The sequence below is a fragment of the Parus major genome, chromosome 2 (genome assembly GCF_001522545.3).
Source record: "Parus major isolate Abel chromosome 2, Parus_major1.1, whole genome shotgun sequence".
Classification (NCBI taxonomy): domain Eukaryota; kingdom Metazoa; phylum Chordata; class Aves; order Passeriformes; family Paridae; genus Parus; species Parus major.
Window position 1 is genome coordinate 60260763 of NC_031769.1, and position 72089 is coordinate 60332851.

At 41.0% G+C, this 72089-nt stretch overlaps 1 long non-coding RNA gene across 5 annotated transcripts; it reads left to right on the forward strand.

Annotated features, from left to right (window-relative positions):
- The first annotated feature begins 21967 nt into the window (after positions 1-21967).
- Positions 21968-52390, forward strand: LOC107200962. 5 transcript variants are annotated; one of them, XR_004495916.1, is made up of 6 exons: positions 21968-22294; positions 31870-32048; positions 45359-45412; positions 45753-48049; positions 48569-48628; positions 52361-52390. It is a non-coding gene; the product is annotated as an uncharacterized LOC107200962 (long non-coding RNA). The 5 variants fall into 5 exon arrangements; XR_004495914.1 differs by having other exon boundaries at positions 45753-47726; positions 47836-48628; XR_004495912.1 differs by having other exon boundaries at positions 45753-48628.
- Positions 52391-72089: the final 19699 nt, after the last annotated feature.

The window sequence follows — 72089 nt, forward strand, 5'->3', positions numbered from 1 at the left end:
AATAATGCAACTCAGTGAATAATATCAGAGCTAACTTGTTTAATGACCTAGTTCTGAATTAGTTCACCATTTGACCAGATCTACTTACTTTATCCAACTAGTATGGAATGCAGATTGTTACTCTTTTCTCCCTCACTGACTCTGCTGATGCTGACAGAAGTCTAATTCCCTGATCAGAGATGTAAATGATGAGAAGCATGTTCTCTGCATGCAACTGACAAACAAGTGTGACCACACTCCATACTGGATATTGTGTTTATTCTCCTCCAGTGCAGTAATGACAGGTAAGACTGGCTCAAACCTTTCCCTAATATCACAGTGTTTTGCCAGAGCTCAGTTATGTAGACTAGTTTATATGCAATGTTAATTTAAAAGAACGTGAACAAATATCCCGAAGGGTTTTGGTCTGTTAGGTATTATTTCTTATTGACTAAAGTGCTGACACGGCACATGGGCGACCCACCAGATTCTATTTGACCCACCAGTTAACGCTTGAGAGTTGAAAAATTTGAAGTTGTCTACTTTCTTGGCAGTTACCCCACAAGACTGAGATTTTAGAAAGCTTCTTGGTAAAAAAAACGTAAGCAATGGTTATATGAGAAGTGCCTGTCATGAAAAGTCTTCAAGATTTTGGCTCGGTGGTCAGAAAACAAACCCGTTTCCTGTGAGTTTAGCAACTCTGTCATGAATTATCTCAGTTTGTTTAACACAGTTTTCAAAGGTGTGTTTTTTGTTAATACTGTGTATGATAAGTGCTACAATGTTCCTGACAGCTTGGATAAGAAGTGATGAACACAGTGAATAAGCTCCATCAAGTAAGGCCAGGAATTATATCTGTTCTAGTAATGTCAGCTTGTCTTAATGCTGCATTACTTGGCACTGTACCTATATCACATTTCATAGCTTTCTTTGCCTCTCCAATCCCTGCCCCCAGTTAGATTGTCTTCTGACACCTACATTTCTATCACATTTCTGTATTCCTCCTGGTAGAATCCAAGGGAATAGCAGAGCTGTTGAGGTATGAGATAGATTATCAAGTTACAGCATTTCTCAAGTTTTTTTTCCTTGTCAATGCTTCATCTTTTGGAGATTTGCAATGGATCTGCTCCTCTTTATTCTTTCTTTCCTTTTTTTTTTTTTTTTTAATTCATCATTTCTTGGCAAGCCACTTGTTTTCCAGTGAAAGCTGTTGCCTTTACTGTAAATGACCATTCAGAACTTTGAGCACCACAAGAATAATGTGTCTGTTTGGCTAGAAGACACGAGCTTGGGGATAATCTTCTACCTCTTCTCGTACAAAGAGATCTGTTAATGAGCCAGCACATTACTCAAGTGCTGGCAGCAGGCAGCCTGCATTTTAGAATGAGATCTAACTTTAAAAATATCCATCAACTCGACAATGTGTCAGGTAACTGTACCTCACGGCAAATGAAAGTCAAATTTGCTAGATTATGAAGAAATAATTCTTTTAATACAGATTGTTCTATAATTTCTGAAGAGTATTTTTAAACACAAAATAAAATCTCTTGCAGCTTTCCTGCATTACTCTTCAAAATACTATTGGTAGAAAGAAAAATTCAGTTTTGTTCTATCTTTTGTGAACTATAATAGAATTTTTTTATCTCCCAAATGGACTAGGTTTGAATATTAGCAGAATCAAATATGGTCTGAGCCTGGGCTCGCTGCTTATTTTTTCATGTATATATGGCAGGAGTACAGGCTGTGATATAAAACTGAAGAAACTTTCCATGATTTATATGATCCCCTGGCTATGAGCTAATTTCACTTTCTAGGTCCTGTCTGCTGATACTGAGCTGTTTTAAGGCCCTTGTCAGTGCAGGGAGATATTTAAATAAATGCATCTCTTCGTTTAGGCAAATCATAGGACAGAAGTAGCTTGTAGACTTTGGTATATACAACAGAAGTAGAATCTTCATTTGATTCATATCCACAGTTGCACAAAAACACTTCCACATGACTGTCCCTGCTGACTGGGACAGTAGAGAATCTGCAGGAACTGCCTGTCTTTTGAAATTTGGGGAATTTTTTTAATAATTTAAGTAAACTGTCTTGATTGTTGCTATTTTTAATAATGGGTATTATATTTCAGATAAATTGCCTAGCTCAGCCGCATGTGCATTCTGCATCAAGAAGGCAAGGAGCATTTTCCTTTAGTCAAGGGCCACATGAGGGGCAGAAGGGTCATGGAGGGATCCTCATAGAATTACTCTAAATTTCTAAATTGCTCTAAGTTTTCATTTTCAGATAAAGCTGTGAATGAGACAGTGCTCTCATTCAGGTACCAAATGAGATGGCGATCCAGGCAAGGCCGAGAGATGTAGTCCCTCCAGAAATCAGGAGGACACTTTATTGTTAACAGCATGTTATACAGCTTCTCCTTTGAAATTTATCCCATCTCCTTCTGTTGTAAAGGTAAAACCAGAAGTGCTTCTGTAACTGAATTGGAGTTCCTCTCCCCCTACACTGAGCTGTGTCATTCAGATACAGACATGTAGCACAGGTTCCCCACCCCAGAAAGAGATTCAACACTTGTGTTAGCAGCCAAAAAGAGTCCAGGTTTCCACTGACAATTCAAATGGATCTTCTGGTTGGAGAACTTCCCAACATAGCTGAAAGAGTCATCTTTTATCTGAGCTGAAATCCTGTTCTCTTTGAATACGACTGTTCTCTGACTGTTGCAAAGTCCTTGCTGTTTTGGCATTTTTCCTGATGTTTTTATGATACTTTTTTTTTTTTTTTTTTTCATTCTGGGACAGTGCTCAAAAATTTGCCCATAAATGCCACTTTAACTGAGTGAATGCTGCTTTTTATCACTGAATTGCTAAAGGCATTCCTGGTGTTTTTCCAGACCACTGCTTTAGTTTGTTGATGTTGAAACCAGTTTGAGCACAGGCACAATGGGTTAACATTTTCCTGCTTGTTTGTGTAGTGACTGATTGTTTGTCCAGGTTGTGAGACCAACCTTAGCAGGCAACAGAATACAGACATTTTATAAGAGAGACACTTAAAGACCTGGACATATTTATGAGAGGAGCATTCTAGGGGACAGAGAGAAGAAAGAGAGAGAAAACCAGAAAAACTATGGATGTTGTCTGATGAAATACAGTGAAACAGGATTAACATTCATTTTCCTATTTCATACCCTCCACAATTTTAGACTGTGCAGCTTCTTGTTATATGGGAAAGACCCCTTGTTTCAAGGTGCCCTGATAAGGGGTGCACAACTTTCAGTGCACCCAGCTGGGATACAGAGTCCAGGAGCCTTGAGGAGAGGGTGGTGGGAAAGGAGGCAGTGCGTACCCATGTTGCACTATGAACATAGCAGCACTGAACCATTGCATGACTCACTGCTATTTTCTGCTTTTACAAATGAGAACTAAATGGCAACAGTCTTCTCTTTGGTCCCTTTAATTTCATCTCCTTTCCAGATTAGCTGCACCAAACAGTTATGGAGTCACAGAATGTCTTGGGTTGGAAGAAATCTTACCCAGGTCCAACTCCCCTGCCATGGGCAGTGACACCTTCTGTCACACCAGGTAGAGGAAAGGATGTGACATTATCTCCTCTGACCCTCTATTAGAGGGATCTGGGTAGCTCAGGAGAATCAATCCTCTTGCTTCACAGTGGGAGCCTGTCAGTGAGACTAGTCCAGTGAGATTAGAGATAGCCAGACTGGTCCCTGACAGCTGTAGTTCATGCCAGGATTGTCTTCAACCCCAGGGGCTGCTGAGATTTTCTTTACAATCTACTCTATGGAAAGCCTCATCACAAAAATCCCTCTTTGTTTTCCAACCAGATCAAGCAGATATTTTAATTAAAAACTACCAGTGGCAGTACTGGGTATAGTAGAGCACTAGAAACCCTTTCTCTGTGGCAGTTTCTCAGTACAAATGATTCTGTGTGGTTGTGGTCACATATTTGATTGACTTGGTTCCCAAGCTGATGCTCACAGTGCTGTATTCATCTTGTTCAGATGGCTGTGACATGCTGCCTGAATGCACTGATGCTGACAGTGAATGTGAGGAGAACCAGACAGTTGACAGCATCTCCATTTTTCAGAGCTGATGTAGGATGATCTATCACATGATGCTAGGCCACAGCCTGTCATTTATACAGCTACAGCTGTAATGTGGGTAAAATGAGCAGAAATGAGAGAGAAGTGACAAGAGGGGAGGAAAAAAAAAAAGGAGGGAAGGTGTTGACACCATTTTGCATGAACATATTTTATTTAAATGAAGACTATATTCATCCTACATCTCAGGTCTACCTGCTGTTTCTGTGGAATGGAACAGCATTGACAGACCATCCTTGCCTGCTGCTTGGGAAAATGTGTCTGCCCAGTGGCAGGGATTGGAGGTCTTTTGGGCTGGTCCTGTGCCCCATCCATCATGGCCCTTAGGGAGGCCTTTCTCAGTGTTGCTTGGAATGCAGAAGCATCAGCCAGAAATGCAGGGGATTAAAAAAATATTCTCTTGAGCTAAATAATTGTATGCTCAAGCTGGGACTTGTAACAACCTTGTATATAAGAGGTATAGATGAGGGACAACCCTAAGGATGCATTCAATGCTGCTATTGAGCACCTAAGATGGATATGGGGACCTCTTCTGGAAGGATATTAATAGGTGATTCAAGCCTCCCTTCGAGGTCAAGCATATCATCTCTGTGCAGTTACTGGGGAGATGAGCGTAACTGTGTTTACAGTTCTTTAGCTGGATTTTCTCTTGTGAATCAATTAATGCTGTTCCTTGTGTTGCTGGCCTTCCATGTGATTTGGGAAGAATAGTTCTTGTAGCTCTGGACTCTCTGCAGATGTCTAAGGGAAATGGTGCATTGTAAGAGCAGTATTCAGAAACATCTTCCACATGGTGACTGCCTGTTGGCCCAACTGTTCCCATGTCATCCCTGAAACAGGAGACTGAACCTGGTTGTCGAGTGGTGTGGCATGAGCCGAACTGTCCCAGGCTTTGTGCTAAGAGCTGTGAGGCTGAATGGTACCTAGTGAGCCCCAGGTGACCCCCTACTTCACATTTTCTCTAGCACATGTTATAAATTGCTGGTGGCCTAAACATGCAGGTAATGTGATGTGCACTGGCTGCCATCCTGGGGCCTCAGGAGAGAAACAGAACAAAGCTGCTGTCTGTTCCTCTCATTCTCTGATCATCTTCTCACAAGTGAATGGCAAGTGGGTGGCACTTATTTTACTTGTCCCTGGTTATGGAGGTCACACAGTTTGCACACAGGGCCTGTCTGTGTGTAAGATCCTCTGCATCTTTAAAGTCTTGCTTGGCTCCGTCAATCATATTCTTGTGCCTAACTTGGGTTAAAAAGAAAGCCCCATGATGTCTGTTCTACTTCTGTGACAAATGTTGCATTTTTCGTAGTATCACATACTTCTGTTGAGATGACTGGAGCACCACACTTGACAATGATGAATTATTTACAGCAGACCGACAGCCATTTATCCTGTGGTACCATCTGCCATAAAGATCACATTTTTGTCTTAGCGGTTTTCTCCCTTTGTTATTCTTTGAAAGAATATTTGAAGATGTGGAAGCAGTGAGGAATGGATAACCACCTCTGGGCCATGTTTTCAGTGGTGTGTTCAGATGCTTCTGGACAACAGTGTTAAAGGTTAAATGCTCTTGGCATTTGATTGGGAAAACTCTAGTGAAGGTGAAGTGAATGATGCAAGCCTAGCATGAGCTTTAACTGTTTAGGATGTTTCCCATGTGCATCCTTTGCTGGTCTCCTTGGTATAAGGGTCATGTTGTGGGCAAGGAGGAGGTGTGACTGGAGCAGAACTGGCAGATGGTCCCTTGAAGGTCGTTTCTTGTTGCTATCTCCTGTAGTGCTGCCATATGCTGTGCAGGGGGATGTTTCCTTCCTCTTCATGGAGTGTAAACTCATCAAAACAGCAAGTGCAGCATGCCATCAATGCTCAGCTCTTGAAGTTTCTGAATAGGTCTGTGGCTTTAAGACATTTTTAGTATGTTGCCAAAGAGTATATAGAACAAGAATTTTTGAGAAGAAATTTTTAAAAATCTGTCCATTGTGAAGGTGGAAGTTTTCTTTTAATGATTTAACATTTTTCTCCTGAAAATGCCTTTCTGTTAAAGAAAAAAGTTATTTTTATTTGTTTTCCCCTAAGACCTTTCTTGTAAACTGTGAACATCCAGAGCATGGACAGTACTATATAAGAATTTTGGGTGGATTGAATGCTACTGCTGCGTCTGGAATCATAGCTGCTCCTCTCAGCTGCTGGTAACAGCACAAATTCCCAACAGAAAATACCTGAAGTAAACAGCCACAGCAACTGGGAGGGTAAAAAGTGCATCAAACTGTAGTTGTTGGTTATGTCTTAAGTTAGTATTTCTAAGTTGCTTGTGCAAATTTAAATCCATTTCATAGTGGAGTCTTTCTAAAACTGGGAGTGAAAGCACATGCAAAGCATTGTTGCTCAATACAGTACATGATCTTTAGATAATCTGTCCTCCCTCCCCACTTCCTTTTCTTTTGTTAGTTGTGATTAATAACACCAAGACAACCTGTTTATCCTGAAAGAATAGACAAAGGTATACATGAATTCATAGAGGTACAAATCCTGGTATAATCTTTCAACAAAATTTGTTACCTAAACAAAAGGCAACAAGTCTGAGTAAAGCAGAAGAATCAGGATGTCTTTGCCCATTCAAATTACTTGAAACCTTTAAGAAAGGGCTTGACTCTCTTAGTGTTAGGCCAACTTATTCCACTGGAATTAGTGTTTAATATTACTCATTTATCAGTGCTGGCTATGATTTTGTTAGCCCAGACAATAACTTTAATCCTGAACTTTACAGCTCTTAAGAAGGAGGAAAAGTTTTGGTCAAGTGACTCAGTCAACTGACCTAGAACTAAGGTAAAGACCCAAGAGTTCCTTTTAGCCAGGCCACCAAGGCTCTGAGTGATATAACTTTGCTTTACTTTCCTCTTCTCTTTAGGTCCTCAGGCTTCATTGACATATGTGTGTCAGTCTGTTTACAGATTGTTGTTAAAGCTATTTTTGAACACAGTATTTAGTGAGGTGAATAGCAATAGGTGGGCTTAGGATTGCAAGAACGACACATGAAATTAAAAAATCAGTTAGAAAACAGTGATATTTGATACTACTATTTAAAGCTGTAATATTTACCTGTGGGTTGTAATTAAATACCACAGAATTACAGAATCAGCTAGGTTGGAAAAGACCTCTGATGTAGAGTCCAACCTATGAACGAACACCACCATGTTTACTAGGCACTGAGTACCATCTCCAGTCTTTCCTTAAACCCCTCAAGGGATGGGGACTCTACCACCTCCACGGGAAACCCATTCCAAAGTCTAATCACCTTTCACTAATGTCCAACCTAAACCTCCCCTGGCACACCTTAAGACTATATCCTCTTGTTCTGTCACTGGCCTGGTAGAGACGACCAACCTCCACCTGGCTACACCCTCCTTTCAGGCAGTTGTGGAGAGGGATAAGGTCCCCCCTGATCCTCCTTTTCTCCAGGCTAAACACCCCCAGCTCCCTCAGCTGCTCCTCACAGGACTTGTGCCCCAGACCCTTCCCCAGCTCCACTACCCTGCTCTGGACACGCTCCAGCCCCTCAAAGTCTTCCTTGTGGTGAGGGGCCCAGAACTGAACACAGCACTCGAGGTGTGGCCTCACCAGTGCTGAGTACAGGGGGACAATCACTGCCCTGCTCCTGCTGGCCACACTGCTCCTGATAAAGGCCAGGATGCCATTGGCCTTCTTGGCCACCTGAGCACAGCTGGATCATGTTCAGCTGCCTTCAACCAGCACCCCCAGATCCTTTCCTGCTGGGAAGCTTTCCAGCTACTTTGTCTCCTATAGTGCTGCTGAGGCTATTGTGGCCAAAGTGTACAACCAGCTACTTGGTCTTGTTGAACCTCATTGTTTTGGTCCCAGCCTATTGATGCAGCCTGTCCAGACCACCCTGCAGAGCCTCCCTACCTTACACAGATCAACACTCACACCTACCTTGGTGATACCTGCAAATTTGGTACAATCAATCCCCTCATCCAGATTATCGATAAAGATTTTAAGCAGGATGTATATAAACAGGAATCCTGACATTGTATGCACCTATACAATTTCTTTTAGCATTGGATGCTTAGAATTAATTTACTGTAAATGTAAATGTTGATCCAGTGATGGATATCATCCCATTGTACCAAATTACTAACCTTGTTCAATACCTGCATTTTCTGGGTGCATAGTGGGGGTGGTGTATTTAACAAGCTACATAATTTATGTGGCTGAACTGACCCTTTATCTATGAGCCTTTTTCTCTTTGTATTCCAAAAAGCATATCTAACATTCACGTAGCTTCCTTGATCACTTCTGCCTCTGTAGCAAGGCAACACTTTTGTACCCTGCTAAGTTCAGACATGTGGAAACTGCAAAGCTTAAAGGAAAATAATGATAATATGAAATTTTGTTTTCTTTATCGTTTGACATTGAAAGATGATTATCACACTGATTAGAAGGTATGGAAATTTAAAAATCATGGTCTGACTTATGTTTATTTCATTCTCTACTCTAGAATGGAAATTTGAAACAGCAGTGTGTTTTCATTCCTGACCACTGAAAGTACTACTTTAGCTACTACTACTGACATGGCTTATTGTAGTGTTTTTGTTGAGGGGGAAAGTGATCTCCTTATGAAGAAAACATTATATGGCCTGGCCTTCCTCTCTTTAGGGATGAGAATTGTAGCCAACAGTTTTAGATGTCTTGCTGGGTTTTCCTTAGGTCTCAGAAATTTATTGTTTGGTGGAAGCAACTCCTGCATGTAATTGTGCTGGGATTGTTGTAGTAGCATAATTGGCATGGTGCTGCAGAAGGATGTTAGAAATATTCAGAACACCCAGGTACAAAGTGCTGTGCAGGAAGCTGGGGAGATGCAATTCATCTTCAGAAGAAACACAGCTTCTCTGGTTGAGTGTATTGATGGAGCATCTCCATGTGAAAAGGCCACCCGTAGCACCTGCTCCCTGTGCCCATCTTCCACAGCAGCCAATTTCTTCACAAAATGAAAGTCTTTGTGTTAATGGGAGCCTATGACAATGTAATGTGACTTCTGGAAAAGTTACAACAACTTCTGAATGATAGATGAAATGAAAAATCCCTGTCTGGTGAAGAGAAAGCATGTACTGCTTTGAACGATACACTGCCAACAGTTCTAACAAGAGGCTCTGTCACAGATTTTCCACCTCAATCAGCAATGCAGTTGCTGTCCCCTGAGAAAAACTTCTCCTCTACTCTTTTTTTTCCCCTTGTAGAAGCAAAGAAATATTCTTCAGCTATATAGCTTACCCACTGCCTAAAATATTCAATAATCTTTCTCTGCTTCTAGTTGTCTCTATACGAAGCATCCTCTCCTCCAAATTTATTCAGCTTGTTCAAGTACTTTTACAGTATTTTTACTTATACACTGAGAGAGTGGGCCAGGTGAACCTTAATCACCTTAATATGGTCAGTAATGTGTAGCATCCGCTGATGTGCAACACCAAGTTTGAGGAAAAGGTTAGCAAGAAAGTAAACAATAAAGCCAAGTGAAAACTAATCACCTAGTTCAAGTTTTCTGTTGTGACAAAAGAGTGCTTTTTAATACAGTCTAGCCCGTGCTGGTATATGTTGGCATAGAGAATAGAGTAAATCGTGTTTTGGAAAACAGTGGTTTATGGATAGACTTAGATGGCATAATGGATGAGCTCTTTAATTTTAATTTTTCCCTGCTCTGTTGTGGCAAAAAAAGGATGATGTGATCCATGAAAAAGAGAAACATTTAGTACTGTTTGTAGGCTTCTTCATCAGGTGATATGTCTTATACTTTCTAACCTGGGCTATGATGTGAGCTAAGGCCTGGAAGACAAGCATCAGGATGAGGGCTGTCAAGAATTCAGAGTATTCAGGTAATCTGAGAGCAGGGTGAGAGGTCAGTCTGAAGAAAACACCTGACAGCAGAGGCTTTTCCACCTGGCTGACAGAAGCTGAAGTTCAGCTAACTCAGTCTTGAAATAAGAAGCTGCTTTCTGGCTGTGAGGTCTGTTGATGGTGAGAGCTCAAGCCTGGCCTGGACAGCTTGCCATCTTCATCCCTTTCCTTAATGGGAAAGCATTCAACTTAAAAGCTTATAGACAGCAACTCCACATTAAGACAATTAACAGACCCAAATTTCTCTGAAGATGATCAGGGCAGATTTCTTTTCATCTCCTCCCTTGCGCAAGGAACGAAGGTTTTTGTAGGCGGCTTCTTTTCATTGTTATTAACTGCTTTCCCCTGCAGCACAAGAGATTGGCCAGAGCAGCAGATCTCTTTGTAGGTGGCAGGGTGATTACGAATTGCCTTAGTTGGTTTGGGAGGGAATTTTCCCTGGGTCAGGTTGGCAGGCTCTGTGGATCTTTCACCTCATATAGCATGAGGTGTGGTTCATCTGCTAGGGTCATTTGTGTACATCTCAGATGATTCATTCCTTGCCATCGCATGTCTTCCTCAGGTCTTGCCAACCTGGGCCTGTGGCAGATCCTTTTCTAAGCAGAGAAATGTTTTTCCCTCACTAAAGTCTTTGAGCTTCAACTAGATGTTTTGGTTAAAATTAGTGGTCTGTGAATATACAGTAGGTGGGTCTGGTAGCCTTTTTTGCCTTAACTTTTAGGAAACAATACCTATATATGCTGTCTGATTGGTTAAGGCTGGGAGTGTTAATTAGGAAACCACTCTTTTCTCTTCTGACTCCCTTTGAGGACTTGTTCTGACAGCCTGAGAAAATCTTATTCTCTATGGAGCAGAAGTCCATCTTGCTTTAGTTTAATTTCAAACAACAGTCAACATAGTGTTCAAAAGGCGCATTCCCATGTGTAAAAACTATGTAATTCTATAGACTGGTCTCAACTGAATGTCTGTACTGCCTGAAGGAATATCCTCTTCAATGAGCTTTCTGAATCTGTGTGGAAACCACTAATACAAAAGTAAAGGTAATTCACATTAAGTGGTGTTCTGGCAGTTAAAGCAGCTCAGCAGCCAGTGGATTCCTGTCTTGCTGTGTGCTGGTGCCAGAGGAACATCCTTTCAGCCGGGACTATTTCCATGTCAGCAAAGTCAAACTCAGGTATTCCTGAGTTTTTGAATTTGTTTTTCAGAAAGCATACAATTTAGCCCCCAAGTCTGTCTACTTCAGCAAAATAACATATCCTACCTTCAAAAATATTCCACATTTCAAAAAAGACTTTGCAGCCTCAGGGGCTCTGTGATATATGTGACACAGAACCTGACCTTCTCTATATGCAAGCAAGTATTTGTAAATGTTTATGTACATAGGATTATAGTATAATATGTATTTTAAGAAAACTTTTGCTTCACTGGAGCTAGAACTTCATCATACAGGTATATACAGGTGTGCAAAACCAATGCATGCGTGAAATGTTAAGTCGAAATTCTGCGACTTGTGAAATATGCAGCAGCACCAAAGAAACAGACATCATATAAGCAGCAGTGTTTGATAGTTGTCTTTCACATTATCATCAAAACCAGAGATATTTCAGGGTTTTTTTTTGTGAAGGGGCTTTTGCAGAGAAACCATAAGTAATCAAGACACACTGTGCATTCCAGGAGAAACTGCCACTTGCTCATGTCTGGCTTCATCCTGTAAAGTGGAAAACAGCAGCAATTGTGTGACTCTATTCAAGTGCTATCTGTTGTTCTGCATCTTTCTTCTCTGCACCCCAAACTAAAAACTTTCAAATAAAAATAACTGAAAAACAGAATATTGCATTCCTAAGCTGAGTTGTCCTTAAAAATTCGAATGAGTCATTTAGATAACATTCACAATACCAGCAGCTCCAGGGCACTTTAGAGAATATGTTTCAGCACAGAGACATTTGAAACAAAAATTGTAATGTTCTAAATGGAATTAGATGAGCAAAACCGTGTCATACAGAGATGAAATATAAATAAGTGCTTTAGGCCCCCTCCATGAAAAATGTATGTGCTTTTTTAAAAGAATTTTTCTTCTGCGATGGTTTAATTTCTGTAGAAAACAGTGGTTGGTTGGTTTTGAGTTGTTTTTGTTGTGTTTTCTTTTTTTCTGCCCAGTGCATTCTCCCAGAATGTGCTTTTGCCACTCCATAAAGCCTTCTTTCTACTAAATGTCTGTCTCTCTATTAAGCCCCCAAGGAACTGTACAAGCCAAAGGCAGATGGAAACAATAGGCATTCCGTGTTCAAATGTACAACCTACAGAAAGTTCATTTGTCAAAAGTCTGAGGAACACTTCCAAGGAGGCTGCTTCATAAACAACATCCACATGGGGCAGATCTGACTTGTGCTTTTCATGCACATATTCCATAAGAATTTAATAGGATGTTTACTCTTCAATTAATAGTTAAAGCAACATTTACAGAACCTTGTTTCAAATCCCAGTCTCATTTCTCCTTTCCTTCCCCTCCCACCCTATGTTTAAATCTCTGCATCTTTTACGTGCGTACACTCACAATTTTCCTTCTTTTTCAGAAGACTTATCCTAACCTCCCTATTAAGAGAAAATCAGTTTCAGACCTCTTGAACTCTATATTTTCTTAGATTTTGAACTCTAATTTTGTACCTGTTGAAGTTGAGCTCCTTCACTGGGTGAGTATGTAAATCCCACCACAGTATCAGTCAGAGATGCCAATAACTAATGCCAGTATTGTAATGCTGAAACTTGATCCAACCTTCTGACTCATGCCTGGAAGACAAATGTCACTCAGGTTGGTGCTGTCTAGCAGAGAGCATACCTGCTTTTTAAAACTCTAATTACTTTAATTAATACAAAGCCAAGGAATGAAGGTTTGCCTTCGTTCCTTGACTTTGTATTAATTAAATATTTTTAACGTGATTAAGATGCTGGTTCTCTAAAGCTGTGAAATAACTTTGGCTCCCATGGATTTCAACAGCTTCCTTGATCAAACCCCAGGTTAGGGGTAAAACAGGGAAGACTTTGTCGATAACTGGATATAGGGGCCCTGCTTTGAGTATCCACTCATCAATATCTGAACTTATTCAGGAGTAATCCAGAGCTGAGACCAGCAGAGCTGAAAAGATATCAGCCAGCTGTTCTACCCAAGCACCTTCTGAATACAGATTATCAAAACAGGCAGCTAATTCAGAGGGCTCTCATCAAACAAATGGTAGTAGCCACCTTCTATATTAGGCCAATTTGAACTTACCTAGGATACCCAAATCCTGTACCTGGTGCTTAAAATAGTAGTTTCTGGTGCCAAAGCAAGATGATTAAAATGTGACATTAGAAAATTAGTCACCCACCAAATGCAAGATTCTGATTTGATTCTGTACTTAATCAATGACCGTGTACTGCTCCGCAAAATAATGAAATGTTGGAAGATGACTTGAAACCAGTGGTACATTACAAATATTTCTATACATAATCTAGCACTAAAAAACACATAACCAATTCTTAGCCTCTGGACTTCAAAAACAGCATTTGCAAATAATAAACCTGAAAAAGTAAAAACCACCCCAGAAGAGTGAAAGCTACTCAATGGCAGCTTGGAATGTGCCAAAGAACATTGTCATTTCTGCCCAAGAAACATCAAATTCATCTGAATGAGCCATTACTCAGAACTTGGATTTCCCCTCTTCTGAGCTGCATGGAGTTGCAGTGGTGTGAATGAGCACAAAGCCAATGCCATGTTGGCAGCTTTGGGTAAGGTTTCTCCAGTGGAAGTACCTGCCTGAGACACTGAGGTCATCAGTCGATTTTTGTCTGTTAGGACTATGGAAGTTTCTGGCTTTCCAAGGTCTGACCAGTACAAGAAGAGAAGTTGCAGCCTGACCCTTGTGTAATGTTGGGCAGAGTGAATGTGGTTTCTAAATGGATCCAGATCTCCTGACAGCAGCAGCTAACTGTGTTCGTGGCTGTCACAGGAACTTTCACCTGCCAGCCTTGGGGCCAAAAATCTCCATCTGCAAGATGCTGACACAGTCTATGTGTTTCATTGCCCTCTGGTGGTGTGTCCACCACAGCAGGAGGCTATTGCTGTTCCCAGATGCAGGAGTCTGAGCTGCTGGTGTAAGAGAAGCAGGTACTACAGGAAATGAAGAAAAATCCAGCAAGTATCAGTAAGGGCCTTATTTTTTTAGCATTTTTTGTCTGCTGTTGCTTTAGTTTATTGCAAGAGTTTTAAAAGAAAAACAGTGGGCTAAATTCTGCAACCAGTTATCCTAGTGCAAATTCAGATTTCTTCTGGAGCCAGCTCAGCATGTCTGGTTTTATACCTGTGCAAAAAATGTTGGAAAGTGGCTTGAAAAGACAGGGAAACCTTTAAACTTCTCAACTATTACAATAGCAAAGTTACGAGTTTGCCCTTGCAGCACATAGGTAGTCTCTTAGACCACAAGGAAGAAAAGAAAATTCTCAGTGATTATCCAAGTGCATTCAGTTCTGTATGGTATCTGAAACCAATATTCAAGATCCTGAATATAGAACCTCTTCTGTAATAGACATCATCTGGACTCTGAGGCTGGGCACCTCACCTCCAAGGTGCCACAGCCTTAAATCACTTAAAGCCCTTGACCCCTTAGGTTGGATTTTAGAAGATGAGGTCACCTGCTTCTGTCACTTGTGTTGGTTCTAGTTCAGTCAACTTATATTTACAGCTGTGGATCTACTGTCTGAGATGTGGGAGAATGAAAGCATTATACTGTAAAGCATTACTATTTCATTCTTGCTAGAAATGGTTTCTGAGGGGAAAAATACTCTGAAAAGAAGTGACAGTCCAGGAATCAGATACCATAGTTCTTGTTTATGTTGACTTCAGTGGCTGTCTACACATCTATTATGGATCATTTGCATGTCTGTGGTATTTTTGTAGGTAGGGAAGAAGTCAAATCTATTTAAGTGTGCTTCCAGGAATAGGTCTTTACAACCCACAGCAAAAGCATGGTAAGAAGTAATCCAGAGAAACAATGGTTTTTCCATTTATGCTGGAAGATTTTTGTCTCCCTAAGGTTATCTGTTATCAGAAAGAAGTCCAGATCAGGAGAGGCAATGGAAAATTTTCTTTGTGGATTGTTTGTATCTCAGCTACTTTTACTTGCATTTGTCATGGAATATATTAAAGTAGTCATATTGCAGAGTCCACACAGCATGTCAGCTTTGAGACAAGCACTCTGAAATGTGCTCACAGATGATAAATTGCACACTATGTCAACTACATCTTTGTCATGAGATTCTGTTTTCTATTTATAGTTGAAATGAAACACTTGAGAAAATTCTAAACCAAAGCAATTTCACAGAAATCTCGTAAATTTTTCCTTATGTGTATATCAGTGAAAAGGCCCTCCTGTGCTATCTCTTTGCTCTGTGGGATTCCAACAATCAACTTCTGAGATCAAAGTAGAATGCTCTCAAGATTGTGAAACTTATAATGTGCCCGTGTAATCTAGCTGGTGTGCCTTTGGAGTATGTTCCCTTTCAAACATTAAGGAGAAAGAGCATGTAACCATAGCAGAGTGCAAATATATACAAAATTTGATACAGTTTTTGGGAATCAAAAAGCATTATCTCCATAAGAGAGGAGATTATTTAGTTACTTCTTTGGCTTGTTGTGCTAGTTTTGCTTGAAGCTGTCTGTGCAATACTTTGGTTTTGTTTCACCCCCTTTCTAGGATGATTCTTTTTCACTTGTGCATCTTAAACACATAAACTGTTGCAACAGAGCTGTGGGTAGCAAAAATTGAAAAGAGGAATTGGGTATGCTTTGCAGCTAGAAATGCTGCTCTGATTTGTTGTGATTTGTTTTTCTTTTTTTTTTCTCTCATTACAGCAGCCTACTTTAGGAAAAACCTTCCTGGTTAGCAGTAATGGTGCACTTTGATGGGACAAAAGCTCACACTGGCCTAGACAGGACAGGACATTCTTTAATCTGCTGAATGAATATTGAAGTCAAGTAGGTTTTGTGATGGCTTCCTTCTGCCTTGGGCACTCATATCTTCATAACAGAAAGCACAAGGAAAGTTTTTCTGAGAGAATCATGCAAGCAAGGATGGGTAAAGCATGTGCAGGAGAGAGGAACTGCTCAGAACCCTGTATACAGGATTCAAACAAGACCTTGCATGAGAAGGAACTTGAGTGTCTCTGCATGGTGAACAGGGCATTTGTCCAGGAGGATCCAGGATTCAGATCTCTGATCCCCACATCCTGGGGAAGCCTGGAGCAAGAGCAAGTTACAGCTTCCTTGAAGTTGTGGAAGGGGTTTTATATGTGATACCAGTAGAAATGTTTTCATTTCTGTGGCCTTTATGGCTTTCCTTTACTACTTCTGGGCTTCTCAAAGTATGCCTTCTACCCAATTGTTCCGTCTTAAATCTAAGAGGAGATTTGGCAGTTTATTCCAGATCTGTGTGTGTATATATGTGTTTTGACAATCAGCTCTATCTGGAACACTAGAATGACCTGTCAACATGAAGATATCCATACGTGTTCAAAATATAGGTTCCTACTTGTGACTCAGCTCTAAAATTGTAGTTTTAGAAGAGAAAGGTTTTGGATTTATCTTCCCCTCTGCCCTGCAGCCTCAGCCATTCCCTGATCAGAGTGCCATGATGTAGTTTAGCAATGTGTATGTGGGGCATTAATTGACAAAGAAACAATTGCAACATCAGTGTACCAATCTGGAAAGATTAAGACAGTTACTGAAGCTCAGTTTGACTGGAAAGGTAACTGATGGTATTTTGCAACATTTTTACAAATAGTGAGCCAATAACTTATGCCCTGTCTTGCAAGATGCTGCAATAACTGTCTTCCTTTAAAAATTGTCTTATGGAGGAAGAGATCTTTAAAAGCTACATTAAAAAAAAAAAAATAAAAAAAATCCAGATGTTAACTTAATAAGATCACCAACATCAAATCCATTTTCCTTGTTTGGAGTCAGTACCATAAAAACAGTTTGGCCTTTTTTAATAATTTCTTTTCTCTCTCCCATCTCTCCTTACTCATTTCTGGCTCTTTCCTTCTGTTCCTATTCGATACACTTGCTTTATGCACTCTTCTTTCATATTTTGGATGACCTTAGAAAGTGAACCTGCCTCCATGGCATATTGGGTTTGCTCATACTGCCAGTTTTCTGCCAGCATTATGTTTAATCAGGCAGCTTCCTCCTCTGCAACTGGTCTGTCCTGTTTAACTAAATATTTTCACCCAGAGCAGCAATAGTGTTTTGCTTAACTGGTGTGTTGGCAGAGATTACCAAAGATATCTGTCTGGATGCTGATGTGATATGCACTTGGGTCAGCATCTTTAACTTTTACTACATGGCTTTGTTGCTAGCTTGTTTCTTTAAAATACTTGACTGTTAAATTTGCAGTCATGAAAAATAAGCTAACTAGCATCAGGCTCCAGAACTGTTGTGGGGGGGGGCTTACCCACTTGAAAACAAGCAAGAAGTCTTACAAATATTTGGACTGATTAATTCACCAGCTTTTCTTTACAGAGCTCTATTGTGCTATAAAGCTATTCATTGACCAAGAGAGTACATTGTCCATTTAGTTACTGTTTTGTATCTTGTGTCAAACAAAAGACACTGCCTCCTACAACAGTAACAGCTGAATATTTTCACTGCTCATGCACTTTCCTCTTCTAGCTGCTGGATCATCAAAAATTCTAATCAACTCTGATCTAACGCAAAGTACTACATGGCATTCATCATCTGTTTTAGCCTTTAATGCACCATGCAGGTTTTAATCAAAGGTATGCAACCATTAGCAAAAAAGAAAGACAAGAATTATGATGGTGTCCTAAGCAGAGCTCTTAAGCCAACATCACAGGCAGCAGATAAGTTCACCTCCCCCTGCTGAGTACAAATACAGGAGAAGAAGATGGGTTTCTTTTTTCTAAAAATAATTGCAGGAGAGAGCCACTGAGGTTTCAGGGCCATGACTTCTGTTGTTTTCTCTCAGTAAAACTGCTAAGACTTATTTGCTAGGCTTTCCCGAATATTGAAAACAAATGTTGGCACTGTAGCATTAGTGTGGGGGGGCTGCTGGATCACCTACCCAGTTCAGTAGTGTTCTGCTGTTGCCAGAGGGAGCCAAGGGCACTGGCAGTAACTGGCAAAAGAGCCCAGAGCCTCCCTTGCAGCAGACAGGGCTTTGGATGTCTCACCTCCTCCTAAGAAAACACTGTTAGTCACCTTTCCTCTTTTCCTTAAATGCAGGACTAGTGGTGTCACTGTTGGATTCTGGGTAGAATGAGATCCATGTGCTCCTCTTCCATGCAAGCAGCAAACTTATCTTGTTTCTCCTTCTTTTGGCCTCCATTCCAGCACCCCCTGCTTCCCTGGTTGTTTAACCAGAGATATCTATCCCTGACAGAATGGCAACCAGTCCCCTCCTGCCTTTGGCTGACTCATTACTCACAAAGCACCAGGGTTTCATTTGACTGTAAGGATACACATTCTGTATCATGTCAAGCAGTTTCTCCTCCTGCTTTCCTACCCACACCAGCCCAGTAAATCAAAGGTAAGCAGCAACCAGCCAGTAGCATAGTGTCAGGCTTTGAATCCAGACTGACGTGGGGAGCAGGCACTGGTCCATACTGCAAACTGTTTAATTTCTGCCTAACCAAGGAAAGGGTGTAAGTAGTCTTTCTGGGGAAGGGAGCAGGCTGTGGACTCAGTACTGTGATCTTCCTCCCATCACATGAAGTCATGAATGCCACCTTGCTGGAAGTGGCTCAGGTGAGGGTGGCAGACCTGACACTCTCTTATGTGTCCTGAGCAATCCTATTGGATCGGGTTGGGTCCCCTAAAAAAACTGCAATTTTTTTCTCAGCCTTCACCATTGCCCACTTCTTCCTTGCTTCTGGTATTGGCAGAGCTGTTTCAGGTCCTGGCTTTAAGAATAAGTGGCTGTGACCTGTGCCAGCCTGTAGCATTTCCTTGAAGCCATAACGGCAACTGGGAATGAAGCTACGTATTGCTCTTTGGCTGTGCCCCACATAGCTGGTATGGGCAGAGTGGGGAGCTGACAATTACCCAGGGACTCACAATTTAAATGAGTGATCTGGAGGCCTTTGGGCTGGTGAATCCATGCAAATGGTGTGTGGGTGGAATTCCTCCTCAGGCCAGCTGACGTGGGGTATGAACTTCGTGAATTGTGTTGACTTTGGGGCATACAGGAAAATTTCCCCGTGCCATGGCAAATGTAGAGTACTTTCTGTGGGTTCAAATCCCCCTTATAAATCATTACCCCTAGCTCGAGATGGCTCTGGTCAGACATTAAAAACTGGCCTTTCTAATGTGTTGTCTGGGGGCCGATTCTGCCCGTGTGCTGTGCTTGTTGCGCAGCTGCCGGTGGGGGACAGGGTTCAGTAGGACTCTATGTGTGCTCACCTGTATCAGCTCCCAAGTTCAGCCTCCTGCCAGATGGAGGTCCCAGTCATGCCTGGGCTTTCACACTAGCAGAAACCCTATGCAAATTGCTGGCTTTGATTTCCACATGGCCTTTAATGTGCAACATGTGCGTCTTTTAATGACCACCTCTGGCAAAAGCTTAATTTGGGCGGGGGGTGGGAGAAGTGGATGCTTTAAATCTACCTGTGCTTCCTGTGTCTGGCCTGTGCTCAGCTATGCATGGGAGCCAGAGATTTTCCACAACACCAAACAGTGGGATTATATATCCAATTTCCTATTTAACTAAGCTAAAAATAAACAAGTTTCTGTTGTTTTAACCCAGATAGGTCATTTGCTTTACCCAGTTTCCAAGTATTGGTTCATCATTGCAGTGTATTGTTGTGGGTTCCAGAGGTGGATAATCAGCAGCACAGTGCTGCAAGGATCTGGTTCCAGGTCACAGACAAGTAATGAAAAAAGCAGTCACTGAGGATTTGATTTACACACTGCAATGGCTATGTGATAGCCCCTTTTGCAAGGAAGAAAGTGTCCCTCTGGGGACCTCATTCTAACCAGCAGCAAACATTCAAGCTCCCTGGTGCCTCAGATGTCAATTATACCAAAGCCTCTTATTGTATAATGCAGGTCTGTTATAATAATACTGTCTGAGGCAGCAATAATAATGTTGAATGAATTTTCAAACAGTGGAGATGGGAGGGGGGGAGGTTGATCAATACAGCACTAATGATGGCCTTGTCTTTCACTGAAATAATTGTGATAGGGTTTATAGCACTTCCTTCCTATACCATGCTGTGCAGCAGTGTTAGTTTACTGCCTGCTGTTATTGCTTTTGTATAAAAAGGTGTTAAAAAGAAACGTCTGTCAAGTTTTAAGGCTGTGAGTCTATTTTAATGCAGCAGGGTTGTTCTACCCAAGATGGTCTGAGGGTACGAGAGGTAGAGCACTCACAGGGAAAAGTGAAATCTTTTATCAGGCACACTGACACAGTGAAGAATAAAGAAGCTTTTGGACTCAGAAACCAGTAGTAAGGTTCCAATTTTTATAGCAGATCACTCATATTTTATCATAAAGTTGCAATTGGAAGGACTGATTTTTTTTCAATTGGACTCATTCTGCTTGCTTGGATATACAAAGGTATCTACTTTGAGAGGAAATGTGAGTTCTTGAACACATGAGGGTACAAAAGAAAAGCTCTCTGGCACTCTAGGAATCTGTTCTATTTATGTGACCCTATTTCTCACCTGACAATTATGTGGGGTTTTCTCTGTTGCTCCACCCTGTGTGTAGCATGCATACTAAGACCTGTTGGACCTATGGGAAGTCATATCCTCTTGTGTTCCTGAATTCTCGGGGGGAGAAAACAGAGAAAATCCTTTGACGGAGGAAGATAACAATACATTGAAAAATTTAGTGTTGGGGGTGGGGTTGTTCTGTTTGTTTTGTTATGTTTGTCTTTGGTTTCTGTGGGTTGTTGGTTTTTTGTTGGTTTTTCTGTTATATAGTTAGTCCTAACATTTTCTGCAGTATTTCAGAGTTACCTTATTTCTCAATATGCTGGAATGATGAATTCCATACTTTTTTTGGTGAAGTGAAAGAAATTGAAAGAAAATATAGCCAGAGTCTAATGATAAAAATCCCCTCTGTTGAAGCTCTTCATTACAGTACTTTTCAGAACAGAAAAGACAAACTGCTTTTGCAGTGGCACAAGTCCAATCTCAAACTAGAATCAATTGCTTTGCCAACGCTGAACACAAAGGATGTTCATTGTTTGCAAACTGAATTTTTCTTAGTGTGTGTACGCAAAACCAATGATGATATTATTAATTTTTTTTCCTTTAGAGAAACCCCTGCAGTGAAAAAACTGCAGCTGATTCTGTGCTTCCCATCCTGGTTTGCAGGAAGGTTTCTTGCTTCACAGTGTGATTTCTTCATAATAGCTGCATGACAACAGTATGCCAATATTTTGAAAAAAACAACATCCAAAGTTATAACATGGTTGCTTATGTTAGCTACTCACTGCTGGGTTTTGTTTTTTTTTTTCCCTTGAGGAAATAAATTTGCTTTTGTTCATATTCCTTTGAGGCTCACCTTGTTATGCACAACCAACCTTTTTCTATGTCTGTTTCTCCATCTATGTATATAAATTTTGACAGGAGTAAAGGGACCTTCCCAGGCCTGTCCCTTCCTGCGACAAGTAACTGCATTGTATTATGCTTAGCATCAACCATCTTAAAAATGAGGAAAGGATTTCTTCCCTTGTTATATTTATGCAATATCTGCCCCAGGGTCACTTTTTTCCCTAAAGCTTATGACCCTTTTTTCTAATATCTAAACATATTTCTGGCTGACTTCTCCCTATTGCTGTGCCAACATTGTTTTTACATTCCTCTTTCCTCCTATCATATACTTTCTCCTTGGTTAATTTGCAGGGAGTAATCACATCCTTTTCCATGTCCTTTGACACTGAGCCAGCATCCGAAAATATAAGGTCATTATGGGGTGGCAAAAACTCACCCAGACATTCATGTTTAAACCAGACACTCATGTTTAATCCACATAGTGAATATGGCATCTGCCTGGAGTCATCCTGACTCTGACTGCAACGTTTTGTCCCTCAGGGACTGGATCCCAACTGGAGGCCAGTGATGCTAATTTTGCGAAGATCTATTTATGAATCCCCTCCTGCATGGCATTGCCTGGGATTCCCTGAAAGAGAAAGCAGCTCCATGGGGGAGAGCACAGGCTCTAAATGATCCATGGAAAACAGTCCCACTTGCTAACAAGAGAGTGAAAGTAACGTAGATGCTGCATTAACTTACGTAAGTATTAAAGCTGCCTCCTTTGCTTATTTGAATCTCGCCTCTTTACACAACACCTCCCAGTTGGCTGCCGTTTCCTCAGAAGTCTTTGCAGCTGACAGACATGTTGTAAATTATTCTGTGGTTTGTGGAGGTGTTCAATATTGGTAATTTAAGCTGCACAGCCTGCTTGTTATTGGTCATGTGGCACAGTTTTTCTTCCCAGACTGAATGAGCTTAGCAGGACAAAATTTTCTGTTGAATCCTCACAGGAAGTTATTTGAAAACTTTCTGCAGAATATGCAGAGTTAAAGATTTGCTGGCTCTTGCACATTTGCTCTGGTATAACATGACCACAGAAATGTGGGTAGAAAGCTTAACGGGGGGCTGTGTATATAGTAGCGCTAATTTGTTTCAGGGCACCCTACAGAAAATTACTTGCAGTATTCCTGAACAATCATGTCAATACATCAACATAAAAACTTCCCTTGACATTTGCTGATATGTATCTCAAGCTGACATGTGTCTCTTCTGAAAATATTTGCTAAATATTTAACCCAGGCCTGTAATGAGAATTTCTTTAGTATGTGTTATATATTCTCATATATTTTCCGATTTCTAGTGTTACAGGATATTCCCTGGTTCTCTTGGTAAGATGTTTCACAGTATCAGTTATGACATTTTTCAAATACAAGAAGCAGCACACATTTTGTGAAGCATTCTGCTTTGCCTCTATTTGCAGATTTTTTTGCCCTGCTTGTTCACTAATTGGCAGCGCTGAGTAATTTGTAATCTGTCTTCCCACTGAACCAGTGAGTGTTCTGTGTGTGTATGCATATGTTTACAAAGTCTTAGGATTCATCTATGTGGTAACTAGAACCAAAGGAAATAACTGCATTCTAATTAATAATATTTTGATTAAGGTCTATTTGTAAACCCTAGTTTTGATGTAATTTAAGCTGATAAAGGAAATCACATTTAGCTGTACTGAAATGGCTCTGAAATCTCTGTCTCATGCTAACTACTGATGAAATGTTAAGGGTGTGATTTACAACTGATTTAATTGGATTGGTTTCATTTACCATCTAAACAAGCCCTTAAATGTTGGAGTGTTTACCACCTGTTGTGACTCCTACCTTACAGAGGTTTTTTTGTTCATGGGCAGGAGCATGTGCATTGTAATGAGTGAGAAAAAGGAGGGCTATAAATGTTCATCTCAGTTTATGCATGCTATTAAGCTTGGCCCTGGAAAAGTGTGAAGATTTTTCTAGAATTTATGATAAATTTTAATATTTTGGTGGTGATTTCTTCTAGCTTCTGGCAACTAGTGCATTTACTTCTCATCACTGGGATAATTAATGCTGAAAAAGGTTTCTTTTTTGTAGTTGTGTTATATAATGCTAGCTGCTCTTCTGCTGTTTCTGTATACATCTGTGTCTTGTAATAGGTTGTGAGCAACTCATAAAAATCCTGAAATATATGAAGATTTTTAAAAAATTTATTTGGGATGTTGGTTTTTTTTTGTGTTGAGTCTTTGCCATAGTCCAAGAGATAGAAGGCAGAAAGGTCTATACTGGAGAAACCCTATGAGACATTTTAGTGTAACTAAAGCAGTCACCCTGCTTTTCTCATAGTCTTCTCTGCACATGTAAAAAGTTGAGTCTTCCTTTGCTAATCTCCTGCAACAGTTCTGTCTTATTTGCCGTACTGCAGAACAGATTGGTCAAAGGAGATGACCCTTGCCTTCCCTCTCCTCAGTCCTGGTGACAGACACTTGGAGTTCTGAATCCAGTTCTGGGCTCCCCAGTGTCCAGCAAAGGTTCATGAGGATGATTAAAGTACTGGAGTATCAGGCATTGGGAGACTCTGTGTAAATATAAAAGACAACTTTTGAAGTATAAAACTTGTTAAATATTGGAACAAGTTGCCTGGAGAGATTGAGGAGCTTCCATCTTTCGAGTTACTCAGAACCTTACTGGACCAGCCTCTCTAGCTGTCCATGCATTGGGCACAGATGTTGTGTTAGACAATCTACAGAGGCCCCTTCAGAACCTCAGCAGTTCCATGAATCCATCATTTTTTGCACTGTTGTCTACTTAAGGTAAATTTGATTGTAGACTCTGGTAGATACATGGTTTTATGGGGAAACTAAACCAAAACAACAACAGCAAAGCAATCAGTTTGTCTGAAGTTAAACTGAGATAGCTGAGGTCACAATACCACCAACAGGTTTGGGGAAATATATGTAAAGAAATGCAGCAATCCAAAAGTAGGAATTCATCCTCCTTTCTCCAAGGCATGTTTGCCCTACCTCTACCATCTACTTACTTCCTTTTTGACAAAGTAACTCATTACTTTGTCACATCTCATTTTTTATGTTCCACCCTGCTCTACATGTTCTGTCTCTGCAAATATAACCAGACCATTAGGTTCACCATTTTCTGCTGGGGCAGCAATCACAGTCAAAATGTCCCACATTAGAGTCTGATTCAAGCAGAAAGCCCTACTGGGACATGAGCTCAGTGGCAAAAGCAATACTCAAGGTTTCAACAGGATTTTCTCACAATCTTGTTGCATTCCTGAGATGCTGAGAAACTGGGTATCTTTAGACACCAAATTCTGTCATCATATTCAGATTTTAACTTCTTTCTCCACTTCTTCCATTTTCCCTGCTACTTAGCCCATGATTCCCTGTGTTCTCTAGGATGCCTTAATCTAATTACCACTTCCTTTATTATTATTTCCCAGAGTTCTTCAGAATCTACATACCACTGCTTAGCTCTTAACCACCTCCTTATTCCATCCAGACTCAAGAAGTAAAAATGGAACATATTATTTGGGTGGAGGTCTCTATTGCTCACATTCTGTCATGAGTGAACATCTCAAATTGCTTCATACATTGGTTTTCACAACATTCTTCTTTAATGGCTTCCAGCACCTCTGTTTTCAAGCTTTAGTGGATTCAAGATGCTAGATTAAATCAGTAAATGGGTCTCTAAGACCCATGTGTTTATTTACATTCATGTACTCCCTCTCATTAAGGTTTGTCATCTTCTTGTACTCAGAATTGTTAGGATTCATCTATAAGATGAAAAGTAACCTTGATCATATCTGCCTACTTTGGACACATTCTCTTTTCTCCCAGTCTAGCCCTCCTCTCCTTTTCCATTCTTCCTAACACTGGATGCATCTGTCATATATTTTCATTTACAATTTATATATATTTTTTTATATAGCTACATAGTTTATAGGTGGTAGTCTTTTTAAAATGCCTTGTCATTTGTTTTTTTCCTCCAGAATGGACTCTCAGAATTTCAGAAAGACAGACACAGCTTTTAGGATGCCAAATCTTTAATTGGATGACCCATTTCTGCCTGCAAGTAATCAAACTTATTCTCTGTACAAGCAGGTACAGAGATACAAACTCTTCTCATACATAGTCTGACAAACTATTAGTAGCACTATTCAGCAGTTTCACTCTTTCTTGATGGTACAGAGGCCATTCAGACAGAAACCAATTCAATTTATAAAAAGGTTAAGAATTCTACTGAAAAATAATCTGTCCATGTCCTCCTAATTCCCAGAACACTGAAGTTTTAAAACTTAATAATAAAATGGTTAATGTGTTAAAATAATAATAATAATTAAAAAAAAAAAAAAAAAAAAAAAAAAAAAAAAAAAAAAAAAAAAAAGAAAATAAAAGAAAATGTACGAGTCTTTTAGGAGCAAGACCTCATTATGTTTGTAAAAGTGTGTGTCCACTGCTGGCTCTAAGACATATTTTTCTCTAAGAGAGTATGTTCACATTTTCATGCTTTAAAAGGTTTCATTACTATTAGATAGGACACTATCTACCTAGCAGTGTTGTCTCGATTTTGTGAGCCTACTGAATCCCAGAATTCTTGGAATGTTCTTCAAGCTGATGAGTAGCTTCTGTCTACAGCAAGAGCTCATAGACTCCCTTCGCTATGAATTTTCTAGACCCATCTGGAAATAAAAACTGTAATAACTCAATCTCTTACTTGGAGCCTAAAAGAAACTTGTTCTGTCAAGGTAATAATGTGTAAGCCTTTGACATGCTTTTTACTTCTTGTCCTTTTTGGCAAGGAGGAGGCAGGAAAATGTGGGGTTTTTTCAGATGTTTCTAGAAACAGCAAAATTTTTCATTTCATTTGGTAGCAGCTAGGATTTCTTCTCCTGAAAGTCATACTGCAGGGAACATTCATTCCCACCAACTTAATTGAAGCCAAATTTGTATTACTTTTTGTGTTAGGTTATGCCACAGAAAGTCATGGGGAGATTTGTATTGTCTTAGAAACATGCAGGTGGAACATGCAGGTATGAAGGCACTGAAAGTAAAACCCAAAGTGGAAACAAATCTTAGTAATAAAGTTCACTGAAATAAATTATAAAGATTTTAGACTTACACAGCAGTTTGCATCAGGATGCTGACAGCAATTAGATCTTGCATACCAATAGCAGATTAATCAACTATTTTTGTCTTTTGGGTGTAAGGTGAAGTGTGCAGAACAGAACTGAAATGCTATAATTCTTGTTAGGACTGAGGTCCCTGGGGAGGGAAGAGCATGATGTGGCATGGTATATGTAGTTAGGTACATTTGGCCCTTCCACAAGCTTCTTTCTGAAATCCCTTTTGGCTTTTAGTTCTCTTCCACAGGCAACTTGTAAACATTTCAGCAGAGATTACATTGTAGTGAATCTCTTGCAAATTAAGTGTGATTTGACCAAGTTAAATTCTGTTTCCAGTATTGGTTTAGATTTAGGACAATTAATTGCAGCAATGATAAAATCAGTGGAAGTTGCATGCAGAATGGGAACACTCTTGCAAAGGAATGAACACTCTTGCAAATAATGGAGGGAATCATTGCCTGGCAAATGTAGCCAGAATTCTTCTGGACTAGAATCTATCCTGAACAATGTACTCAAGTTGCTTAAATCTTAGTAAATCAACACATTCTGAAATTGAAGGGGGATGTGACTGTTTACATCATCTTTGCAGCCAATTCATTGTAACAGACTTCCCTCTGAAAAAAAATATTTTATTTGTCTAAAGGCTTCTCCCTTCCTCAAAACACTTGTAATTCTATTGTTCTTAAAGCTATTTAGTCACTTTAGCAAAATTCACAAGGAAAAATGAATGAGGTCTGCCAATGGAAGAATGAGTTAGCAGAAACTGATCAATAGAGAATGCTTTTCTAAGAAGTATCATTTATCTCATGCTTGTTGTCCTCTGCTAAAAAAAGCCAAACAGCCTACTTAAAATTTCTTTCAAAAGTGAAACAGAAATAACAAAAGCAGCCAATGCTCTCTGGAATGTTCCTGTTTCTTGGTGTCATAATTATAACATTATCTGGGTTTTATTAAATGTTTTTGCAGTGCTGAAATTATCTTAAAAGCACAAACACATACCTGTGAACAGGGTAAATGACATTGCCCAAGGTATATCTATACTTTGTGGGTTTAAATAGGAGGTTAAAGTGAATAGGCAAAATGCTTCTTATGAGCATATGCCTCTTCAGATGTCAGTATGGTTGCTGATGAATCTTCTGTTGGTATCTTCGCTAAAAATTGTTCCACTGCCAAGTTACACAGAAACATGAAGTCCTACACATGAGATGCAAAAAAATAAAAAAAAAGTTTAGGGATTTTTTTGGAATTTGGGTTGCTTTTGTTAGTTGGAGGTTGTTTTATTTTTGGGTGTTTGAGTTTATTTTGTTTTTTAATGCGGGATAATTTCTGCCGATTCAGTGAGGTTGTTGATCTGGGTTGATGGTGTTGGGAATCTATGAAAAACCCTTCTGATGGCTCTGCTTCTTTCCTTTGTCCCTTCAACTAAGTTACTCATGCCTCTGTCTTGTGAGGGCATTTACAGTTAAAGTCTTTCAGGCTTGGAATTTGGCACACTAGACTCCTGTCCACTTGCATATGGGAAAGAGTAATGAGCTGCCTCTAATACAAGGTGGTCTTCAGACTTTTTAAGGTCTACAAAACAAACCTAAATTGCTTGTTAATTTGAGGGAAGCTGTGATGGCAAGGCTGTCTGCAATTTTACTGTTGCTTTTAGTAGGGCTGGTTGTGGCCAGGTAAAGAAACATTGCTCCTTCAGGAACATATTTAAATGATCTGCTCCTTTTTAGAAGCTGCCAGTTGCATAGTCAGTCTTGTGTTTCATGCACATCTAAATGCTTCATTGACTCGTGCCAAGAGATGGAAACTAGCCTGCTTGTTTTAATACATTCCTGATGATTTTGATGGAAAATCTAAATGTGTGAAGAACACAAGATCCTGCCCACTAGCAGCCAAAAGGATACCATTTCACATTTGTTACTCTTGGGAATCAAGGGAAAAAACAAACAAACAAAAAAACCCCAAATAAACAAACCCCAAACCTAACAAAGCAGTAAGAAAAAGCTCTTGAAATTAGAAAGAAACCAAGGAGGAAAAGCTGCAATTAATGTGAGAAGAATGCATCAGAGACATCTTCCAGTCTTATAGAATCACAGAGCAGCCCAGGCTGGAAGGGGCTTGGAAAGTCCTTTTGTCCAGCCTTTCATGGAAGAGGGATGATAAGATTATCCAGTACCCTGTTTAATCATCTCACACATCAAAGTTTTCTGGTTCCCCATACCCTGTAAGGGGGAGAGCTGTGTAGTGCTTCCTAGCCTGCTTCATCAGATTGTTGTGTCTGTGGCTTTTGATTTGGTAGTTATTCTTTTTTTATTGCATGTTTTTATATTAGACGCTCAGCTTTCCTTTGTAATTAGACATCGTGATTATAGTACCCTTTTATATTACACTGGAGTGTGCCTTTAATGCAGAAATCAAATAAACAAAACACTTAAAATACAGAAAAAAAATTTGCAACAGTAATACTTGGGTCCGAAGGAGCAAAGAATCGGGAAAAACCAAGTTGTAGTTATTGCTTTTGGCTTCAGCAACACAGTTCATATTTTTTATTATCCTTCAAATTAGGTTTATTCATTTATTACAATTCAGTGAATGAATTAAGTATAAAACCAATCCAGATTTTTAAAGACAGACATGTGTTGTAGTTAAACACAACATTTTTGTTATTCAGATGCTGAAAAACATTTTTCTTCTTAGTGTGTTTTCTGAGGAAAGGGTTATGTGGGGTGAGGAGAGAACACACAGGGCAGAAGAATAAGTAGTAGAGTATTTAATAGCACAGAACAGGGCCGTGCTGTTCCTCTGTGGCAGCATCCACACAGTGATCAGGAGTCTAACGCCTTCCCTTTATCTAAGGAACAACACATTTATTCCACGTGGTCCCATCTGGGAGTTTGTTTCAGAACAGTATTACCTTCCCCAAGATAAGAATCTCTGCTTGTGAAATTATTTTGGAAAAAGGCCATCTGCTAGGGAAAATAACAATAATAAAAAAAATGAATCCATGATTCAGATAATAAAACTTTGATTACTGCTCTCTTAGGAGGATGGATGAGGAAGCAACGGTCCAAGGAGCTGTCCCTGGAACATGTTTTAGAACAAGCTGTTGGGATTGATTGTAATGTCATGCAGAGGCTTGTTGTGTGAGGTACACCACTCAGTTGGCTCCCAGGGAATGAATCAGGTCTCCTTCACCAGCCTTGGCTCCAAGTGGTTCCTGAATGGGGTGAGTGGTGAGGAAAGAGATTCCTTCCTGATACAAACACAATCAGCACTTGGTGCCATCGAGTGGGTGGGATAATAGAGTGTAATAGAACTGCCGTGAGGAGGCAAGTCCTCAGCTGTTTGCTGTACCCAGGATGGTTGAAACTGAAATGGTTTTACAGTAGTTTGGTAGCTGACACATCAGTGCCTCAACAGAAGCAGTAGTGCAGAGATGGCATCTTATCAGTCAGATATTAGTCACATCCTCTACAAGATCTCTGATCCCATTCAGCAGAGAATTCTAACAGAAGATTTCAGTCCAAGGAACACTAAAAATTGAGTGAACGCTCATGTTTACATTATTTTAAAAACTGGTTTGATTCTCCCAGTTTCTTAAACAAGTATAAATCAGGAATATCTTCTGAAGAGACTGCATTCCAGATGGAGGTTAGCAAATGAAAGAAATCCTCTACTTTGTTGGAGACCTGGGTGGAGGAGGACAACCATCCTTATAAGTGCTGTGTTTGAAAGTGCACAGAAGATAAGATACCCCAGCTGTGTTAAAACAAGCCATTTCCATCTCACACATACACCCTGCAATTCTACTTTTTAATTTCTAGGCAATCACACTGCTGGAATCTTTTCCAGCCATTGAGTAAAATATATGTTTGTCTTGCAATTATGTAAATAAGGTAAGTGGTTAAGATTTAGATCTAGAATAATAATGTTAACATCATTGTCCCTTCAATAAACAGCAAGCAAGCTTTAGATGTAATGTTGTTTTTGCTCTGTATGTTCCATGCCACAGAAAAACACAGGCAGGCGCAGAGATGATGGGGTATTCTTACTGTATTTAAAACAATATTTAGCAGTGTAGCTCCTATTGCCTGTTACATGTGTTTGAAGGAAAGCCCTGCTTCATCAATGGGAATGTGTCAGAATTTTGTAATAAAGCATGCTGTGTAATATATTTAAACACAGCCCAAATTAATTAAAGTGTAGTGGACGTGAAAGATACATACTCAATGTGACATTTCAAATAGGGAGAAAATATGATAATGAGCTATTTCCATGTGTTGCCATCCTTCTGGTTAAATAATACTTCTGTTTTCAATGAAGCCACTGAGCAATAACATTCATTTTTGGAGTTCCACAGCGGTTAGAACTGATTGTATACAGGCTGTAATCATTATCCTAATTCTGCCCAGGAAACCCTCTCTCCCCACCATGGAGAAATTTGGAATAAAAAGTCTCGTTCCAGGAAAAAGAATTTCCAAATAATCCTGGGCACCAGATCAAAATATGAGCTCCAAATCCGTTCCTTTTTCTTAATAAGAATCAGCACTTTGAAAAATGCTGCTCTGCAAGGAAATAATTGCATTAGTCAGCCTCTTGGCACTGGCGTGGGCTGCAGCCTTCTCTTAAAATGAGGCCCAGCCTCACCCTGCGGTGCATCCAAATCCCCCAAAGGTGCAAATAGCCCCAAGACCTTTGCTTTGTTCTTACAGGCAGAAAACTGAAAGGGACAAAAGGAGAGAAAATGACCTGGAAACACAGCCTGTCTAATGCTGAGGCAGCCTTGGGTAAGACAGGCATCCTTTTGTGTGCTGAGGAGTAGAAACCAAAATAGGAACTGGAAATAAGGGGTTAGTGTTTCCATGCTATCCTTTCGTTCTGAGGGATCTGATCACGCAGATGCAGGGCTTTTAGCTAACTGCCCAAAGGACTGGTGATATGTGATTATGTATTTGCCTCTTGATAGGATTATAGTGCTTATGATCAGGTCAGCTCCAATGCCCAGGCCCTGACAAGTGCTAGCAAGATTACTTTGATTGCTCTGTGCTGGAGAGATCTTACATTTAGTCCAGAGAGTAAGCCTATGTGTGTCCTTCACTTGAAGGATTTTTAGAATCACAACAAAATATTCCTTTTTATTAAGGCTCTGGTTATCTGATTTTCAACAGTGAAAAGGCTGCACATCATTGGTGAGGGATGAAAGACAAACAGGAAGCATTATTGGATATCAAAAGCGCAAAGCTGCCGCCTTGATCTACAGGAACAGAAGCAAGACTTGCCTGGGAGTGAGACATTAACCCTCCAAGAAACCATCTAAACTGACTAACACCCTGGAATTCACTGGAAGGTAGGTGTTGAAGTGTTTTTCACATGCCTGTTTTGTCCTTACATTGCTCAAACTTGTCTATTTGAGTCCTCCACATCACCACCACCAGAACTACCTCCTTTCCAGCTGCTCTTCAAATAGACCAGTTGGAAGTAATGTAGTGGAGCCTGTAGTGTAAACTATTAAGATTAGCCTGGAACAGAATGGACAACACATTCCTTTGTTGAAAGACTAACAAGAAACAGATCTATTTCCTGATACGTAGGAAGACTACTTTATCTCCAAGATAGTTGTATGCAAAACTTTGCAAGCTAGCTCTGATGAGTTGCATTAATTACCCGTGAACCGCGTCCCTCGGTGAGGTTGATGAACAGGGCAGGCAGTCAGTGCCCACCCCCAATCCCCCTGCTAATTGCTTTGTTGGCAGTGCATTTCAGGTGCTCTATATTCCTCCCTCTTTGGGCTAATACTGTACCAATTGTTTTCTCCTATTCAGCTAAAGAACCAGAAGCAAATGCTCCTTTGTTGGCTGCTATTGACTTAATGGGAAAACACTATGCAGATGTAGCTTTCAGTCATCATCTGAATATAGCAGAGGAGGAAGGTACTTTATTTAACCTGCTCATGTTAAGACTAAAGACAGGAATGTGCATGTGTCAGTAGGGAAAGCATGTGACCTCACTAAGCCAAATCAGAGCTTGCCAGAGCCCTCACCACCTGGTAGAGTCATGGATGGAGTCAGACTTTTTGTGTTCAATCACGATCATGTGCTCTGGGCATTAAGTACCAGACTGTGCTGGGTTTTTCTACATTTATCTTTAGTTCTTCTGCTGCTGGAGTGTTCTAGTATTGTGGTCTCAGGTGTTACAAGGTGCCTGAACAAAGAACCTGCCTGCCTTGAAGATGGTTGCTTCAGGAAGAAACACAATGGATAAAGTTCAGACCAATCGGATCTAAGTGAGCCTCACTGCACTGATGTGCACCTGTTTACCCAGCAAACAGCCAGAGGGGTAGGAATGCTGCTGGAAAAGGGATTGTTATGGGATGTCTTCTCCTGAAGAAGGCAAGGTTATCCTCAGGTAAAATACACATGCTGTGTGTTTGGGACAAGTGTGGGTTAATGAGCCAATAGTAAACATAATATCTTCTGTCACCAAAGAAGGAGTAAGTCAGGAAGAATTTGTAAATTGGCAGAGGCATTACAGATGTCAATGTGAGATGTTTATGGCATTAAGGGTGAGAAAGTTTAGTCCTGGTCTGAAATTTTCCACCAAGGTGTTTTTTCTAAAGGGGAGATTATGCAGCATTTTTAAAGGAACAGAGTTTTGTATGAGACTCTCATCCTCACATTCAGAGTGCATTCAGTGTGATAAGGGCATGTGTGTACCTGTCTTTCCCAGTCTTCTCTTGCTTCCCAGTACCTGGGCTATAAATCTGAGATTTAAGGGATGCATGCCCCTTTGCCTACTGCAGATCAGACACTGACAATTCACTACAGCATTTTCTGTATGTTTGTCTTCGTGAAGAGGAGCTACACTGTCTCAGGCTGAATGACAGTTGGCCCTCTGGTCTTGATAGTTCAGAGATTTCTATTCTTTATCAAACACCAAATAGAAAAAAACAAACAAACAACTTTTTATGGAGTATTGGGGAAACTAGACTTGCTTCTGATCAATGCAGTTATCCAGGCAGAGGGATGGTGGGAGCTGATTGAACAGCAAGAAGATAGTGGGTTGCAAGGCAATCCCAAGAAAGTTGTTTGATGCAGCAAAGGAGAGAGAACTGGTGGAATGATGCATGGAGGGAGTAGCATCCAAGAGCAGATATAACATATCAGGTAGCAGTGTTACTTGGAGGAAGAACAGAAGTGCCAGCTCCACAGACCAACAGCTCAGACAAATTAAGGAAACTAGCTCAGGAGAGGTTTAGACAGAAGCAACCCAGTTGTCTGGCATTATGTTCCCAGAGTGTCCAAGAATGGCACTGAATTGAATAAGGCCCGTGGGAGCACAGAAGGCAACTGTTGATAAAAACCTGTGTGAGAGAGAGAGACAAGGATCCAGGCAGAGCTGCTGGTTTCAGAAAAGGGAGGACTGAAGAGGGCTGCAAGGGCAGCTGTTGATTTGGAACATTCCAAACATGGGGTAGGATCTAGAGACTGTGAGGAGAGCATAAAATGGGTGAGACTGTAAGGAAATAAATCTAGTTGGGAGGGGAATGGGAATAAATAGCGTGGGACCTCTGGTAAGCAAGGGAGTGAGAGGACATGATATCTAGAGAACAGGCAGAAAAGAGACAGAAGGAGGGGGATTGCCTTTCTAATTATGGGTATCTGTAACTTTCCTGAGATATAATGGGCAGAGGATGACTAACAAATGGCTGAGTCACAGAAACCATGTGACTGAGATTCTAAATTCATCTGCTACAGGGCTCGAATATTCACACAAAACTTAGAAATTTTCCTATAATTCTATTCTGGTGCAGGTGATCCTAAACCTCCTATACCAAAAAAGCTTTCCAACTGCTATTTGGAAACATCTATCTCAGCAAATTGGTCAATATTCATGTTGGCAGGCAAGTATATTACCTTATTTCTCCATTCTTGGTGGAGAAAGCCACTTTTGGCCAACTTAAAAATTGTCCATTTTTATCCATAGCACCTTCTGCAGGGAGCTTTATATGGAAGGTTGTTTGAGCCTTCACCATAGCAATTTGGTAAATGATGTTATTTAGAGTCAGAATAGTGTTTCTGCCAGCCTTTGTAAGACAGTTTATTACCACTGTCTACTACCTGTAGGATTTTCAAATACTTGAAGTTTCATGAAATAAGGAGAATGTGTGTCTTCTGTTTCAAGGTGCTGACTATGGAGGTCTTTATTTCATGCAACATTAATGCTGGCAAAAATTGGTAGATCCATCAAAAGAAGTTACTCATGCCTTCCACTTACCCTCCTCCTTCCGTGTGCCTTAGATTCAGGAACTAATGTAGGTTAAAATTACCTGTTGTCCTGGCCATCATCTGATTAATCAGGTACAATCATAGTTGTCTGAATTATTTCAGGTAATATGTCTAGGGTAAAGACATAAATGTGAAGATCCACCTCCCTGCCCCTCACCCCACTGCTAAAGAATGGGATAATTTCTTTTCCTGATAGCAATTACTGAAGAAATACAATCTGATGGAAATCAGGATTAATGTCCCTCCCCAGCTGAGCTGGAGTTTGTGTGCACAGTTAGGGAGACTGGGACAGCAGTGAGCTTTTGTGAGTACTGTTACATTTATGAAATTTCCCTTCTTTTGTCTGAGCAATCTCTAGTTTACTTGAGAGGGTGAGTCAACTCACCTCTTCCTTACCTTTTTGTTACGGGGAAAGAGCAAGAAAACAGGCAAGCTGGTTACTGAGGGCAAATCTAGAGCAAGCAGGCTTTTATCCTCAGGTCTGGGACATTAGTCACATGCAAATTGGTAATGATAAATCAGTGCCACCTGGCTCACAAAGCTGCCTAGGAAATCACCAAATGAAAACATGATTTTTAAAAGTACATAACAAATCCCTCTCAGCATAAAGAAACCGTCTTGACTTCCATGTCTAGCAACATTTTTCAGAGCAGGAGCTGGACTTTTCCACAAGGTTCCCCTGGAAGTTCCAAGGAGTTTCCTTACTCCTAGTCCTTCATTAGTACTCTTCCATCCCTTTTTCCTTATAACCAGAGTGTCTCAGCATCTGCTGCTTTATGAAACAGCAGAGAGGAGGTGGTTCTGACTGTTTCTTTGTGAAAAGTTTCACTGCCACAATTCCCTGGATGGTACACAGTGCTCTGAGCTTCTGCCTGCACAGTAACTGGTTTTAAACATTTCTGTTTAATCAAGAGTGAAGTAAATGTCAGAGATTCAATGTTCTAGATCAGCAGTTTCCAACACTGATACATCTTAATCAAGCAATTAGGTGCCTATTTTTTTGTTATTGTTTGGTGTTTGCCAAGCTGGAGAAGGGAACAGATTTGCTGCTTTGCTCTGATGACTGCTAGCAGCAGTGTTTGTTGTTAACAGAGACGTGTACACCTAACCACCAGTTGGCAGGTGTTAACACTTTGTTACTCGCTATTCCCACATGCTGGGGATTGTGGGAAAGCTGTCAAGCTCTCTGTCTTGTGTAACACTCAGCTTTTACAATAACAACAACAACATCAACAAGCTCTGAACAAATTCAGAAGCTCTGTAGGAATGCAGTGATGCAGCACTAGCAAGGGAAACAATAGGATGGATTCTCCTGGCTTTGATGGGAGCTAATATGAGGCTTTGTGGAAAGTTTGAGATATTTCCTTATCTTGGCTTGGAAGCAGGTAGATGGAGGCTGAGTGCTTTTTCTTTCTCTTTCTTTTTTAATTGGTGATGTGGTCTGATGTTTAGAGGAAACCAAGATTGCACTGTGTGTGCCCCAACATTTCTAGTCTGCCACTGACATTTGTACTTGTCTGTATTCAGGAAAGAAAGCAAATAATACAGCATATAAACAGAGAAAATAGCACATAAATTGATAGGAATGCTTTACTTTATTTTCCTTTCTTTTTGGGTTTGGGTTTTTTTGGGGTTTTTGTTTTTTTGTTTTGTTTTGTTTCTTTTTTTGGTGGGGGGTGTGACTGGCAAGCGAGAAATGAGAACTTTTTTTAGTATAGTACAACCCTTCTGGCAAGCTCAGATGTGCCAAGAAGAGAAGGCCCTCTGTGAGCCTTAAGTACTTAAGAATTATTAAAATACTTCTTTTTCTCTTTTGCTTGCTGTCATCCAGGTGCTTAAATACAGTCTGCCTTTGCAGCCACAAAGTCATGGTTTTACAGTTGAGTAATCCAAATAATTGATTTATTACTGAAGAAGCGAGGTTTGATGGATTTTGATTTACGTGAAGACAGTAAAGAAGAAGGAGTGGGAGGTGCAAGGCAGCTGCAGAGTGGAGTACAAGGCAGAAACTCAAAAGAGCAAGTGGGCCGAGCAGTGCAATGGATTAGATGAGCAACCAGTTAATATGGCTGATTTTAATAGAGCTGCAATGCCTAATTGCAGCCTTTCCTCCCAAACAGCATAAAACACATCACTTCTTCAACCTGCAGAATTATGCTCTGTGTAAGGAGGGGTTTCATGCATTTACTTTTTGATGAGAGTGCTTCAGATGAAGGGGGCATGATCAAAGGAGTGATCATGGGTTTTCTACCTGGGCTGCCTTTTGAGCACAGTTCCAAGTTTGGGGTCGTTCTCCAGTTCATCTTGCATCCAAACTGAACACTCCTTGCACTGTAGATGGGCTGGCTTCAGGATAGGGCATTTCTTGAGATACACCCATGCTGACTTGAATCTGCCAATGCCTGTCCTGTCAAGCATGAAGAAATGTTCCCTGACAGGTGGGTGGGCCAAACTCTTTCCTGGAAAGGTTCCTACTGCATGACAAGGAGGTTCCAAGGGATATGGAGAAGGTTGAGCAGCAGGTTCTTAACAATGCAGTTACACAGTCATATTTTAGTCGCTTGCCCCCAGGTCTGTGTTGACATGGCCCTGAAGACAGTGACTTTTAAGTTATTTTTATTTCTGCAATACAAGTTTGAGGATAATCAAAAGTTTGGAGCTTAATGAGCTGGGATGTGCAAGACAGCTGTAGAATCTAATGGATGGAATTCCCTGGGCTGTGTTTTGCATTGGGTAGGATTCCAGTGGTCTCTCCCAAATTTACAGGTCCCCGAATCACTGCAGAAAGAAGGCTTTTTAAAATAGAATTAACGTTATTTTCTTAACATGAAAATCATCCTTGTACCTGTGCACTGCTTTAAAAAGCCTTCCTGCTTGCAGAGCCACCTCCTGCAAGCTGGTTCTGAAAGATCTGTCTGCCAGACTTGAGGGTGAGAGGGAGGTAGTGGCTTGCATACATCTCCGAGTTCTATTTCCTATCTTCAGACTTCTCTTAAAAATTTATTTGCTCTTGTTTGGCCACAGGAAACAAGTCGGGGGAGTCACTAACTTTGGTAAGATCAATATATAGATCAAATATTGATAAACATATATTTTGTGTGGGCACGGTGCAGAATTTGTTCCTGCGCATATTAAAAGGATACTTTTGTCTTTTAAAAACCCTAGAGAGAGAAATCATGTTGCTTAGGGAGATCATGGGGAAAGTGAGAGAAGATTGATCATTTCACGAATGGGATTCATAAGGTGGGTTTGACTTCCACCATGCACCCTCTATTAATTAAGTAGTTTGTGCACTATTTGTCTTTTTTTCACTGGGGATATGTAATGTGATATCTAGCTTTTTCAAGGTTTGCTTTTGAGGTGCTTAGATGAAAAATAAGTGATTTGGGGCAATGAAATTGTAGATTTGATTTGAGAGTATGGCTACAGGCTGACAAAAGGCCAAGTTTACGGGCAATAAGAATGCTCTTTCTTGAGACTGGAATTCTGTCCTCCCACCTGAAGGCCAGGCACAGCTGTGAGCACAGTCCCATCCACTGGCACTGGAAAAAATGAGTCATCCCATTTACATGATGGCTAATGGCATTTCACTCTGGTGTGCAACAGGTTGGAAAAGGTGCTTGCAATTCCCTTCGTGTTGCTCTCTTGCGGGCTGAGATCTCCCTGAAACATGGCAGTGGCTTTGCTGTGGTCATACACTCTCCTCTGCAGTTGCTATTTTCTGCTTGTACTGCAGAGGTGCCTGGAGGACGTGGACAGGTTTGGGCTGTAGGCATACCCAGGAGTTAGTTCCTCCCTAAGGATGAGAACTGTTGTGCTGCTCCTGCAGACATGAGACCTATCACTTAAACTGCTTGCTTATGTGAATTATCTGAAGGACTACAGCTGAGCCTCATGGCTTCTCAGCACCTTAGCTGTCCTAGTTTGAGCAAAGTCATCAGCATTTTGCAAGGGGATTCATGTTTAATTAAGATTTTTTGATCTCCATAAGAGAAACAAGGAAAAAAAGGTTTCCTGAACTTCTGGCAGGATTTCTGCACTTTTTTTTTTCCCTTCTTTAGCAACTTCATTTGTTTCTCTTTTTCCTTCTTCTTTTTCCCACCCCACCCAGACTTAAACAGTGCCGGGAAATTCTGTACTTACCCAGCTGTACTGTCTGAGGAAAGCCAAGTTGGTTTTTTTCCATGCATCAAAATTATAATAGTTTGAAATTACTTATTAACTCTCTGAGTTTCCCAGAGAGAAGACATCATATATTTAACTGATATGCCCCTTGTACTTAGACAAAAGGCCAAAGGTTAGGGCAAGTGGATACACATGACAACTTTATTCAAGTCCTTAAGGATTTCCCATTTACTAAGTCACAGTTTCATTCTTTTTTTTTTTTTTTTTTTTTTTTTTTTTAAGTGAAAATAATTAACATGGCTCAAGTAAAATGGGTTAGTTTATTTCCATTGCAGGTCTCTTCTTGGTGCAAACTCCTCAGTCTGTGGACAAAAAAGATATAGTTGTTACTCAGATGGCTATCTTGCCTCAAAACAAGATGGCTTGTTTTGATGGCTGATCAAAACATCCAGTGATCACCTCAAATAGCTCACCTCAAACTGGGTCATTGCTTGAGAACACCTATTGTGAAATATATTTAGAACAAGTTGATTTATATGTTAGCAAGAGGATCAAATAAACATTTCCTTGTGTCTAACCACTGCTGCTGTGTTGATGACAAAAACGTGTTATGGATGTTTCTGTCACTTCATAGCAGTGTGACTTTTTTCTCACTACTATTACATGAAGTTCCAAAACACTGCAGTTCTGTGGGTTAGCACTCCTTTGCCCTGCTAGGAACAGAAAAAAAAGTTTGTTTGGACTGGCAGGAAACACTGTTATTTAATTTACTGTGCACATTGGTGGGCACTTTATATGTTGTGGGCTATGGCGAGTGATCATTCCCTGCATAATCCTGCAGCATTCACAAGCGTTCATACCCACATCAGGATGGTGAAACCTTTATCAATAACAACATTGTGACCTATAACTCAGTATTATTGTGTCTGGAGTTTCCAAAATGTCTGGGGAATGCTCAAGCAACAAAAAATGGTGCACCAAAATAGAATTCTGCATGAGAAAGCCTCCAGGCTGCAATAATATTTCCTCAGCCGCCCTCACTGTTGGGCCCTTCCTGGCAGAGCTGGACCACGTCCACAGGTCATGTTGACTTTGTCTGGATTGATGGTGTTTCAGCAGCTGTCCCCTGCTGCTTCCAGGAAGCCAGGTTTGGAGCCATTAGGTGAAACAGCCCTGTAAGATTAAGAACATGTGCCAGTGCCTGGCATGAGCAGGTTTTATGTCTGAAAGAACAGCATCCAGGGACACACATTGTGCCCATACCCGTGTCTGTGTGTGTCACACAACTCCATAGGAAGAAACGTGGGATCTGGGGGAAAATCTGGGGCAAGTAGGTCTCTAGCTCCCTTGCTCTTCTGACCCCACAGAGATCTCCAGCTGATGTGGTGATTAGCTTCCAAACCATTGCCCAGCTGTTGCCCCATGACTGTATGGGTTCTTTGCTGGAATGAGATCTGTGCCCACCCTTGAGACTCTGGTGGCACAAAAGCTGTGCTGCCTAATGCACTGCTTGCTATGCTGTGTAGGTTTCAGGAAAGTATCAGAAAAGAAATGGAAAAGGGGTCTGAATTTCCCCAGAACAGGCAAATAAATGAAACCTGCTGAGCCTACAATAATACCTAATAAACCTCTCCCTTTCTCCTGTGTTTGTTTATATCTCACCTGCACTTCACTGCCAGACTGGTGGGACTTGGAGCTAGAAAACAGTTTTTCAAGCAGCAAGTTTGATCTGTAGGGCCTGGGGAGTCAAGGAGTGGTCTTCTCTCATCCAAAGGTCACTTCTTGAGTACAGATGTTTCACAGACCTTTGCTTTGATACAAATTAATTATGTGGATTTCTGAATAGTTGGATCCTAAGTGGCAAATACTTGGATCCAGGTGGTAACTGGTACAGATAGCAGAAAGTGAAAAGCAACTGTGCTGCTTTTTTTTTTCCTTGGGAACTTAAAAATTCCAATCTTGCTGCATTAAACTAAGTCATGCAGAAATGCTCCAGCTGTTCTTTGCACTGTGGAAGCCAAATTCAGCATTTTGATGGGTTTTTTTCCTTTGTTTTTGAGAGACCAGTTGTGAAACTATTTGATATCTTAGGCAACAAAATCGTACCTGTACTCTCCTTCCACTTATTTGGGTTTTCCTAGTTATTTTATTTAAGGTGGACTCCTTACAAGTAATTGTGTTCACTAGGAGGTAAACTGATCAGCCTTCTTTGCAAGCTGGAATGTCCAGTAGCACTGACAGACTTCTAGTCTTTTAGACTCCCTCTTCTTCTTTTTTACTGAATACTCTGATGGCAGCTGAACTCACAAAAATTTTGGTCAAAAGCAGTAGAACACACCAGCAAATAATTCCTGTGGTATGCGTTCTGTTTCTAGTAAGAGCTTTGTTTGGTACAAAGTGTGGTGAACCCTTCTCAGCTCACTCCATTTGCAGGAAGAGGCAACCCTTATTTAAATAATCCTAAGGGAGAATCCATCGAAGTATTTTTTTTATTATTATTTTGAAAATTAGATGTGTCCTACATTTCCTATCAATTTCCAGCTGCGAGAGTTCTCTGAAAGGTAGATTATATTCATCATGGTGTTTTAATGAAGGCTTTTGTGTCTGCTTAACAGTGAGTTTCCTGCCCCTCACTTCCTTCTCAGGACATTCATAAACAGCAACATTGAGTTTGGGAACACTTACCCCATAGAATTGGTGCCTAGAGCAATGTTTATGCTGTGGTTTCTGGATGCACAATCAGGAGAAGAGTACATGCTGTACGGAGCAGCTTGTACCCGAGCAGATCCAAGGATTGACCTAGACACTGGTAACCCCATGCTTACATGCCACATGGCTAGTCCCCTATCCCTCTAGTAGGCATGGACTTTCAGTGCTCAGCTCCTGCTGGTTTAATGGAGAAGAAAATTATCTGTGTGCGTTATCAAATTATGTAGAGTCCTTTCCACAGGGCTTGTAATTTCAAAGTCATTCCTCTTGTTTCAGTGAAGCTATTTGAGGATTTTCAGGGTTAATAATAATTTTAATCTAAGCCTTTTTAACTTAAAAGTTAGTCAGCTCTCATAAGGCTCTAGCCAGGTGACTGGTGAAGGTCACAGCAAAGTGACACGTGCAGCATTATCTAGCCTGTTATCAGTGACTGCACCAGGCACAGTTCAGTACCTGACCATATGACAGCACAGTAGCCTGTTTTGATCTTCATTTTCTCGCTTTAATTGGGTGGCCTTTCTCATGTCTCTCCCTGCCTCTAGTCCTATTAACTTGTGAGTGTGGAGCGGACTGGCTGAGATATCAAAAGACTGGGTACTTAAGATGAACAAAACCATAGAGCAGTTTATAGTAATTCAAAGAATATGGAAGCATTTGCACTTTCTGATACCACCTGCTTTGCGTGACAAAGATTGTAATGGGAAAAAAAGCTTACAAGTTTCAGGAGGGAAAAAAAACCCCTTTTTGTGGAAAAAAAATTAAAGAAAAGGGTGACAGAAGTTGTCTTGGGATGTGAGTGAAACAGAAACATTGGTCATGAACTGAGTGAAGGAGTTGGATCTAATTACTGTCTAACAAAACAAAGGAAGATGGCTTAGCAGACGTCTAAATTGCAGATACTAAGCCCTACTGCAGAGCTATAGATTGGACTGTTGTAGGTAAATGTGGAAAATGTCAGTCCAGTCCTTTTAATGGGAATTGCCAGGATCACAGAGATACTCGTAGAGAAATTCATCAAATACTATTATCTCCAGATATGTGTTAATAATATTCTTAATCTTCACTATATTTTCTCTTGGGCCTATATGTTGCATGAATATTTCTTGGCATGCCTGCAGATCTCTAATTGTTTGTATATTTGGCTTGCCTCAGGACTATTTTAAATGAATGTATGCAAGTATCTTTGCTATGTATGGCATTATTTAAGTGCAAATATCTGTGTTATTGTTTACCATGTGTCATACCATTAAAAAAATTTAAAAATAACCACCACAAAAAAAACCAAAAAAAAACAAAAAACCAAAAAAAACCCAAATAAAATCCAGAAGGGGAATTCTGAGTATTTGATATATTGAACATTCCAGCCAATGATATTCAAAGGTGTTAGGGCTACATCTGCACATTTAAAATTCTGTTGATTGAACTAAATGTTTATATTTTTTTTCAGAGTTGCCTGAGAGGGTGTAGGGCTGTACTTGAAACTCATCTAGAAATGTTCTAATTAGCTCTAAGCTACCTTGTCCAATAGCACTGAGTTCAATGTGGACAGAAGTCTTGCCTTCGAAACAAATACACAAGGGACCCTTCCTCTCAGCTGATCTTAGTCCTTAGTCTGAATCATAACAGAGCTATTGTTTTGGTTTGCCTCCCTCAGCAGTCCTTCCTTTGGATCCCAGCATTAAGCATGTTGCATGAAGCTGTGTTCTGTGTGCACTGGAGGGCCCTTGGTGCCTCTGGGGATGGGTAGCTAGGGACTTGAATGTACCTGCAGCAGTGGAGACTGAAATGGGGAAGGCAGAGGCAGACACAGATTAAGAAATTGGGCCCTCCAGGTAGCGAAAGAAGTTATGAAATATGGTGCTATAAAAATTCTTCTAGGAGGGGGCCCTCAAATGATTGGCATGTCTCTTTTGTGGTTTATGACAGTTCTGGTGTGACAGAGAATGGCAGCCCCATTTTTCAGTATTCAAGGCTCTTTATTGTGTGTCACTATCTTTGAGTTGGCTGCTCCAGACAGGTACTTTCATGTCATTTCCTTATTCCTGCACTTTGCTCTGCCTTGCTCTTTCTGTAGGGAAAGAGAAGACAGGGTGAGAGAAATGTGCTGTTGGTGTTTGCCTGCATGGCACGCTGCAGGAGTCAGATTCCTCGCAGAACATTTGTGCCTGTGTGGCACCAGCACCCACAGCAGGGCAGTTGAGTGTGCCAAACAGAGCCTGCAGAAATCTGGCTGATCATGTCTGACACACTCTGATTCAGGCAAACGTGCAGATTATTGGGCTCAGTGCTGCACCAGTGGCACGCTCAGAAATGTTTGGCAATGGTCCTGACAGTGTTAGTGTTAAGACTACGGCATAAAAAGATACTGAGCTGCATGGATTTGCCCCATAGTCTGTACATGGCCCTTGGACGACTAGCTGATCCCCCTAAATGAAATCATACCATGGTTAGTATCCTCTGCTCAGTTCCTGTTGTGTATTCTCTCTGATGGGTCAAGTTGGACGCAGTTCCAAATTGTTCTAAGTGGTTTAAGTGCGGTGATGTGCTGAGTGGCCTGGCTGCAGTCATGCTGATGGGCATTTGTCTTCAGCTCCTCAGCATATAGGAGTCTCCAGCCCTAAAGCAATGGGCAGACTTCCCAAAAGGCAGGGAGGCAAGCTAGAAGAGTGGCTGCTTGCCATTTCTTTTTGGTCTATTCAGGTTAAAAATCAGCTTTGCATGCGAAGAAAGAGAGGAGGTCTCTGTTGGCTGCTTTTCAAGAGACTTTGACCTTTCTTCTTACTTCTGCAGCAGGGTGTTGTGACTTCTTTTCCCTATCACACACCTTTGCCCCACCACAGACCTACCCTGTCTCTAAAGCTAACACAAAGAACCTGCTATATCTCTCTGCCCTGACCCCAGTATCTTAACTCACTCTCCCTGTGCTCCCTCATTTATTGTTTTCCTCTTGTCTCTTTCCACTTCACCTCCTGTTAGGCAAAATCTGTGCTGTGTGGAAGAGGCCGAGCGCGGGCTGCGAGAAGTATTTAGACACCTCTAAGCATAAGTGTGTATTTTTGACAAATAGCCTGGTTATTCTGGATGAAGAAAGAGAAACAGCTCTGATTCTTATCCACCACCACGGAAGCCCGTGCTGCTGCCACACTTCAGGCATTGCTCAATTCTCGTAAGAGAAGCAGGTCGATGGGAAGGCTTCTGGGGCCAGGATCCAAAGTGCTCCCCAAGAGTCTCTGGGAGTGTCAGCAGATTCCTCAGTGAGCCAAGAGAAGGGCCCCTGTGCATGGCCGGGCTCGCTGACGGCACCTCTGAACTATGCGTAGGATTAGCTGCTGTCACTTTCGCAGCCTTCCTGTAAAGCCGGGCTGTCGGGCTCCGTCCCCTCCCTCCGAGCCCCGCCGAGGACGCGGCTGTGGAGGCAGGCGGCGGGTCCGCCGGAGGCTGGGGCAGCGCTCCGGCTAGCACGGGATCTCTGAGCGGGGAAAGAGAAGGGCAGCAGTTGTGAAAGAGACTTTTTAACTTCATTACTTTCTTCCCATAGCCGGTATCCTGCCTGTGGAGAGCTCTTAGCAGACTCGTGGACCTGCGCTGCCGTGTGAGTTGAGAAAAGAGAAAAAGTGATGGAGAGTGAGAGAAAACCAAGGGAATCCATTAAAAAATGCCTCTGCTACCTCATTAATCTTTTGCAGCAAATAATATATGCAAAACTTGGGCTAGCAAAGTCTCCGAAGAATAACATTTTTTTTGGTGAGGTTTTAACAAATTAAAGAAATAAATTAAATCAATAGCACAGCAGGAAAGTGCTTGAGGCCTCCAGGATTTGTATGTTTTACCATTGTTCTAAAAATAAACTGGGGGGAAAAAATTTAAAAGCCTTACAGTTGAAAAATAATATTTTCTTTAAGTAGCCGTATTTGGGTTTTGCTTCTGCACAGTGCTTCACCACCTTCCCTGGCCCTGAGGCTGACTTTTGGAAAAAGAAGGTGGAAAATAGTAGAAGCAGAGGTCGCAAAGCCATGTGGTGAAGGGAGAGGCACGCTGGGCGTTAGCGGGAAGGATGTAAAGCAGAAATTAAAACCCTTGTGCCTCACCCCACTGCGACTGCTGAGACAAGGCATGTGTTAGAGATTAGCAATCTGCTTACTGGCACCCTTAGGCCCAAACCAGTGGGAACATTTCTGGAAGCTTGGGTCAGTTTTGGAAGAGAGGTGGCTGGTGCCCTTCTCCCTTGCTATACTGTAGACTGGTCATTATTTTAATGATCAGAACAAGGCTTCCAGAAGGTTACCAGAAACCAGAGAAGCTAAAGGCTGCCTTCTGATTTTCCTTGTCCAGGCTCCTTTTTTTTTTACTTTGCAGTAAAGTGACCAGAATGAACAGCAGTACAGCTCTGTCTTTTCTTCTCCCCTTAAACTGACCACTTCCCCTCTCATCCCAGCTGCTACCTACTAACATAATTTTCCACTGCCTCTCTTCCCTGGGCTACCTCCACTTCCCATCTGCTGCCTGCTGTCATTTTTTCCATCTCCACCCAGGCCTTGCCTCACTCTCTCCCCTGTCCTAGAATTGGAACAACAGCTTTTCGATTTATGACTAAAAACTATCATTTTGATCAATGATCTCCAGGCAAACAGCATTCTGGAGAGAGGCCTAAATGATGGGTAGGTGCCTTACTTCCCACTTCCTCTACTAGAAGAGAATTTCTCCTACTCCAGCCATTGCTCACACTGAAGCTGAATGCATGCACATTAGAAAATAAATTAATTAAAAGAAGCCCTCAGAGTTGCAAAGGCAAGGCTGTTGTTTCCTAGTAGGTAAATTGCATCTTGACTGTAATTGCCCCGCTACTCATGCAAATTCCTCAGTAGTGGGAATTATATACGTATATGATCAGTATAAGGAACCACTCTGTTCTTCTGCGTAGATTTTTGTTGATGGACCTCTGACACTTGTCCTTCTAGCCTCAGTTCTCATCCCTCCAGCATTCTCTCAAGGGACTGGGCTACTGATTTTATGTAGATGATCTGTGCATAGAGCAATCCCACATGCACAGCCGGAATACACACATACAGACACACTCATACAAGCACATGCTTGACAATTTCAAGTCAGCCAGTGGCAGAACTCCAGCTACCCCTGGTATCTTCTGTTAGTCCCTCTGGGAATGTCTTTCTGTCATAGAATTTAATTACATATGTTTCTGCTATTTTCTTCCCTTTAATTTCTGCCTTATTTTGTGCACAGCACAGGCTGGGCTCAATTTCTGAGCAGCAACTCAATATTTAGTTTTCTCCTTCCTGCTCACTGGGTGGCCACTACCCTTATTGATGGGACAACATTTAAGTCCTTCTCTGTTTCTCTGATGAGAAAGTGGTTGATTCCCCCATGAGATTTTCTGTGTCCTCGTCATGTATGTATATCTGTGGCTACACAAGTGCTTTATGGTGGAACTTGTATCAGAAGTATCAGAATACTTGTTCCTGGCCCCCTGATGGTGTCCACTTACTGCTTTCATTCTTGGGATGGTTTTAGAGTAGAAAAATAGGCCAGACAAAGCTGTGTAATTTGCCGTAAAGGGAGGTAGATATTTTGTTTTTCTGCTAGTGCATGTTCTGTTTTGTTAAGAAGGCTGTAGGTTAACAGCCAGGTGTTTTATTCTGCCTGCTTCAGTTCTGAAGAAAGGGGGAAACTACCCCTTTTCAGAAGCCTCTTGAAAAGGGAGGAGGGATTTTACAGAGGACAGTGTAGGGCATCATGTTCTACCTGACACATACCCCCAAAATTGGAGCAGAGCTTTTGGGAAACTCCCGAGCGTGGCACTGGGCCATGACATCCCCACTTGGCATCTCTTGGGAGCTGGCAGGAATGATTCAGGACTTGGAGCTGAGCACTGAAAACTGCTGGACTGGGTAAGTTTTGGGAGCTCCTTAGGATGTGAATACATAACAGCTGGGAAGATGAGGTGGGGAAGGAGTGGTGAGGACTGTTGGGGCTTTTTTCTGTTCTCTTTGTTTGCAGTTGTCTGAACTCACATCTGTGCAGATCCTAACCCTTTGGCATGCTTGGGCTGCTCACATTAAGGAAAATGTGTGAGAAGACCACCTCAGGGTGCTGGCCAGCTTCAGATGCAGTTGCGACTGCAACCAGTTTGGCAGCAGCTGGATTTCTTTGGCCACATCTTCCTGTGTTGGACACTGTTAAATCCTAATGGCAGTCCTGGATCTGGGGCTCGGTAGGAAACTTCTGGCTCTTGCTGACTACTGTGCTGACTCCTGAGTATTTTGAGAAGGCAGGCTCTTCATGGTGCTGGCATTTTCCCCTGAGAAGAAAGGGAACACATTTGGTTCCTGTAGGGCTGCAATAGCAACCACTGCCTGTAAGGAAGACTTGAGACATAGTATGGTATTGGACTTGGGTGACTAAGAAGGATAATGCTTGCTGGGCTGAGGGTGACAAAGAATAATCCTACTTTTCCTGCAGATTGCTAGTCAGCAAAGTGTTAAAGGCATTGCTGGTTGGATGGGACTGAGGCTAGAACAGTATTTAGCATAAGCCCCTAGCAGGCTGTGGAGAAGGTCTTTGAGAGAACAATGGATGGTTGTGTGGGCTTAGGTGTGAGGATGACTGAAACTAGTGAGGAGGATGCCAGGTGCTAATTGAAGAGAATAAGTGTTTTCCCATCTATAATGTTTTACTGAGGTTCTCCTTTCCATCACCTTAGGAGAATGTTCTGTGTTTTATTGGCCAGCAGGGGTTTCCAAACTAAGACGTTGTTGGAGGTATGTGACCTGATCCAAGTTTTCCAGAGTAGGTGAGTAGACAAAGATGTGCACTCAGCTTCTTGAAGTGTGGGAGACAGTCTTTAGCAGCCATCATTTAAAACATGGGGAAACATATTTACATGAGAGATGTCTCAATTCCACCACTGTGGGAAAAAATAAATACTCATTGCCCCGGCTGCTGTAGTGTGCAGCTGAGGCTTGGCAGGAACTGTAGTTCAGTCTCCTCTGAATTTCCAGTTCTCTAAGAAAACTCTGTGTTATTGAAATGGAAGAATCTGTTTTCCACTGGGATTTAAAGCAATTTGTGCTGAATGCTGGGAGTTTTCAAGCTACCGGATTTTGAAATTGTCTTTGTTAAAAGAGGAAGGGGATCCTAAGGCGTAGAGCGTTTGAGGCATGGGTCTGGATTTGTTTGTCATGTGAGTAGAGGGGAGATCTGCAAATGGTTTTGTTAACCAGGCAGCAATGTTTGTCAGGGTAGGGACAGAGATGCCTACAGCATCATACATATGTCCCCTGTAGCACTCACTATGTGAGCAGAGAGCAGTAGTGTTGTTGCGTGTTTCCCTCATCACTCCAATGCCTGATTCCAGCCTCGAGTACCAAAAGTCTGTAGCAACATGTTTCTGGCCCTAGAGGGAGAAGGGCAAGGAGGTGGCCTACAAGAGGCTTACAAGGTTATGTCTAGACACTAGACAGCAAATATTTGCCTTTGTTTCCTGAACAGTGTATACCAACTTAGGATAGGATCTCCAGAAGTGACCAAAGGACACCTGTGGGAAGCCAGAATATACTGAAACTGAGAAATGCTTTATGGCCAGCAAACTTAGAAAAAGATTAAAATTTTGTTAAAAGAGGGCATCTTGGAAATTGTGGCTAGTTCTGAACCAAAGCTTAAGTCCTAAAGTAGACATGGGGTTAAAAAGGGTTCATCTAGGTAAAGGATATTCCACATCTAGCCTTGGATTTGAGGCTGAATTCTGTGATAAGAACCATCTTTAATGTAAAGCTGAAAAGATATTATAAAGATGAAACAACTGGAAATAAAAGAAGCCTGGCCAAATTTTTTATTTACATGGGCCATGTAAATCTGTCTCTTGAGCTGTAGTTACTGATCTGTTTTCTTTGCTTCCCAGAGGCAAAAGTAATAGCTCTATGCCAAAAAGCCCAGTTTTCCCAGCACTTACCAAAACCAGCATGAGTTCCTGAATGGCCAATGTCACAGAAGTTGATGTGCAAAATTTTAGAGGGTTTTTTGTAAGCATCCATTTTGTGGACAGAGAGGGGCCAACTAAACCCCAGGCCCTCGATAAGTTTGGATTGTTATCTACACTTGATATCATGTTATTGTGATCTAGGTTTCTCTCTGCTTGATGTCTTTCCAAGATTCCCTGTATTCATTTTATCCTTGACAGGCTAGTGAACGTATACAGGCACTGTATCAAAAGGTTTGGAAAGGCAACAGCTGAACATAATCTTCAGATAAATGCAACATACCATGGCCACATAAAAATGGTCTGTCTCATGAATAGAAAAGTGAGGCCTATGTCTCTGAAAAGCTTTTGACTTAGATTTCTCCCTAGAGTGTAGTGAAGATCAAGTTAGCACATCTGTGATCCTGTAACATAGTGAGCTGGGCTGTGGAAACTCTCAGGTATATACCTGCAGCTTGGCTACTCAGAGGAATTTGAGGCTTTTGTTGAGAATGCCCTGATGGGTGCTATGCTGCCAGGGCTTCATGACTTGAGCCTTCCCCAGCTTAGCCAAAAGAGAAGAAATGAGCTGCATATTCCAGCCATGATGCAGTATAACCATACGAACAAATGTATCTAACTCTGCAGGGCCACATTCAGATGCACATGTTGGTTCCTCAGTGCCAGATCCTGCTATGAACTCTAGCTCTGCATACTGTTAGAAATGGCAGAAGGAGACAGATATCTGTATCTCTGCACATGCACAGGGTTTTGTCTTTTTTTTTGACCTGCAGCATATGGTGGTGTTTGCTTAATCCATAGAAAACTCGCAGAGCCATATATGATGTAACAAATATTTTCCTCACAGAATGCAAACCATAGTTTTGAAATGGGCTGTATTTGTTCCCAGCTCCTCTCCATTTCTGCTGCATAGATAGGCAGGTATGCTTGGTATTTTTGTCTCTTTTTTTTCCTTAGGTTTTTTTTCTTTTTTTATTCCCCTAGAAAACACATAAATAATTCAGAACACATGTTTTATGTCAACTGTTTCAATTATTTTATCTCTATAAAGAGGGCAGAGGCAAACCCCATTCGAACAAGCAAGGGGAGGAAGATGCATTGCAAAATGATGACTGGGTTATGCACAGATATATTTTTGACTGGAAAACCCAGCTCAGAAATGTGATACCTGCATTTTAATGCTTGGGCACTGAGAGTTGCTGAGTGCACATAAAGACAGTTGAGAGCCCTCTGGCTGGATCTGTGCAGTCCATGACTTTGGGTCAGGATGGGCTCCCAGATGTTCAGAAATCCCACGCAAGTATGCTGTAACAAGAGACTCCATTGGAGGGTGCTAAATTTCTTGGCATTCCCTTGGAATTCAGCCCTTTATAAAGTACGAAGTTTGGGTCACTTTTCCTAAAGGGGAAGCCAAGTCCAAACTCCTGAAGTCAGATGGAAGTGCTCTGTTGAGTTGCAAAAGGGGTTGGGTTGGACCCATAATATCTCATCTTCCTGCAGATGTGGCCGTTTCATTTGCTTTTCCATCTCATAGATTCTTGACTGATCAGCTGCTGCAAGAATTCATGAAAGTTATTTTTCAGCACACCTTACATACTCCCTATAGCTCATGTCAGTGCCCTAGTCTCTTTATATGGATATGTTCCCTCATGCCCCACTGACTGTGCTTCAGCATGGCTGAGAGAGCCTGTCCTCTGTAGTCCTCTGCAGTCCTCTGTAGCTTCTTGGTTTATTCTAATAACTTCATGAGATATATATAATTTTGTATATCTTCTGGCACAGTAGACTTAAACCCATTTCTTTTTTACCATGGTGATAATAAATGTCACCACTACTTGTCTACCACTCAAGTCCTGATATGCACTGCAAAGCTAAAGACAGAAAAACAAAATAGGTAATACCCTAGGCTGTCATGTCCAAAGTGTAGAACACAGCAGGGCAATTCCATCTTTCAAAAAACCCATTCCTGAGGATTATTTATCAGCCCTTTTTCAAAAACCTATTTGAAGGACGAGTCACAAGTGTTGTGAATATCCTGTCCCAGTATCTCATTTCTCTGCAGCTGGAAGATTCCCCTCATGTCCAACACAGTTTTGATGTAAATCTTGTTTCCTCCTCAGTGGCCACAGAAGCAATCAGGAGCAACCTTTTATGTACCAGATAGATGGGGGACCCTTATAGCACAGATGCTTCTGCTGTGGTTATGCAGAACCAGAATTCTGAGGGTCTTTCTCTGCCATATATTTTACATCTGTCCTCAGAGAAGTCTGTTAATCTCTCTATTTTGATACCCTAAAAAGGTTCTGTGAGGGTGCATTCACTGATGTTTCCTGGGGCATTCAGATAGTGCCCTGACAGAGTCTACGTAGGTGAACAGAGAGAGCGAGCGAGCAGGCATATGTATATTAATCTGTTAAAGGACTGATATTTAACACAGCAATGCTTCTGAACAGATGTCAAAGACTAAATTATCAGCACGTCTCTTATCTCTGGAATTTTGTTTTGTGCTGTCCTATTTTACTGATTGTTTTGTGGTTTGTTTCGCAGCTTCCTGGAAAGAATTTTAAGAACGAGAACAGAAAAAAAGCCTGGTAAAAGTTGTAACTGGCTCAGCCTGTCTGTGCTGTGACAGCCAACAATATCACCTGCTGATGATTTACAGATTCCTAGGAGATGTGTTGTTGAGTCTCAAAGAACTGGAACAAGAACAACAACTCGCTCAAATTGCTTCCCGTGAAACAGCATAATGTATCCACCCGCTTCATGCTCTCCTAATTTAGGACATGTGTAGTGTGTAATGATGAACTGGCCAACTGATTATGTTGCTGTAAATCTCGTTCCCCACCTTACAAAACACCCCTGATTGACCCCTTTTTCATGATAGCTCAGTGCAACATTTCCAGTCCACTTCTTGAGAGGGAGAAAATTCATACCAGCCACTTGCAAAAGCATTTCTCCAGAGAGAAAAATGCAACATTTTGTTGTTTTTATTTCATTGGGCAGCCTTTTCAAGTTCTGTGGCCCTCTTTTGCTTCCCTTTAAATTGTGACCAGTATTTATTTATCCCTCTTTGAACACAATAACTTAATTAAGAAACTAATCAGCAGTGTTGAACTGATCTTTCAACTCACCCCTATAACTGAAGGAAATTTATGAATGCATAGTACAAGAAAGATTCTATTATCTAAAAAGCTTTCTACTAAAAGCATTTGGCATCTAAAATGTAAGACTTGAAATTCTGCACTAAATTTATAATGTAAATATGTGAACATTATTTATAGAGTCTGAAATGTACCCCAACTGGATCTAACAAGTTATTTCTGGTTATAAGTTTATTATTATTATAAATAATATTATTTAATAAATAAATAATATTATTTATTAAAAATAAAATTGTTTCAGGTTTAAAGGATTGAATGGTATATTTTGGAATCTGAAGGGAAGACTGTAAAGGTACCTGTGTAAGAGAGAGAAGTTTAATGCTTTAGGTTGCCTCTTCCATCAGTGGAGAGAGGTTGGCATGTTCCATTTTCTTAGAAACTTATCTTTGGATGGAAATTTATTGGCTGATCATCTCAGCAGGGCATTAACAGGATGTCTGTAGTTAGTCATCCTCATCATCTGTTATTCCCAGTTCCCTTGGCTTCAGCCTGAGAGAATAATTCTGAATGCTACCTGGGATGGAGGCACCTGGGGCAGAAAGTGGCCAGATCCCAAAAGGAGAGCTCCCTCTGTGCACTCTTGCTCAACTCTGGGAACTGAGCTGCTGCTGGCCGTCTAACAGGACAGATTCAATAGAACTTTCTTCTCTCCATCAGCTGAGTGCTGAGTAAATGTCAGCACTAGAGGACCTAGTTCATAAGTCGGAAAATGCCTTCTGGGGTAGGATGGCTCCAAGATGTTTGGCTAAATGTAGCCAAAACATTTATATTTCTGGACACAGCCTGCAGAAGAATTAAAGGTGCCTCAGTAACAGCTCTGGAGGAGAACTGAGTGGTTAGAGGAGGGACAGAAGATCCTTTGCTATCAGGCCTCTCCACCTATCCAAGTGGAACTGCGAGCACCTAACTGCAGGTTTAGATCCAGTCCTTTGTCCTCCAAGGACTTGAACAGACAGGTGGAGATAACAATTAGTTCTATGCAAAATCAGGCCTAGAATTAGGGTCTGGTAGCTGGAATTAATGAGATGCCTGGTTTTCTATGGCTTTGGATCTTGTCACTGGATTAACCTGTGTCTAAGAACATATGAGCTCTGTTCCAAGGTTTGACTGCAACTGGGAAACTCCTCAAAGTGCCTGCCTTTGGTGATTCTCTGGTAACTAAAAATATGGTGAAAGAGTTCTTAGAGGTCTCTTTCGTTAAAAGAACTACAATTTTATTCCTCCCTTCTTACTTTCATACAATTTGGGGAATTTCATCTTTTACCTTCTTGCCCTGTAGTAACTGGCTTGAAATGTGCCAACAGGCTCAAAAGTCTGTGGTGAGGGAGAGAAGATAGAAAGATACAGGCTGGCATGTAGTGCTTTCCTGAGAAAAGTAAACTTAAAAGGACATAGTGACTGTCCTATGAAGCTTACTGTATCCCTAAAGGATGGGCTAAAGACAAAAGAATGGGAGGTATGACATATTCAGGACTCATGTCGGAAATTTTTTTAGCAACTTGATGAGCCCCCCAGTTCAGTTTGCCACTGCCTAGCTGCTGGGGTCTATTGAGCTTCCAGAAAGGTATGATGCAGGAATTAATGTTCTCACACTTTCTGTTGCCCCATTTGCTTGGTTATGGATTATATACTCCACATGAGATCTGTGGGAGAAAGAGAAATGAAGAGGAAAAGAGAGGACTGCCATTTTTTCCAGGAAGAGCAGATTGCAAGACTGTGGCATTTTTCCCACACATCTTGAATAGTTTTATACTTGGGCTTTTTGAGGAGTTTTTAATTAATTTATTGTTTAAATAACTCTAATGAGTAGAGCCCCTGCCACACTGATTCTAATGAGGATTGCATGTGCTCTGTGTCTTTCTCATTGTGGCCTATGTAATTTAAATATCTTAGCCAACATGTGCTGTGGCAGATTTCACTTATATCTGCTTAAATTAAAGCTTGTCAGTTTAGGAGCTAAGAAGCATGCAAATATTTGAGAGATATTTGACATTCACTGCTGAAATCATCGCACTAAATATCTGGCATCAATGACATTACTTGAGAAGGGTTAGAAATTCTTGCTGTGTTGTACAGGCTGGACATTCTGGACTTAATGAAGAAAAATGTACTTATCCTTATGTGTTCATAATTAAGGTCTCCACCAAAATTTCAGCTTGTTTTTCTTCTGTATTTTCTCTGAGCAATATGTGACTGTTTGAGTAGCTCAAAGTTGCTGCTAGGAGAACAAACAGTACCAATATCTCAGAAGTAGCTGGAGTAATAGCACGATATAGCTGTAAAAGGAATGGCATTTCCTTATGTTCTCATCCCCTAGAAATGCAAAGGAAGATGGCGCTAAGCTGGAAGAGTCTGATGGAACCTTGGATGTTTGAACAGCTCCAGGAGATGAAGATTAATTTCCTGTGCATGTGTATTTTTTCCTATTATGGGTCACTATATCAAAACACCATACTATATGTAGTACGTACAGCATGCAAACTTTCTGGGCTGAAAAGTACTGGCTTGTTGACACACTGAAGTCAAAATTGGATATTAAAATGGAAGCATTAAACATCTAGGTGTAATCTCAATTGTAATGTAATTGTAGTGGTACTTAGTTGGTCATTACAAAAGGCAGAAGACCCCAAATATTCCAATACTGAGATAGAGTCCCTGCAACCAATTATAGAGTGTCTTCTTTTCTGATAGAGGTTCAATTAAAATACAAACAATATCAGAGAAAGTATGATCACAAGATAGGCTGGAAAACATCCCAGGAGGTCTCCAGTCCAATATCCTGCTCTAGACAGGACCTGCCATAAGATGAGACCAGGCTGCTCAAAGCTTTATCTAAGTGGGACTTGAAAACCTCCAAGGAGGCTGCATGATCTCTGGGCAACTCTAGTTGTCCCCAAGGGAAAAATAAATATCCTTATAATCAGACTGGACAGTTTTCCACTAATGCCATGCCTTCCCACCGCACACTGCTGTGGAGAGCTTGACTCTTGTCATGTTGGTGATCTCTTTGCTCAGCAGCAGGGTGCTCTGCTGACCACCCACTTCTGGTGACTGAGGTGCAGAGGAAGCCCTGATGTTCTGGCATTTTACATGGTATAAAGGCAAGTAATAGCTGTTAAATACAGCATTTCCTCTTCTAAAATCCATGTACTGACCTAATCCCTCACTCTAATCACTCCTTTTGTTTTTTCATTTAACCTTAGACTGGTGGGTCTTGTACTGTTCAAAGGTTTTGAGAACTAGGGAGAAGGAACATTTTCTTTGATCTCCTTTGATTTATGTTGTTTACAGCTAGGCACAGGACAAAACACCACTTCCCCCAGAGAATTTCAGCATTCCATTTTCCACAGTTTATTCCCCATTTCCTTCAGGATCTGACTTTTAGCCATAACCATCTGTCTTGTTCATTGTGAAATTTTGTGCAAGTGGTGTGGCACAAGCCCTGAGCATGTCCTACTCTGCAGAATCTCATCAGAGCCAAGGAGAAGAGTCATGAACTCAGGTCTTGGCCCTGATACCTTTTCACTCTAACATGTGTCAGCTCCAATTATAGTCCCCCACACATACAGCCCACTGCCATGTCCAGGTTACCAGCTTTGAAGGAGCAGCAGCCGGTCCCTTTACCAACTAAACTCAGCCTAGGTGAAGGTCAGATCTGTCATGCTGAGCTATTTATAATTTGAGAGACACTGCAAATAACTTGGTGGGCAGAACACTGGTGGGGAAGATGGAGTTGACAGAACTGAGCCATATTTTGTAGCACTTCAACTTTTTTGTAAAGAAATTTTGTTTTGTGTTTGAATTCAGGGCAGGTCAAAGTGGAGCTGTTACTCAGTCCAGCAGAAACCATGTGGAAGAGTGGATTCCTTTACCCTAAAACACTGTGCAACTCTGACTACACTTCATGCCATGGACTCACCTCTGTGATCCTCTCCCTTTTCATCCTGTTTTGCCCAGTTTCAGGTCTGGAACAATTCCCGTTGGCAGCCTCCTGTAGCACTGGAATGCTGAATGTTTCAGGCTGGCTGGTAAATCTTCACTTTTTGGATAAGAAAACTTGTATATAGAAAAATGAGATTTCGTGGTACTGCTCCACATGGTTTTCAGAACTGCTGTTTACTATTGCCTGAGTCCCTGTTAGTTGAAAAGCTTAGGAGGGGTTCAGGAACTTCACACACTCAGGGTGCCTCTGCACTTTGTTCTCTCTGATGGTATTCAATTAATTTGTTTTCTCTGAAGAATTGGACAGGCATTCTCCAGATTTGGTGCTGCACATGAATGCTTATGCATAATGTGGCTTAAAGAAAAGATGAATTGGTGAGCAGTCTGGAAACCTGAGGCACATTGCCCTTTTGAGTAATGATTCTGCATATGGAAGGGGGAGGAAAACATTGCCATAGGGCCTCTATGACCTGTTCATGGGTAAATAATTATTTAGAAAACATTGATTTGGAATGAAAAGTCAGCTCAAAGGCCCGATGGTTATACAGCAGTTCACAGGGTTAAACTGGGAAGGTTGTGAAATCAGTCAAAAATAAAATTAATCCCTGAACAAAACTGACCTGGTGAAGTTTTTATTTTGAGAAATAAAGAGAAAAACATAGCATTGTTGATTACTGAGGGTGGAGAAAAGCATCCTCTAGGCTTTTGACATTTTTAAGACGCAATGTTGTACATCAAATTAATTAAGCCAAATGCTGTGTATATGCACAGGAACAACATTCCTGTGAATGGTGAGTGGGTAAGTTCTCTGAGCATTTCCAGGACATGGAAGACTTTAAAATAGACTCATCTAAATTTTTATGGCATGACGTATAAGCCAGCCAGGTTGGAGAATTGGGCAAGGCACCTAGGAAGTCAGAAGCCTCACACTAATCTTTATTATCTAAGATGTTTCCTTTTCCTGGCTCCTGTTCCTCAACTGAAGATTTAGTATAATGCCAAGGTTCATCTGACAGTGTCTGTTTTATTTACTCAGTTTAGAGTTTAGATTTCTTTGTGATAGACGTAGTTGACTCAGCTGCAGCCCTTGTAAGAGGAAGATGGTTCCTTCTACCTTTTCATCCATGAAGTGTCAAGGAGGAGATGAATTCATAGAAAAGGTAGGGTATGGCAGACAGGAAGGAGCAACTGCTTAGTAAAAAAGGCTTCCAGGGGGCAGGCTGGAATATAATGAATAAAAGCAAGAAGTAGATTCATAATTGTCTTTAGGATGGGAACAAGCAGTTTCATGAGGAGCAGGATTGGTTATGCATGGCCTGGTCTGGTCCAAAGATTGACTGAGTCGAATTAAACCAGAATGGAAGGTATCCCTGCAAGGATGCAATGGGCAGGGGGAAATGGATTTTGGTTATCCATTTTATGGTGACTATTTTTGACCTAGTCAGTCCAATTTGTGAAAAACTGGCTGGATGGCCTGGCCCAGAGAGTGGGCCAGGAATGGAACTAAATCCATTTGGCAGCAGGTTGCCAGTGGTGTTCCACAGGACTCAGTGTTAGGGCTGGTCCTGCTTGACAATCTTTATTGATGATTTGGACAAGGGGGCTGAGTGTATCCCTGGTTAATTTGCAGACATCAAGTTAGGCAGACTGAAGGTTTGCTGAAGGGTGGGAAGGCTGTACAGAGAGGCCTTGATGAACTGGATCTTGGGACTGGGGCCAGCTGTGAGACCTTCAATAAAGCAAAGTGCAGGGTCCTGCACCCGACTCTCAAGAACCCAAGTCAGCACTACAGGCTTTGGGCAGAGTGGCTTGAGAGCTGTCACTCTGCCCAAAGCAGAAAGGGACTTGGAGGTGCTGGTTGACAGCCACTAAACATGACACAGTCTGTGCCCAAGTGGCCAAAAGGCCAATGACATCCTGGCCTGTATCAGGAACAGTGTGGGCAGCAGGAGCAGGACAGTGATTGTCCCCCTGTACTCAGCACTGATGAGGCCATGTCTCAAAATCTGTGTTCAGTTCTGGGAACCTCACTTTAAAAAGGACATTGAGGGTCTGGAGCTTGTACAAAGCAGGGCAACAAAGCTGGTGAAGGGTCTAGAAAAATCTGTCTTTTGAGGACTGAGTGAGGCAGCCTGGAGAAAAGGAGGCTCGGGTGGGACATCATTACTCTCTGCCTGAAAGGAGAGTGTCGTGAGAAGGGGATCATCTCTTCTGCCATATATCAAGTGAAAGGACAAGAGGAGACAACCTTAAATTGCACCAGGAGAGATCCCAACTAGGTATTAGAAATAAAAAAAAATAATAATTATAAGAGTTGCTAAGCCCTGAATAAAGTTGCCCAGGGAAGTGGTGGGGTCACATCTCTGTAAGTGTAGGAGACTTGTGGCAGGTGGGGATAGGGTTTAGGGGTAACTGTGGCAGTGCTGTGTTGATGGTTGGACCAAATGATGTTCAAGGTCTCTTCTAGCCTTGATAATTCTGTGAGAAATTAAGAATTCTCATTTATTTTCTATTAAAATCCAATTGCTTTTTTTTCAAAAGCCTTTCTTTGGAGGGGCTCTGAAGAAGGGAGGTTTACCTGCTGAATTGGGATCTCATAACATAAGAAAGCTCTTTCATTGCGAGGTAATTTGAGGTTATTAGAATGAAAAGTACCACAGAAGTCTGACATAGTAGTTACTGAACTGCTGAATACTCCCTCAGGTCCAGAAGCCCATTTCCTGTGCTCAAAAGCCGCTCCTCCCAGCTGAAGAGAGCCTTGCCAAATTCTGCAGGGATTGTAGGAAGTTAATACTTGAAGGTATCCTCTTCTCCTCTATTTATGCCAAAATGCAAGCAAAAGCAGTGAAAATTCTGCTTGTCTTGACCACAGCGGAAATATCTTCAGTCAATCAAACCATTAACACTATCTCCTGTTCTTTGATTCCTATTTGTAGCCTCCTGTCCCTTTGTTATATCTTTCCTAGTGCTGAAGAGAAGCTTCATCTGCTGCTCCTGCATCTCTGGAGGTAGGCAGCTCACTGCATGCTGCTGCTATGGAATGCTTTCCATCAACTCCAGGTCTGAGTGGGGCATATAATTCTTCATAAATGGAAAGGCAACTTTCCAGGCTTTGCCCCAAAGAAACACACAAAGGAAAATGTGCAATATATGGTTTTCTTTCTTTTGATCCCTTTTTCTTCAGATAATGCATGTCAAATTTAAGTCTAATAGTCCCAGTGAGATCCAGTTTATTAGCACTAATAATTTATATGTTTTACAGACATAAACTTCTCTTCCTGCTCATTTCTGAAGTCAGTACACTAAATTCCCAAAATATAGTCTGAGCTTACACAGACATCAAGATCATAGTAACTGGAACATATTGTTTAAGTCAGTGGAAATTCTGGAAGTCTTTTAACACCCAAAATCACTCATTGATCATAAGTAATAATATTCATTCTTATTAATTATTGCTATAGAATTGTGTTGGACCCTTTCCATTTTTTAATGCTTTAGGCAATGCTCCATCACACTTTGACCAACATTTAGAAAAAAAATGGCCCGTATGTCTTTTTCTCAAAGCAAATAAATTAATTTTTATGGAATGGTAAGTGGAGGGTAGAACTGAATAAGCTAGTTGCAATGGAAATAATCTTTCAAAACATTGGAAAATTTAGACACTTGCAATAGCATGTGGTCTAATTTCCTGAACCTGTGAGAAAGGACATGAATTATTATATAGCTTACTGCTGAACATATGCCTGATTCCTTATGTATGTAGAAAGCAAGTGTGGAATACGTGCACGAGTCAGGTCCAGCCTTTCTCATTCTGTCTCTTACAAGTTTACAACCAAGGCAGACATTGTGATTGACAGGAAGGAGTGCCAAGAAGTGAGCCAGGTCAACTTAGGATAGTCTTGATGCTTCTAAACTGGACTGGACAAGAAGAAAAATAACTTTTTCTAACCTCTCTAATTTGTAAATACCTTTTTTCTGTATTTTGTTTACAAAAAAAAGTTGTTAGAAGTTTTGGAATTATATTTTTTCAGTGTGTATCAAAATGGTAAGTGTGGTGATTTTGAATATGAACCATATTCATCCACTATTCTTCTGGCATGGCAGTGTTCCTCTAATATTCCTGCACTGTTTTCACAGCATTTACAAATAAGTCTACTGAACCTTGTCATGGGGTGGGGTCAAAGATGATGCAATGAGAGTTGTTTTTTTGGAGGGGGTTGGGTTTTGGTTTTTTTTTGGGCTGTTTATTTATTTGGAGGTCTTGTTTGTTTGGAGTTTGTTTTTATTTTTTTTAAAGAAAGAAACATATACCTGAGTATAAAACTCAGATAGAATCTTGGGTCCTTTAAGGTCACATCAAGATGGAATCCCACAAACACAAACAGGTTCAGTTGCCAAGTGGGGAATGCAGGATATTCACAGTTCTCATTCAATTTACTGCTTTTACTTGAAAGGTTTCTGGATTCCAGAGCTGGATGGTGGGGTGACATTGAATACAAGAATGTGTAGCACTTTATAGAACTTTTCTTTTATTACCAGCTCGATAATCACATTAAGTTAGACTGAAAATTTGAACTAATTCTTTCCCTTGAGGCCTGGGTTCTAATAATGGTAAAAATCTGTGAAATAAGATGAATACAATTCAATAATTATATTGATAAATAAAATGAAAATCAACTAATTGTGTCATTCAGTCAGTTGCCTGCCTCCGTTGTTGCTGCCTTTCTGCATCAGCGACTGCTAAACTTTTTCTGTCACACTTCAATAAATTTAATTGTGCAGAATAAATGAGCTAATTTTTGAAGTCACAGGCTCTGTTTGCAAGATAAGGATGATGATTTATTGACCTCCTTCTAACTCTGCAAGAAAGTCACCCTCCTTTTTCCTGACAACCATAAAAAGGGGTTTTGTCCCACTTCACACACCACCTTGCTAAATCCTACTTTGTATATTTACCTTCCCATCTCATTTTCTTGAAGTGGCATAATACAGCACAATAGATCAAAGATCCCTGCCTGAGTTTGGTGGCTATATAGAATATTCCAAATGATTATCAGAACCATGGGGATTTTTTTCTTTCATCTTATACTACTTTTTTCTGATGATCTTTTCATTTTGGAAGGGTGAGGACTAACAGGAAGTACAAGAAAAAAGACATAGATTAATGCCAGTTTTTTTCTGGAAGCTATGTTCTAATCTCAGTCATGGTTCTATGAGTTCATATACCTTGCCAGGATGGACACTTGCTCCAGTGCTCATTCACATTGATAGTTTGACCAGGAACACAGGAAAAGGTTGATACTAGGCATTGGACATGCCTTGGAAAAAAAATGTCAGCTTTTAAAACTTTTGCTTCTGTTTCTTGGGCTTAGATGATGAGAAGATGATCCTGACTATCTTTTCTGTTGATACTGCTGCAATTTTGACAGCAATGGGTTTGTTAAACTGACATGAAATGGTAGGAGTGAATAGGCTGTACCCATTCTTTCCCACCTCTCTGATTTTCTTTGTGTTAGGGTTGTTTTTTTTTTAGCAAAACATCTGTATGATAGCCACAACTACCCTTTTTCATAAGGCTGGGTATTTTGTTCTGTTCTTTAAATTAAGGCCTACAAATAACCTATATGTTTATGAAAATGCTTGACTAGATACTGTGGATCAGTTTATGGTACAACTGTGTCTCTGTTACAGCAGACAAATCAGTTGTCATGCTGTAGCAAAGTGATCCCTGAATCTAAAATCTTGGTAATCCATTGAGTTGATAAAACCCTTTAGAGAAAAATAAGATCAGCATTGATGCATCAACCATGTCAAAAAATGCTCTCAAAGCCCTCCCTCCCTGCCTCTGTCAAATAAATCCAATAAATGACAAGGATGGGGACACCTTCTTTGTGTATAAAATGGCTGCCTCCTGAGGTGCACTGGGCTGTGCAAACCATTTCAGTGTGCACCGTGTTCCTTCTTCGCACTGAGATTGAAACTACTATTGAATTCTTTGACTATGATGCTAGGCAACATAGTAGATCAAATATATATGAAAGCTAGCTAGACGCTGACAAACCTGGCATCCTGGAAGTGCACAGCAAAAGACTTTTTATGGAGCCAGGATTTCAGCCAGGCACCTAGAACACAAACTGTGAGAAAGCATTTTTTTTCATGTTTTCGTTGTTATATTGGACCTCTTTCTGCTGTGCTTTTCTTCTAAAGAAGACTTATAACCTCCTAAATATTTCCTGTCAGGTGTTGGCTAGGTGAAATGCATCCTAGGGAATTGCAGCTGGAGGAATCACAACATCCCACATACAGAGCAGTCCAAATTTCTGCCAAACTCTTCGCTGTGTCTTAAACCGCTTGCACTCTTTGTAATTGATGCTTGTAGCAAAAAGGCAGAACTTAACCCAGAAAAGTCTTCTGCATCGTGGCTCTGCCTTCCTTCAAACGAAACCTTACGCCCGATTTAACAGCCTGCCTGGGAGCTCCACACAAACCTAACACAGACATCCTTCGCCAGATTCTGCTTTTTGGCTGGTAATTGCTGTCCCTCCACGTTTTCGCTGTGTGGTTGGTGTTTGTGCCTTGGTTGCTGTGCATCACTTAATTTACACTATCTCAGGAACCTGTCAAACTGCACTGGAGTGATTGTATTGATTTTGGGAGGAGCACTGAAAGCAAATTAGACCTAAACAAAACTTACTCTTTGGCAAAGAAAGCATTGCAACTTGAAAAGGATAAATTCCGCCAGCATGTAATGTTTTATTGGGCTGTAGTGAAATACTTCAGAGAAAGATTTCCAGCTCATAAAGCACTTCCAAAACGTTGATTGACCTTCTGTTTCATGGGCCACTATATTTTTTCTTTTTGAAAATTGAATTCCAACTGTCCTGCAGATTTCTTGCACCAAGAACAAGAAAATAAATTTTGTAATAAACCTTGGACATTGTGGGAGGTACAGGAGATTTCTGAAAATGCTAAGTCTGATTCAGATCAACATTTCTAAAGCCGTGGCTTCCTCTGAAGAAAGACTGTGTACTTCCTTTGAAAGGAAAAGGAAAGTCAGTAGTCTTGCAATTAAAGTAGTGCTAATTTTCCAGTTCAGATTTTTTTTCTGCTGTGCCATTCACCAGATCTTAAATTGTAAGTAGATGAATAGAACATATTTTATAATTAATCCAAATTGAACATATTCATCATGCTCTGTAAATTGTAGCACAGTTCTGCCCTCCTTTATCCTTTTTTGTTTGTTTTCTGATTATGTGGGTATGACTGATCATTGCTGGTGTGCTCTGGAAGTGGCTTGGCAAAATGCCACCAGCTTGTCACTCCAAGTCTAATTTACAGACTAGCTGAAGGGTACAAGCTTTGGTGAAGTAATTTGTCCACAGATGAAACCAAAGTTAGGCAAATAAGGGCTCCTCATGGAAGAAAACCTATCTTCCTTGTTGCTGAATGTAGAAGCTGAACTTTCCAAGTGTGGGGATAAATCAGAGATAAGACTCTGGTGAGATTTTCTTGTCTTTCTAACATACCAGGTTTTTTGTTCATTCTGACAAAGATGTGGAAGCCAGCTCCATTACCAAGGCAATGCACTGCTGAGACCAGAGTTTAGGTTTGGTGTCTTCCTAAAAATACTGGGCCTTTTGTTCATTCTACTGAATAAATGGAAGCCAGGAAGCCAGGCCTGTTATTCAGGCAATGCAAGGATTTGAGATGATTCTGTATTCTTTGATGTTTGAAAACTAAGTTTGCAATAATAGAACCGTCCAATTATGTAAAAATCAGGCGCTTGAGGGTGTATTGAAGCCCAAGTTAAAACAAATAAAGAAGAGTGTCTAGAGATAGGAGCTATTCAGTGCCCATGACTAACTTGGGTTCCCCTATTGCCAGACATTTTCCAGTCCTCAGGAGAGACCCAATATGATTAAATCACAGCATCCCCTATTTCACAGTATATACTTACTGAAAGACATTTGTTTCCAGTTGAGATTTTTTTTTTTATATGTTGTAGTTTTGAGACTGCCTTGGAATATTTTATATAACATCAGCCACTGTGCAGATTTGTCTATTGTACAGTAATTACTTAAATAGGGGATTTTGTATGCTACAGCCAGTGATTCATGAACTGCAGGGTATCTGCAAAAGCAGGCTTTCATTGGGATTATGGGATGTAAAAAGCCCGAAGGTTTTTGCCTTTGATAGCAGACCTGCCATGGCATCCACATAGGGTTTGTCTAATAAATTGTATTAGTGCTGATAACTTCCCTCCCCCAACTTCTTACTATTCTGAAGTGTTTGAAAGAAAACTGTTTCTGTATAAATTATTGCTGTGGCTATCATTAAAGCATACTTTCAGCATCCATGCTGTTGACCATGAAGTATAACAGAGAAGCTGAAAAAGTCCTTCAGAAAAATTATTTAACATTGTGAAATTTGCAATTACGTGATTTCTAACTAGAAATAAGGGAGCTGTGGAAAGTGTGGGGGAAAGAGCACACTTTGATGTTCCCAATGTCTTCAATGGGATGTGAGCTCTAATCTTTCATTAGCTTAGGGCTAGGTAGCTAAATCTCCTACCTGCTTTTGGAAATAGTCTCAGCCACTGATGAAAATGGAGCTACTGATTGATTTAGGGCATTGTCTAATTTGGCATATTGAATTATTTCAAGCCCACAAGAAGGAGGAGGACATGCTGATGACAGCATGTTCATGCCTGTGTATTCAACCAATGTGTTAGACTAAGGATGCATGCCAGACACAGGTAAGCCTAAAGTTTTTCCTTCTGTGAGATCTAGCAGGAACCAGGCAAGGGGAATCATAAATGTTACGATAATGGCTTGCTGCCTGATAAAAATACCTAATTTTTCCAGACGATAAAAGGTTTCTGGTGAAATTTCCTTGCTGAATTTTTTGTCAGCCCATTTTTAAATGTCTGCATGTTTCATGTCATAAAGACAGAAACAGTTGTGTCGTATTTGCTCGTGAGTTTTAATTATAGCCGGCAGAGAATTTCAGACATGTTGATGCTTGTTTTTTTGTTGGGATCCAAATGGCTGCATTTTGTTACCAGGGGTTGGGAAAGATCATTTTCTTAGTCATATTTCTCTGAGATCTAGAGCTGTGTAGATAAAACAAAACCAAAAAAGAACCCTTAGTGCTATTAACTCTTTTCCTTCTGGAGTCATCACAGCTCAGGTAAAGCAGTTCAGTAGAGAGTGAGTGCAAGTTGGGGTATGTAAAAGCAGAGGGCATGTTTGGTACCCATGAGATTGTTCACTGACTTTTATTGCCATGCAAAAGGGTCACATCAGACATTAGCAGCAAGAAAATTCTAGATGTCCCTGTATCTATCCACTCTTGTTCATTTTCAGCTGTGCCTGTTTCAGGCTGCCTAGTGTGCAGCAGGTTGCTTGCTATTTTAAAAACTCAATAAAAATAGGAGGGCAGCCAGCAGTGAGTGTATAGTTGTGTTTATACTGTGTATGTACAGGCAGAGCTGTATATCCTCAACTGAAATTTTCTGTTCAGCATCAGTTCTTTGGGTTAGATGCTTTGTAAGTTTGGTTTGGAAGTCCTGTCTGATTCTACTCTCACTATTCTCAGCTCTATTTTGCAGCACTTGGCCATGCAAAGTGATGCTCCCAAACAGGGCATTGGAGGAGACTCAGCTCAGCAAAGCTGCAGGTAGAGCAGAACTCGTTGCCACTGTTTTCCATATGTTCCTCTCTATGGGGGCCTGACTGGACCTCGACCTGAGGAAAATGCAGAATGGAAACTTAATGGGGAAACAAGTCCCACCCCCAGATATATGAGGCAGCCAAACTTTTTTGTTATCATTCTCGTTGGTTTAGGATGTTTCTGTCCTGGGCAGAGGAGAGTGTGTGTGTATGTGTGTGTGTGTGTGTGTGTGTGTGTGTTTGTGTACTACAGGAAGCACATTCATGCCTTGCTAATTCCATGGACACATTTAATGCTCAGCCTTAATCTGCAGCCCTTAAAAAACCCTTTCCCTATTTCTTTTTTTTTTTTTTTTTTTAATTTTCTTTTTCTGTTTTAACTTAGTTCACATTGGTTAATCGTTTTAGAAATGTTTAGAGCTGGGATTGTGAAACCTTTGCTGGCAAGAGTTTTTCCCCTGGAGTCAAGGAGACTACTCATTAGCATGACTACTTGCCAGCATGAAGGAGGGATTCACAATCTGGAGGCTTGTAGTTTTTAAAATATGTCTCTATTTAGCTGATTTGAGCAGCTGAACAGGGCTAGTTATGGAAATCAGGCTGTCACACTCTGGTGTTTTACTTCAGAATGCATCTTTGGAGAAGAAATGTGTTTTTGCATAACACACACACACACGCATTTAAACAGTATTTTAGTTATCTGATTGGTGCCTTCCCTTTCACATACAGGTATTGTGTGATGCCCAGCATAAACCAAGTCATTTGTTGATAAATCCCTGCTCTGTACCCCTCTTAGCTTACTCACAGTGGAAAATGTATGTGGGTCAGTATTGACAGGAAAGCCATTATGGGCAAACTATGCCAATCTCTTGGATGTGGGTAGTGCTTGCAGGACACCTGTTTTTGAGCCCAGTGGGTGGAGAGGGTAGAGGGTGAGCAGTTGGGTATGGTTGAATCTGCAGGACGTGAAGGTGGCTGTACCTCTTGTTCCTGCTTGCCAGAAGCAAAAGGAAGGAGAGAAGGAAGAGGAAGGAAGTCTGGCACTGTGACAGAAAACCCTGCACTTTATATTACACCGGTTCCCTACTGTGAGTCAGTCACTCCCCCTTTTTTTTTTCTGAGGACGAGCAAAACAATTCTGCCTCTGCTCTGCATGGCTAACAGCAGCAGTGACCTTCAGGCTTGCCACTTAAAGCTGGTGTGGGATTATCCCAGGGAAATTTCAAAACAACGGTATCTTTCCCTGCTGCTCCTCCACCCCACTCTGCTACGTGCCTCCTCTGCAGCCATCAAATCTGGCTGCTGGAGCACAAGAGTTCCCTCTTCTGTCTGCCTCTCCCTCCACCTTCCACAAAGCTGACAGGGGGATTTTTCACCTCCTCACTTTCCTTTTTCCTCTTTGATTAACTTTGGACCAGATGGCCAGTCCCCAATCTCTCAGCATGCATTTGACTGACAGGAGCCTTTGATAAACCTCATAAGAATGAAGTCATCTTCAGGTCACCTCCTCTGCCTGGCCTTTAGCATCCCACACATACCACCATTATCTGCTGAATAGGAGACAAAGGAAATTAGCTCCAATTCCCTATCATCCCCATTATTTTCACACTGATTTAAACAATGAGGCAATGAGATGCCCTTCACTTTCCTTCGAAAGGTACAAATGTCAGCTGTTAAGAAATGCAAACAAGAGGGTTCCCATGTTAATGGATGGGCTTCTTTGTACAGCCATGAAGTGGTAAAGTGGATTTATTCACCGCCTGCCTGGAAAATGCTTAACACACTCCTAAACAAATTCTTTAATGACTTTTATTTTATACACAGTGTGGAGTGCTTGAGAAGTCTCATTGTTTTGGTCTGGATATATACAGAGAGGTGATATACTGCTCTGTTGTTTTTCCATATGCAGTTATCAACCGAAATCTTGGAATGTGAATTCCCTGATATACAGAAAGGTTTAGCTGTGTATGAATCCAAGTACTGTGATGTAGGAAACTACCTCTAATTTCAAGTGAGGAAAGAAATTAGTATACTCTGGACAGAGGACCAAAGTGCATGAAACAAAACATCAACTCTCCAGAGTCTCTCATATCCACTTGGCTATAAACATTTTATCTAAGAAAAATAACAGTACGCCTCAGGAATTATTGCCTATGGGCCATTTCAGGCAGACATGCTAGAAAATATCTGCAAAAATATTAATTTTTATGCAAGTTCTTTCCCAAGATTGTGGCCTTCCACTTGAATTGATTTGACTCTCAGTTAATTCTGTTTTTTTGGCAACTGAAAGTGGATGATTGGGCACTTGCATGAAAACATTCTCCAGATCACTGGCACACTCAAAGACATTGCAGGAGATTAAATCATCAATAGTCTCCAAATTAACACTTGGAAAACTGGTCCATAACTTGGACAACATTAAGTGGTCCAACAATTGATGTGCTTTACATTAAAATATAACTTGTTTGTTCTTCTTTGCTTACTCTCTCTAGAAAAGCAGTCAGAACCTTGCCTCCAAAATGGGGGTCCCTGCAAAGTCATCTCCTGATGTACAGTTGAAAAGCACCACACGAGAATATATTTATATATTCCATACAGCAGCAATGATGCTGGGAGCTGGAAACTGGGCGCTGTATTCCTGTTGCCCAGTATGAAACAGGAGCAAGGACAGTGTGTCAGGTTGAGAGACTGGTGAGCAATTCTGCACACCTTGGCAAATTGCTAGATCTTGGCTTCCTGTGCAGTCAGTGGAAAGAAAAGTCATCTTGGTACCAAAGCATGCAGGGCATGCAGAGTAGTCAGTCCTGCCTGCTTGATGCATTGTGGCTCCTGCTCACTAGAAGTCTGAATCACTCTTTGCTCATTAAGCTTAGATGCCCCTGCAGTGGGGCTTTCTACATCAGACTCTTACATTGAGCAGCCTGAATGTGGGGGCACTGAGAGTAATGGTCTGTGAAGGCCCTTCTGTTGTTTTAAAGTCCTGGATGGTGTTTGCCATGTACCTTTGGCCACTGATGAAGTCTGGTCTTTTTCTTCACAGTGTGATCAGAAGCACCTTACCTCACCAGTGGCAAAGGGAATTCAGATGATGAATTGTCTAGGCTGATTTATGCTTCTGGGCACCCCTGGCTACCCTTCACCATGAACTCTGTGTCTAGAGAATGGTTTCAGAACTGGAGCATGAGAGGACATCTAGCTTTTAAATAAAGAAATTTTTTGATGTGAATTCAAACATACTCTTGCTGCTGAAGGAGGATGTTAATATGGAAGTCAGGCAGAACCTATATTTTTTTTGCATTGTGAGAATCTTTTTTCTATGACTTCTGTTACTGGTGTAAGAAGATTCATTCTGTGGTACTGCACTAAATGATTCCCATTCAAAGCTGGGCATATTAACCCAACAGAATTCAGTGGCTGAGAAAAGTCTTGAGAAAAATGAGTTAAGCCTAATTAAAGTATAATTCTTCAATCATTCCTGCAAAAAATCAAAAGAAATGTTTGCTTCTTTCTTCCTTCCAGCTAAAAAGCTTCCAGTGTGGCCTGTACCATCAAAGTATTTCAACTGCTTAGCAATTATGCCTTGCTCCTCTTTCCTCTATATTCCACCTTATGGGGTGAACGTTAAATCACCATAATATTATGGGTGCTGACAATAAAAAGGACAGTCTTCTGCCAGCTCTCAAGAACCTGTCATTCATCTTACTTTTTGAAGCATTTGAATAGCTAAAACAGAAGGCCAGATGCTTGCTTCCATTTATCAAGTGTCACCTTCTTCATGTTGTGGTGTTTTCACCTTGATCAGGGATGACTTTTCACCAAATTGCCTTTTTTTTGACCCTTTGGCAGTCAATCCCCAGCCAGCCAACTGGATGGAGATGGGCACTTGGCTTTGCTAGCTAGAACACGGTGCAGGAACAGATGGCTTCTGCCCCAGCAGCCCTGGTAGTATTTTAGCACTTCTGAAAGCACCTTTGCACTGGTAAGGGTGGGAAGCTCGACACATTTCCATGCATCCTGCTGCACGCTTTCTGATCGGAATCTGGAGGAGGAATCAAACTTCTGGCAGCAGTTATGAACTTGGCAGACAATCAGTTTCTTTTAAGGACCCTGCTGTGTCAGGGTGCAGATCAAGGTGCAAAATTAACCCTCTGAAAAGCTTATTTTCCTTAGATAGGGAAGAAGGAGTTGCATGCAGCTAACCTGTGGCAGTGATTGAAAATTGTCTGCAGTACTAAATATGTTTATTAAAGCACCATTCTCTCCCCCAGTTTGCTTTTCTCATACAGCCTGTCACAACTTGGTGTATTTGTCTGTCCACCTCTGCACATGAATGGACACACCAAGAAGATGGACTGATATACTGGCACCAACAGAGTGTGACTTAGGTTGCATTTCAGTAGAAACTCAAATCAATCTGAAGAAGCAAGGACATGGCAAAGCTTCTAATCTCAAGGTTTTGACTTTTGGGGATTTTTAAGCAGAAGTATTAGCTATCTGCAATTCAAAGTGAGGGGTTGAGGGTGGGGGGCTTATGCTTCCCATTTTGTTTTTAAGAAGGTCACAGTGAAAGCTTGTGATTGAATATTTTGCATGGAACTGCCTATGACAAAGAGAAAGATGAGGGGTTTGTCAGAGTACTATGAAAAGAGAGAAAGATCTGTGTTAGATTTTTAAGGTATATTTGAAAGAATGAAATAAAAAAAATGCTTTCAAATCCTCAGGGACTTTCCAATTTATCAAGAAAGACACATTCTTCCTAATGAAAGGTTACTGACCTTCATGAATGTGACAGTTCAATTACAGCCCATTCATATGCAGAGCAGTCGTTGATAAAGGATTTAGGAAATGTGACTAGCATAGCAAAAAAAAGGGGGGGGGAAATGTCTGGAAAATTATTTTTTATTGTGGAGCAAGAAATATAAATAAGATTCAGTCAGGTAGTAGAACCTTTTCTTCTCTGGCCCAGCAACCCATTAGATTTGCTTCAGTGAATACATTGACTTTTCCCTCTTCTTTTTCTACTAATATTTCTGTCTTTTTAATCCTCTGAACTACTAAACCTAACAAATCATAAAGCCCTTGGGGTGCTGAGATGCGGGGTTTCAAACATTTTTTCCCTCTGACTGGCAGAGAAAGCTGGAATGTGTCCTAATGTTTTTTTAAGTGCTTGACTAGTATTTAAACTCTTAAATGGATGGAAAGTTAAAGCAACAGCAAATTCACATGCACATGCATGTAACCCCCCTTCCTTTTCCTTCCACCTTTTCCTCCCCCTGCTTCCCCACACACAGGGAGCTTGGCCTCCCCAAGGCTGTTAATAGCCAAAGCAGATATTGGCTAGACTCTCTGGAGCCAGCCTTCAGCCAACGGAGGGTGACACCTGTGAGCTGATGTTTGTTGAACTCCTCCAGGTGTAGGAAAGATGCTTAAATTGACTTAAGGCAGGAGCTGTGAAAACAGGCAAGTGTGTCACTCATATATACACACAGCTCCCTGGAAGAT